The 69,158-nt window shown below is 40.0% G+C and overlaps 3 protein-coding genes across 3 annotated transcripts in view; all 3 read right to left on the bottom strand.

Moving 5' to 3' along the window:
- Positions 1 to 13,846: 13,846 nt before the first annotated feature.
- Positions 13,847 to 40,118, bottom strand: LOC146457873 (uncharacterized). Its single transcript, XM_085091566.1, has 14 exons — positions 39,924 to 40,118; positions 38,271 to 38,369; positions 37,595 to 37,712; positions 37,443 to 37,509; positions 37,068 to 37,118; positions 36,434 to 36,561; positions 31,007 to 31,147; positions 30,802 to 30,896; positions 29,608 to 29,716; positions 22,200 to 22,283; positions 19,957 to 20,152; positions 17,303 to 18,538; positions 16,614 to 17,245; positions 13,847 to 15,294 (listed from the first exon to the last, which is right to left on the bottom strand). Exons 2-14 carry the CDS (start codon positions 38,366 to 38,368, stop codon positions 15,268 to 15,270), a joined length of 2,982 nt encoding a protein of 993 aa, XP_084947692.1. The 5' UTR covers position 38,369; positions 39,924 to 40,118; the 3' UTR covers positions 13,847 to 15,267.
- An 8,524-nt stretch (positions 40,119 to 48,642) lies between these two features.
- The window catches only part of LOC146457871 (uncharacterized), a 24,409-nt gene continuing 3,893 nt past the window's right edge, over positions 48,643 to 69,158 (bottom strand). The window contains exons 2-16 of the mRNA XM_085091567.1: positions 63,315 to 63,463; positions 62,261 to 62,335; positions 61,251 to 61,373; positions 60,405 to 60,446; positions 58,709 to 58,852; positions 57,322 to 57,369; positions 56,136 to 56,231; positions 54,520 to 54,576; positions 53,564 to 53,611; positions 52,024 to 52,131; positions 51,606 to 51,665; positions 50,232 to 50,321; positions 49,893 to 49,949; positions 49,568 to 49,772; positions 48,643 to 48,946 (exon numbers count right to left, since the gene is read on the bottom strand). Of these exons, the coding sequence (XP_084947693.1) occupies positions 48,871 to 48,946; positions 49,568 to 49,772; positions 49,893 to 49,949; positions 50,232 to 50,321; positions 51,606 to 51,665; positions 52,024 to 52,131; positions 53,564 to 53,611; positions 54,520 to 54,576; positions 56,136 to 56,231; positions 57,322 to 57,369; positions 58,709 to 58,852; positions 60,405 to 60,446; positions 61,251 to 61,373; positions 62,261 to 62,335; positions 63,315 to 63,463 (1,378 nt within the window). The 3' untranslated portion in view covers positions 48,643 to 48,870. The remainder of the gene's footprint in view (positions 48,947 to 49,567; positions 49,773 to 49,892; positions 49,950 to 50,231; positions 50,322 to 51,605; positions 51,666 to 52,023; positions 52,132 to 53,563; positions 53,612 to 54,519; positions 54,577 to 56,135; positions 56,232 to 57,321; positions 57,370 to 58,708; positions 58,853 to 60,404; positions 60,447 to 61,250; positions 61,374 to 62,260; positions 62,336 to 63,314; positions 63,464 to 69,158) is intronic.
- The window catches only part of LOC146457872 (uncharacterized), a 5,281-nt gene continuing 230 nt past the window's right edge, over positions 64,108 to 69,158 (bottom strand). The window contains exon 1 of the mRNA XM_085091541.1: positions 64,108 to 69,158. This exon is cut by the window's right edge and continues 230 nt beyond it. Coding sequence (XP_084947667.1) covers positions 64,108 to 68,709 — 4,602 coding nt within the window. The 5' untranslated portion in view covers positions 68,710 to 69,158.

The following is a 69,158-nucleotide window of genomic DNA, read 5'->3' as shown; positions in this document are numbered from 1 at the left end:
ACACTTTCATCCCGACAAGCCTGTTTCGTGATCTCTCACTCTTCAGGGGATTTTAATGACAAGAATATACATAACCATCGTTTATATACTAAAAAATTTACATAAATACCGTTGCGGAAAATTTAAAATTTAAAATTTAAAATTTAAATGTTGCAATGCTTAGTTGTTAGTTTTTTTCTTTATTTTCGATATACTACGCTCTACTTTTATGTATCGAGCACTGTAATACGGAAAAATCAAAACACAGTCTTCCTATATCTTTAATTATATAAAAGGGACGCGTCGGCAAAACACCAAGATTGTATGACGCTTTGCTTGGCCACGTACTTTGTTTTGTAATGAATCAACAAGATCGATTTGCGCGAATTTCGCTGCAATTGTATGGTGAAAAAAATATTAGCCTGAATTTCGTACGATGCGTCCTGTGTACAAAGCTCGGAAACTAATCGCGATCCTTTTTGACCGGGCCTTTAGATCTACTAGTTGTACATTCGCTTCCGGAACACAACGTTCCCAGCTAATGTTTCTATTGTTTTGCGATAAGCCGCTGGCTTTTCAAATTTGGATAATAACTATCACTGTGTGGAAACGCGGGCACATATACAAGCATCTTGAAATGCGATCGCGTAATTATATTACGGCACTGTTTAGCGGGAACGAGAAGGAAGAGCGCCCTTCCGAAATTGTGATCGATCATGCCACGAAAGTCGCGTGGAAGTTCATTAGAGAAAAAAAAAAGGAAGATGCGCAAAGCAAGAAATAAAAGGAAGCGATTGCTAAGAGCGGCTAATGAAAGCGAAGCAGGAAAGATGCGAATACAAAACCTGAGAGACGTATTCTTCTGCTTTGGAATTGGCGCGTGTTTATTATGCGAAATGGTAGGCATTGAAACAAAGGAAATACAAGGGACAGAACCAAGGTAAGTCTCGCTTAGTCAAGAAGACGTAAGTTATCACAGAAGAGCATTTGCCTAGATAACCACAATTTTGAATATTCACGCTTAACATAAACACGACCAACATGATCTTGCATTGTGCATCATCCGGGTTATTGTTCCGGGGGTAGGCGCCATAACATTCATAGTGTAGCAGAGCGGCCCTTAAAATTTATACTCCTGAACTTACAATGAAATGGAACCATCCATACTCACTTCAGAGCAGGGGGCACGACAAATTCACTTTGTGCTCGAAATGTCCAAATTGTAGATGTATTTTCACACCAGACAAAACCATAATGAGGGGACTATATAGAACGCTTTTATCAGTGAGGTCAGTATTTTACAAAAAAGCAATAAAAAACACGCAACTATATAGCTGGTGAAGTAATGAAGGAAGTGACTATGAAGCAAACTTGTAAAAATAATTAAATGCAAAATAAAAAAATGCACAGCCAATGTCGTGGTCGATATCGGTGTCATGGTCTCGTGTAACAAAACAAATAACGCTAATACAGCAACTCAGCCTTTAATTTTTTATCCATCAGAACGGCGGCACCTGATACGGTCTGATGTAACGTAAAAAACGCTAATACAGCAATTCAGCCTTTAATTTTTTATCCATCAGAACGGCGGGTGTCCCACCTGATACGGTCTGACGTAACGTAAAAAACGCTAATACAGCAATTCAGCCTTTAATTTTTTATTTATCAGAACGGCGGGTGTCCCACCTGATACGGTCTGATGTAACGTAAAAAACGCTAGTACAGCAATTCAGCCTTTAATTTTTTATCCATCAGAACGGCGGGTGTCCCACCTGATACGGTCTGATGTAACGTAAAAAAAAGATATGGCTAATACAGCAACTCAGCCTTTAATTTTTTATCCATCAGAACGGCGGGTGACCCACCTGACACGGTCTGGTGTAACGTAAAAAAACGCTAATACAGAAACACAGCCTTCAATTTTACATGGTATGATGTGACAATGCAGTCACCAGTGTAGCCAGGCATCGGTCAATTGATATCGATCAGAATGGTAGATACCCCCCCCCCCCCCCTTCCCCCCTTACATACACGCTCTAAAATAAAATGAAGTAATTTATTTCCACAAGACTGAAGGTTGTTTCTCCTTGTACAGTTTACTATAGCATCGTTAATATGATGGAACAAGACAGAGGTATGCATATACATGTACATGTCTCACAACTCCTGTCGCGCGTGACTTGAAGTGCGCGTTTTCCTCGCGTTTTGCCCTCGCCCGCGAAACACACACAAAAAATAACGCTTGTTCTGCGGGGCCAGTCTGGTGTTTCTTCTAGGGAAAAGTGCGTGTGCATTTTGCTTTCGTCTAAAAGTTAACTTTTTTTCCGTGCAAATATCGTACTCAATTTTCGGGTTCTTTTAGCTTCTTCGAAAAATCGCGAGACAATTAGTGTATCTGGTATCGCAGATTATAAGTGAAGAGAGACAACTCGTCACAACATTAACAGGACCGCTCGCCAAATGCCATGGGATCTGATAATTTTGTCAACATAAGCCTCCCTTACCCGGCTCAACTTTTTTCTTACAAATATGATAATACTTTAAAGTAAATTTAAACTAATAGAGAGGAACTGTTTACTATGGTAGTGCCATGAATATGCATATTCTTCAAGATTCACCATAATTAATGCATTTGTCATTGTACTGTGTTGACAATAACACTCGTGCGATCACTTTTTTCAGGATTTCACTCCCAAGCTCACGATGTCTTTTTTTATGTTTCTTCTAACCGTGTCTCAAGGTGATTTAATAGCGCGCTTGATTAATGTCTGCCCTCTTGAATATACTCCGGGAAAATGTTGCACTTCATTTCAGAAAACGTATCTTTTTCTCGATGATTAAATTTAGACCATTTTCTTTCGGCATACAATTTTGTGGTCTCAAAACAGAATAATCTAGGAATGCTAGTAAATTCTGCACCACGTTACTCACAGTAGAGAACGCCTGTGTCCTGTTATGCGCGTGATTGTTTCGTAATCGAAACCGTATATTTACACTATCAAATCATTTGCAGGATCCCGTTACAGCATTTCTTGCCTCTCTTTCCCTCTCACGTCTTCTCTTTTTCCTTCCTCTCTTCTGCCTTAAACTTTCTTCATGAGTATCTCTGCGCCAGTAAATGGCCCGCCTTTGCGAACTATTTTAGTCGGCCGCGTCCGCCATTTCGAGTAGCGCAATTACATTGTACATTTGCATTTACTCTAATTTCACATCACGTTTTTATTTCTTGGCACTTCTTGATGTGACATGTAGTCCAGATCATATTCCTATACCCTGCCTGGTCTGTTTTCGATTTAATTACATCCTCCATGACATAAAAACAGATTACGACACCTTGCAAGTCCCAAAAGAAAAGAAACCGGGTGAGTCTTAATTTGAGGAATGTTAGGAATGCTAGTAGATTCTACTAGCATCTTACAGTCGAGCCCGCCTGCGTCCTGTCATGAGAGGAAATGAGTGAGTTGTTAGCAAAGAAAAACCGGTTCAAGATTGCGTCAAAGCGAAACATGTTGCGATCGTCCATCATCGCAAACAAATTTGCGAATCATAACATGAGCTGTAGACTTTCAATTCTTGTAAATTTTCATGCCCTCCCGGGAATCCACATTACAAGTTTGAATGTGAATTTTACTGTACTTTTATTGATCCATATCTCTTTTTTGTTACATTTTTTTGTCACCTTTAATAGGGTCAAGAAATTCTGTTTGAAAGTGACTAGCAGTTCGCTTCCATCGGTCGCCTTCACATAGCTTTACTCGAGGCAAAATGATGTTCAGGCGTAAACACCGGTCTGTCTATCGACGCATCATTTTACTGAATACTCAACTTTAACGCCTATTTTTTGTCACACATCTATTTCCACCCCATTGACATAGCGTTAAGTTCCCTACCGGACTCAGGTACCAACGAAAGATTTGCTGCTAAAAATTGTTGAGTTTGTTCAACTACATGTTAAATTGTCATACCCTCAAACACTAAAAGGACGTAAAATACCCATTCTATTTGCGCAGCTAATTCCCTGCCCTGTAAACTCAGTTCTAACCAAATCGTCCTTTTGTCACAATTTTGGCATTGACTACAGCTGTTTATTTATCCATCTACATTTCATACAACATTGCTTTTTACTGCAATATTCTACAAAATTAAGCAGTAGCCACATGCAGTCATAGACTGCCTTTTATTCACTGAGATTACGATTCAATTGACAAAACTGAAGTCGCTACAAACTACACCGAAACATACCGAAAGGTTGAAAGCGCAAATGGTAAGGCATTCATGCAGAAATACCGTTTGCGTAGCAATATCGGTCCTCCAACGCAGTACATAAGTACCTAGAATATCGTCTTTTCGGACCTGATAAGTCCACTGATGAGAAGTTGGCACAAATAAGCTTATTTCAAGCAAACAACAGTTAACTTGCGCAATAGACCATTTCCGAGTTGCTGTGAACCTCACTATGCAAGCGAGGCTAAATGCAAAACTATTCATATGAAAATTAGTTTTGTTTGCATATGAATGAAAACTTATTTCCTTAACAAACACTTTGCACTTCGCCTCGCTTTCATAATGAGGTTCAAAGCAACTCGGAAATGGTCTATTAACCTTTTGAATTTCGTATCTGTTCTTTGTAAAAATGTAGACATTATGTAGTGAGGTCGATGCATGAAAATCACGCAAAAACGATAACATGACCTATTCGCATTCTTTTTTAAGTTCACCAATAAATATATCAATCTTGAGATATGACTTCCAAGCTGTCCAGACAAATTTCATAGATTGGTCTTATTTCTTTCCCTCCTCAAGTAATTTTAAGTCTCCAGATATCGTTGTTGCTCAGTGGAAATATCTGATTGTCCTAATCTTGATATGAGCCCTGAAAACCCCGGGCCACTTCACATGATTAGTATATCGAAAGCAACCAAGCTGTCTTTTACAACAGATAAAATTTTTGCAAGATACATGCCCACTTATGTGATTTTGTGATTTTTACTATTTTTCATTGGTATGCAACATTTTGTAAGAGAAAGATTTTTCGCATTTTACGAATATTTGCCTTGTCTTTGTCTTCTTAATTACCCCTTCGTCAAGAGAAGGCTTACGAGTGTTACAAATTTTGCGATATTTGCGAAAAAATCGCTACCGATCCAATTGAGTTCTGTTTTCGTCGAATTCGACATGTTCGGGGTGCTGAGCCCTTCTCCTTCCGCATCCAAGCGAACTTTGCAAATGTTCATTCATCCATCTGCATTTCATACAACATTGCTTTTTTACTGCAATATTCTACAAAAATAAAGCAGTAGCCACATGCAGTCATAGACTGCCTTTTATTCACTGAGATTACGATTCAATTGACAAAACTGAAGTTGCTACAAACTGCAACGGAAGATACAAGGTTAAAAGCGCAAATGTTGAGGCATTCTTGCAGCGGAAACACGGTTTGCGGTTTACGGTTGACGTTTTCTATGTCGTATCTGTTTCTTTATAATAATGTAGATATTATGGTACATCAATAGTGTGGTCGATGCATGAAAACCACGCAAAAACGATAACATAACCTATTGTCATTCCTTTTTAAGTTCACCAATATATCTATCAATCTTGAGATATGACTTCGAAGCTGTCCAGACAAATTTCATAGATTGATCTTGTTTTCTTTCCCTCCTCAAGTAATTTTCAGTCTCCAAATGTCGTTGATGCTGGAAATATCTGATTGTCGTAATGTTGATATGAGCCCTGAAAACCCCGGGTCACTTCACATGATTAATATATCTAAAGCAACCGAGCTGTCTGTTGAAGCAGATAAAATTTTTGCCAAATTCATGTCTCACTTATCACGGTGATTTTGCGATTTTTATGATTTTTCATTGGTGTGCAACATTTTGTGAAAGAGAGATTTTTCGTATTTTACGTTCGGGGTGCTGAGCCCCTCTCTTTCTGCTTCCAAGCGAACTTTGCAAATGTTTGATATTTTTATAAAATTTATCATTATTGTCAAATCCGTTGAATTCGTAAGGGTGCTTGGCGCCTTCCCTTCGCCATCCATGCTAAATTTTTGTAGCCTCCTCACAAAAATTAGGAAATTTGGTAATTTTCTCATTTGCGTGCAATGGACATATCTCAGATGTCAGGCTATATTATACGTACAAAGAAATTGCACAAGTTTACCTGTTAGCTTTAAGGATCAATCTTATTCCTCACTCCAACAATGATCAGATTTATGAGAACTGGTGTATGGCACTCAGACTGAAGAACTGATTGAGAAAAGCGGTTCTCTGGAAATATATGTCAACCAGTTGGGTACTTGAGAAGGAACGAGCCAATAAGCATTATCAACAAGGGCTACGTGCGGTAATGATCGTCATGTTTGTTTTGTGTTGGTTTTCTCCTCATTTCTCGAGTTCCGGCCGAATTCCGAGCTTTAAACAGTGTATATCGTCTGCAATGAACTGTTGCGAGTGGGACGCAAAAGTCACGATAAAGAAACAGGATGAAAACACAAACAGGAAAAACTATCTCGGCCTATTTCCTTCCTATTGCCTTAATAATATTTTTCGCGCGCTGTATGACTTGTGATAACTCCATGCAGGAGAGAGGCGCAAAGCTGCCCAGACCAGGGCTAAATTTTTGTCTCTAGGCCGCTTAAACACAGACGTTCGTGAGCCACGTTAGGTAACCGGAAGTCGAATGTTTCTTTTTTTGGTGTGGTTTTACTCCTAATCACAGACAGAAAGCTCTTCTTGATGACTGTGGTTACACGTTACAAACGCGATGGCGTCAAACGCTCCAAAAAGGGAAAATTTAATTAAGTTCCCTATTTTTCAGAATAAACATCTTGCAAATAATACTTTCAAACAATTCTTCTTTCCTGTTTTCAAAGAGGTGCAAAACGTCTAATCTGTTTTACAATATAAACGGATATTATAAATCTCTCACGAGTTTATGATCCCCTGCCAAACAGGATTTTAATGTATGTTTTGTTTGGAGTTGCTAAAAGTTAAATGAGAAGCTGTTTTTACTTGTGCTTCCGTGAGGTAGTTTGGGCTTCATGTAAAACTGATTAATCAGTCGACTTTTACACTGAATTGTTTTATAGAAATGTCGAAATCATAGAAGACAGAGAAAACGTGTCCAACTGTAGTCCATATCTGGTTTAATTGAAGAGTTAATTGATTCCTAGGATCACCGCTCCGTTTCTTTCGTCCATGTAAACACTAAGCGCCGTTTATCATACCAATGCAATATTGAAATCTTCTCTGGCAAATGGGGTTATTTAGTCAGTCTAATTAACGTTGTTTGTGGGATCATTCAGGTTTTTCTTGTGTTAATCTTGTGCCGAAAACTCACACGCTTACATTTCCAGGCTAGAAGATAAATCGGGTTGGAAGCGCAATCGAGGACTGAACATTCTTTGCGGAAACATATCCGCAGCAATATCGGCCCTCCCACTCATCACAAAGTACTGATAAAACATTCATCTTTCTGAAATCGATGAATCCTGGTGAAGCCGGCTCGCCGAAACGTTTCAGTTTATAGTTCTTAGCTAATTTAAACAATGTTTAACCAGTGTAACGTTTCTACTGTTTTATTTGGTTTTGTAATATTGTAAATATTGCTATTTGTACATCAATAGTGAGGGTAAACCTCATAACCTTCGCGCTTTGTTTTTAAATTGCACCTAATCTCAATTATTTCTCATTGTTAAAACAAATTTCTCCAGCCACTGCCTTTTTCTCCGAAAGATTTCCCTTTTTGTGCGACACACAGGTTACCCCAAGGTTACAAAACTGGCAGTCATTTCTTCCCTAACCCGGCGAGCTAGTGAAAGACATGGGTCCATCATAGTCCAAGATGATAACGTAAATAATGCATTATTCCGCATTGCAGCTGTTTGTGACGTCATGATCTCAGGTCTCACTAAATGGGTTGTGGATTAAATTGCTAATTTTGCTGTCCAGAAGATGAATAATTTTGATGGAAAAATATTGAAGTATGATTACGCACAGGTGGAGAGATTAAAACTTGATAACGAAAACTACATATATGTAACTATACAATTTCTGGAAGAGCCAGTTGAGAGAGTAATTTGTTTTGAAACGTTGCCGCAGGCATAGTATCCCTTCGTGCATTAAGAACGAAGTGTTGGCGGCGTCATTAATTCGTTGGTAAATTCTTTAAATTTTGCAAAACAATTTCCTGTTTACAAAAAGTCCAGCTTCTAATAGGTGGCTTGTACGACTATCTGTGATAACTAAATATGGACAGTATTTCTGTTGCTGGTCTATTTTTCGTTGAGTTGTAAGGCGTAACGTTTGTGCCCAATAGATTTGGCATTTTGGGTACTGATAAGGTCTCAGTGAATCCCGCCTCGACTGGCAGTTTAGCAACAGCTTGAATGCAAAAAAGAAGAGACATTCATAATACGTGAACAGAAGCATACAACCCCGGGGTTATATGCTTCTGCTTGTATAAAACGATGGGTTTTAGCCCGGGATGAAATTCCAGTTGTGTTTGGAAGATGGAAGGATGAACAAACAGTTTCGTTTGACGATTAAATGGAAAACTAACGATGGATATCATTTGAATAATCAGCAAGATAGATTACGATCACTAGTAAAAAAAACTCACTCTCCTTCCCATACGAAAAGCCTTTTCCTAGAACGGAATCTTATCTCCGTTTTTGGGAATGTTTTCCTCTGCTAGTACCAGGAAAGCATGCAGTTTGTTTGAGGATCGAGTTTCTTTGGAGTATGCACAAGGACGGTGAAAGGCCTTTATTATTTATAACCTCCACTTTGAGTTCGAGTCATATTACCACTCTGCGTACCAGGCGTAATCGGGGAGGGGGAGGGGGAGGGGAAAGGGGAAGAGGGAAGGATGGGGAGGTGGAGCAAGAAAAACTGAGAGAAAAGGGGAGGAGTGGGGAGAGGGGGAGAGAACACCTTGCAATAAGGCGTTTCCTCTCCCCTTTTTTCTAACTTTTTCTTGCACTCCCTCCCACTACCCGATTACACCCGCTACGCAGACAAAGGAGGTCTGACTTGCGTGAGGTACATCAGATTTGTTTCGCACCAGCCACGAGGGTAAGCCCAGATCGGGGCTGCTTATGCTTATGAACAGGGAAACAAACGAGTACTATGAACATACGTATGACAAAGTCAGTCAATAAGGTATTAACCATTATTTTTCCGACATCGAAAATTCTACACAGCGTACATGAGCGCTCCAAATGAAAGGTTGCCTACTCCGTTCCCATGCGCTGTTGTCCTCCAAGAAAATAGGCGACCAAGGTTTGCACAACATCATCGTACATGCGTTTTATTTAGACATGGTATCCTTCATTACAATTCGCTTTCAGAGAGCCGTCTACAAGAGAACGACACCCTAGAGATGAGGCAGGAGGAGCCTAACGAAAAATTCTAGACCACTCACTCAACCAATCACAGCTCACTGACGAACTGCGCTGGCAAGGAAAATAAATATTCCTTTTGGTAAAATCGTTTTAACCTAACCTTGAAATGCGACAAAAATATCTCGGTACAAGAATCGAGTCAGTACAAATTAAAACTTCAAAGCCTACTGTCAGGTCATGGGCTCCTGATCTTGTCCAATTGTCCCCGCGTTAATTGCTCCCTTATAATAAAAGCAACCATTCCCTGTATGTCTAACGTGAACGAATTAGACAAAACCTTTCCGTAGATCAGTGGGGCGCCCACGAAAGTTTTTACCATGATAAGCGACCAATGAATGAAAGCCAAATACAATGCCGGAACACTGTCAAAGTTGGGGGGAGGGGAGGGGGGACCATGTAAAGTGACTCATACCTCCGTCCAAATGATTGTAGTTATTATTTCTCTTAGAACGACAACTCAGTCCCACATTATTTATTGTTCTAATAATTAAAACAGGTTTTCTATAACAGTTTACAATAAAATGCCTCCCGGTTTATTTACATGGAAAGGGCAATAATTAAATAGTTTCCTTTCTGACACAACGTCATGGTCCATACACATACTTTTTAATTCGGTTTTCGGCTTTGATTTCAAAATATTTAAGTCAGTAAAAACACCCTCAGAGATCACTATTTAAAGTGACCACTAGACTTAGCGATTTTGCCTCTGAAGATTAACCCTTCTGATCTTGACGATATCGGTTGATAACGCCAATCTTAAAAATTCCATTTTTGAGTAGCAACTGCTTCTTGTTGCCGAAGGCCGGTACTATACTAGAGAAAGGTAGACAAGGTAGGAAAGAAGCCGCCGGCGACCGCTGTCGCTACTTCAAACCAGAATTGTCGCAAAATTTGAAAAATTCTTGCCTTTTTTTCAACGGCCTCCGATTAACTTCATATTTCGCCATGTCGTGGCCGAGTTTGGGCTTCATTCGTCAAATTTCCTCCGAGAAAAGCGGAGCTAAAGTCCTCCAGGTAGGTTTCAAACTATGATCTGTAGAAAAGTCAGCGACCAAAGGAATTCTAAGCATGCGGTCCATTTTAAATCAGCCAATCAATGCTTCGTGACCGTTGCGCTTTAAATACCCAACCCAAGCGTTGATTGGCTGGTTTTTTTTTTTTTTTTTTTTTTTTTTTTGGTTTTTTTTTCACTTTCTTTCCTGCCTTGTCTCCCTTTCTCTAGTACCGGCCTTCGGTCGGCACCACTGTTGAACACTGTTGAAAATCGCCAGAGAACGGTTTCTACGGCTCGGAATGGCAAAAAAACACCACGAATGACTAAATCAACATTTCCTTGAAACTTTATTTCAACATAAGTTAAGGTAAAAGGCGACTTAAAATATCTCCCCTCAGTGAAAATTTCAACCGATCGTGTCGCGTAAACAAAATGTCTCAAGTTCCAAACAAAAATTACACCACACAAACAGAGGGTGGTCTGGCTGTGCTTGGGCGATATTATTTCGCATATCACCCAGCTTAGAAGCTACAGGTGAAGAGTAGTGGCTCTTCTTGATATCCATAAACCGAACCTCTTATCGGTGACACTGATTAAATCGTTATCTCGGGATTTTTGTTCGCGTCCTGATTCAGAGATGAGTTGAGGTTGATATATCAAGTCTCAAATGTGGAGATACTAGTTATTTACTATCGGTACTTTAACTTCCAACTACTTTTAACAGAGATTTTTATCTGTGCTCTACATGAGCTGAGGTCATTAACATATTTACTGGATACGCAATAAGATTAACGGCATTTTCTTTCAGTGAGTAGGTCAAACTAACCTCCTAACCTTCAAATGCCGGTCCTCTCATTTCAGCACACGTTCCTTCTTCCCTCTGTGATGTATCGAGGTATCAAAAAGTAATCCCATTCATGTGCTTCGGAAGCCATGCAAACTACGACTGAAATACTGTAATTAACTAACATTAACGATATCATGTTCTTACACAAATGTTTCTTCGCAAAACTGTGACCTCATATGATTCCCGGATTTCATTGTTTTCTCGATAAGTGCTTGGGAAATATTTGACGCGCTAAGCTCTTTAACAGATTTGAAACAGCAGCTAATCGTAAGCTTTAAAATCCTTGATAAACTCTAAAAATATGGCCTAATGGTAAATAACCTCGTCGAAAAAACGAAATGGCAACCTAACTTAACGTATAGAAGCATGTCTATAACTGTTTCGCTAGTGACACTTGTTGAAATAATTTATTAGTAACTTTGTTAAAATCGTCCGTTCAGGTAACAGTCGGGCTTCTTTAACTGTTTCAGCGCGTATTGCAACAACATATTATATTTCTCTTTTCCAAATTTCATTTTTATCTGGACTAATACACTGATAAGGCATTGCTGAAAGGACAGCCTATACAGCACACTGGACGTTGGCAACTACATTATCTCATACCTGACTCGTCCCCAGTCGTCTCTCTTGTCTCGCGTGATGTCTCGCGTGACGGGGAGCGCAGAGGGTGATGGGAAGGCGCCATCACCCCTTGCGCTTCTCTTTCTTCCTTCCCATCACTCTTCGCGCTCTGCATTTCCCAACAAGAGAGACGACTGGGGACGAGTCAGATCTCATACACTGTAATATTCGTATTATGTGAACTTCAACTCGATGATTCAGGGTTCTCTTTAATTTCCTAGGACGGAACCTTATTTCCGTTTTTGGCAGTACTTTCCTCTTCTAATACCAGGCAAGTCTGACGAGAAGTTTGAAGATCGAGTTTGTTTGTTTGGGCAGTGAAAGACCTTTATAACTTATAACCTTCACTTTGTAGTTGGGTTCGAGTCATACCGGCTTAGGGAAGAGGAATCATACCGGCGTAGGGAAGAGGAGTCATACCGGCTTAGGGAAGAGGAGTCATACCGGCGTAGGGAAGAGGAGTCATACCGGCTTAGGGAAGAGGAGTCATACCGGCTTAGGGAAGAGGAGTCATACCGGCTTGAAGAAGAGGAGTCATACCGGCTTAGGGAAGAGGAGTCATACCGGCTTAGGGAAGAGGAGTCATACCGGCGTAGGGAAGAGGAGTCATACCGACGTAGGGAAGAGGAGTCATACCGGCTTAGGGAAGAGGAGTCATACCGGCTTGAAGAAGAGGAGTCATACCGGCTTGAAGAAGAGGAGTCATACCGGCGTAGGGAAGAGGAGTCATACCGGCTTAGGGAAGAGGAGTCATACCGGCTTAGGGAAGAGGAGTCATACCGGCGTAGGGAAGAGGAGTCATACCGGCTCAGGGAAGAGGAGTCATACCGGCTTAGGGAAGAGGAGTCATACCGGCGTAGGGAAGAGGAGTCATACCGGCGTAGGGAAGAGGAGTCATACCGGCGTAGGGAAGAGGAGTCATACCGGCTTAGGGAAGAGGAGTCATACCGGCTTGAAGAAGAGGAGTCATACCGGCTTAGGGATGAGGAGTCATACCGGCTTAGGGAAGAGGAGTCATACCGGCTTAGGGATGAGGAGTCATACCGGCTTAGGGAAGAGGAGTCATACCGGCGTAGGGAAGAGGAGTCATACCGGCGTAGGGAAGAGGAGTCATACCGGCTTAGGGAAGAGGAGTCATACCGGCGTAGGGAAGAGGAGTCATACCGGCGTAGGGAAGAGGAGTCATACCGGCGTAGGGAAGAGGTGGCATACCGGCGTAGGGAAGAGGAGTCATACCGGCTTAGGGAAGAGGAGTCATACTGGCGTAGGGAAGAGGAGGAGAAGCAAGAAAAAGTGAGAGAAAACGGGAGGAGTGGGGAGAGAGGGAGTGAACGCCTTGCAATAAGGCGTTTCCTCTCCCCTCTCCCCTTTCTTTTAACTTTTTCTTGCACTCCCTCCCCCTACCCGACTACACCGGCTACGCAGGCAAAGGAGGCGTGACTTGTGTGACGTACATCAGATTTGTCTCGCACCAGCCACGAGAATAACCTCATAGAAATAGGTGCTGCTTATGTTTTAGCCTGGTTTAAACGTACGACGAAAGCATAAGCACAAGAAACCTACGTGTAAACCGGTGCGACGCAAGCATAAGCTCCTTGTGCTTTCGCTTGTGTTTATGCTTGCGTCGTTCAGGTTTACACGTACGACGCAACGACGCAAGCAAAAGTAAGAACAAACACAAGAGAATGGAACGATTTTTATTCTCTTGTGATTGTTCTTGCGTCGTTGCGTCGTACATGTAAACTGGGACGACGCAAGCATAAGCACAACTGCAAGGAAAGGAAACCGAAAAAACAGTGACAAGTTGTCATCGTACATTCTAGTTACTCATGCATTGCCATTTTCCGCCATGTTGGAATCAAATCTCCGGCGCGCCAAAAGGCAGCCCGGCCGCGCGATTGCGCCACATTTTAATGCTTCTGCGCTTGCGTATGTCACCTTATGCTTATCGCACGTGTGAATATCCTTGTTCTTATGCTTGTGCTTATCCTCATGCTTGCGTCGTACGTGTAAACCAGGCTTTATGAACAGAGAAACAAACGAGGACTGAAAACATACATATGACCTTGACAAAGTCAGTTAATAATACTTTAACCATTATTTTTTCTGACATCGAAAATTCTATACAGCGTACATGAGCTCCGACATGAAAGGTTGCCCACCCCGTTCCCATGCGCTGTCAGTCTTTCAAGAAAAAGGTGAGCAAGGTTTGCACAACATCATTGTCATGCGTTATTTTTAGACATGGTATCCTTCATAACAATTCGCTATTGCTGATGATGGTATCCAAACAGTGGGACCATTTTGTAGTGTCAACAAATCGTCGATATGATATACAGTGCAAAATTAAGGAAACTTTATTAACACGTGAGTTAAAGTCAACCCTAGGCGGAAACGATAGTGAAAAACTCCGGTTTTATGAACCAGTCAGATGCCGGTTTTGATTTATTGCTACACAGCTTTGTTCGCAATCTAGTCACCAGTCTCTTAGTAATCAGTATCTAAGATTTTAGAATTTGTTCACCCGTTACTTCTCAAGATAAATGTTGGGGCGCACGAAACGTCAAGTCACAAGTAAAATAAAAATCATCACGTTTATTACGGCTTCTTGTAAGTTAGTAATGTTTTTGACAGAAGCGGTTTCCAATTAACGCGACAGCGTGTTTAGGAAATCAACATGGTCTTTGTATGGGAACCCAAGTGAATGGGAAACCCAAGTGAAACCCAAGTGAATCCAAGGGAAACCCAAGTGTACTTCGTTTGAATAACATTAGCAAAGGAGATAAATGCATGTACAGAATATCGGAGAGTGTAACATTTGTGTATGTTTTAAAACACTGGATATTGTAAAATTATGGCTATGTCCAAAAATTACACATTTGTATCACACTTGGTTCATATCAGCTAAAAAGGTAAAATATATTCTTGGTGCTATCTTTGATTTAATTTAGTTCTTAATATCCACGCGATAATTTCACTAATAGTGAATTTATTACTTCGTGCAAGTGACTCGAATGAAGATTGTATCATTTCCGAGATATGGAGAGTTCTCTAACTTCTCAAGTGAGGTAAACTTTGGAAATCCCCCATCCTTTGTGCAAGTTGTCTAAGGACATGTCATTGAAACTTAACTGAGCAATCTCACGTAAGATAAACGTTTCCAAACCTCCTGAGAGCATGTCGTGTAAGAACTTGTCATTCAAACTTTTTGCCAGATCTGTTTTGTCTTCTTGCTGACTTAACAGAGCAATCTCAATGTTTCCACTCATTTTTGACCTGGACAATATCTGGTCAAATTCTCCATTGTCGAAAATATGCATACCGATACTCAGGTGTGTTCCTTCACCCTTTCCAAATCCCCGAGGATAGAGTAGTATCCTCAGTTTGTATCCGCCTGTCATGAGTAGAAAGATAGCTTTACCACCATCTTCCTCGTTCCTTGCGCTAAATGAAAAGAAAAAAGAGTATGCGACTGAACAGCCTTGATCATTCATACTTCGGTACTAAGATTATCGTAGACTTTCCCGTGTGCCATTCGCGAATTAAATTATAAGCGTGCTGTTAAAAGCGCAACAACAACGAACTATACATCAATGTAAAGCTTATAGAGCGGTTTCTAAATGACTGTCGAAAGTGATCACGCGACTAGGATTGCTACACTCAGTGACTGAATTAAAAATTTCGCGCCAGTTTTTCATCCAATGAGAGGCAAAACCAAAACCAATTGCACCTTGCTCGCTTGATTTTTCCCGCGCTTTTTGTAAGTTTCATGTAATTGCTTTAAATTCTGATTGTTTTTTTTTTGCATTGTTTGCACTTGGTGTGATTGGTCGGAGTAATTATAATGGTATTGGTATTCCGACACCCAATTGAAAAGCGCTCTATAAAATGCACTATCCGGTAAAAATTGTTTCGCTTTAATTTTATCCCCCCACCCCCCCACCACCCCTAAGAAGATTGCGTCCCAACGCCCAAAACGACTGTTGATAATCGAATTCGACCGCACAACAAAAAAACTGCATAATATCAATCACAAGGCATTAGTCTAAAAGAAACCATGTGAGGCTTTTCTATATTCCTATTGGTTGCTTCGAATTTAACTTTTAAATTTTCTCATAAGAAAATCAGAAATATGTGCGACGATAAAGGCAACTGCGGGAGATCAATTTTGAAAATCGGAAATCCCTGACAAGGTATTCCTTATCGACGTATTGGGAATCTTAGGGCCAGATTTTAAATTCAAAATTTTAAAATTTTCTTTCAAATTTTTATACCCTATAAATTCAATTAAGGATGGAACACTTGTGTTTAAACACATTTCACGCCCTTGCTGCGCCGTATGCTGACCGTGTGACTACCGCGGATGCCGACACCCAACAGAAATGCAGGAAACCAAGACGAGATTTGAACCCATGTTCCCCTCATCAGTAAATGGGAGTGATGACCACTACAATATCAGGACAACCATGTTGGTTACGTGCTGTAGTTGTTTTTAAATCACTTAGTGTGTGGTATCGTGGGTCTCCAGTTTTTTCTCGTGATGACGCTGGATCAACAAATGATTCACAGGCGGACGAGGGTAATTAATTACGTACAGCTTTGAAAACGTCGTCAAAAGTTGTCCGTATATATAGTGGTGTGTGTGTGCTTGTGGTTTTGTGAGATTAATTAATAAATACTGATTAAAATTTTAGTCTTAAACGCCCGCTTAGAATGGCCACGCTGTTGCTGGCTTTTGGTTGTGTAATCTTTTTGCTCCTTACCGTTTCTTCCCTTTCCTTCTGTTTCTTTTTCCAAGCGTTTTTAAGATGTTCTGCTTGTTCCTTCAGTTCCTCCATGTTTGACATCAGCTGCCACACTGGAACAAGAGCAGCATGATCTCCGCGGTCAATCACGTGCCATGTGGCGTTGTTGCTTTGTAGTAATTGACTGAACATTGCAGGGTTTGTAGTTGGTGGTCCTAGCGATTGTACAGTCATTTCAGACATGTAATTTATTTTCTCGCTCGAAGAAGCCTCACTGGAACCACTTACTTCAAATTTGCTGGTTTTCACGGAGCCTCCAACAGAATAGCCAAATCCACTGTAACCCGCTGAAACATCAGCATCAAACTGACTTCCTGCAGCCATCATTACATCTGAAACCTTTGCTTCTCTTTCGGTAGTTACATCCAGATTACGAAAGAACACTCCTCCCATGGTATGAACCCCTTCAGACACGTGTGATCCAAAACTCTCCAAGAAACGTTCGGCACTTTCATCATCCTTTATTTCTTTCGCCCGTGTCTTAGCTTCATAACTGAGCTCCATTTCTTCTCTTGGAATGCGGAACGCTTTAGTTGGTTGACAAATGTACTGGGTTATAGTTGCGTGAGTCGTGTTTTCCTGCCGCTTTCCTGATGTATCTTTGCTGCTATGGGCAGTAGATGCACTAGCATGAAATCCCCAGCCACCGCCTGAGATGGAAGCAGCTATGCTGAGACCGGAGGACTTTGCAGTCTTGTAAAACTTGGTAGATGCATTGCTTTCAGTTGATTTGAAGAAACGAACTTCAAATCCAAGAGCCGGGCTTAGCCATTCCACATGTTCTGGTCTCTTTAGAAACGGGACAGGAGGGCTTTTGGAAAAACCTCTGATGTCGTGATCATCAAACAGGATACCGTAGAGGGCCAATCCACCGCTTGCTGCTGCGGCAATTTCGTCATTTGAGACATAGGGTGGTAAAGCCAGAGAATCTGAGGCGATGTTTATCTCTTTGTCTAGTTGCTCTAAAAGGGTATTTGGATCATCTTTATGCTGTTCGTTCCAACCTTCTGGTAGACTCAACTTCTCGGCTATTTCCTTTATTTTGCTGTCTAACTCTTTCTTTCTTTTTTTGGGAGCTTCTTGTGTAATCTTACGCGCTTGTTTAGCAAGTTCCTTTGCCTCTTCTGTTCTCTTCTTGGTCTTCTCCATCTTTTCTTCGAGCTCCTTTCGCTCGGCAGCACACTCGATGCTTTCGTTAAAATACATCTTTTTTATGGCCGAGCCCTTACCTGTAGTTTCTTTAACGACTTCATGCAATTGCTCCTTTGACATGTCGCTTGCCGATTTGATGCCTTTTTCCTTAAGTTTTTCTGCCGTTTTCAGCCCTATGCCATAGCGTTGACATTGTTCCCTGATTTCGATTCCTTTCGCAAACAAACTCTCCACAACGGAACGGTCTCCAGCACTTGCTTCTTCTAATATTTTATCGAGCTCGCCATAATTCATCCTGCGAAGCTCAGTGAGATTAGGGCTCTTCGCGACCAGTTCCTTGACCCAATCCAGGGATTCGACTTCAATACTATTAGATAAAAGAGCGCCAAGTGTTTCAAGCTTTGGTAGTAGTTTTGTAGCAAGCACCGAATAAGACGTATCCTTGTCAGTTTCAGAGGTCTCGGAAAGGTACAGCTTTTTGGCCAATTCACTTTGCCTCGTTGTATAATCGCGAACAAGTTGCAATGATTTGTCGCTGAGACCATTGTTCTTGAGAAGAATTTGTAAGTCTTCGCCCAGTCCTCTGATTGCCTCAGCGGTCAATTGGCTCAAAAACGTTTTCTTAGAAGATGTGTCCTCCAGACTATCAATTGCTGAGTACAGGGCTCTCACTTCGACTTCTATATCTTCTGGTTTTCCTTGCTTGAGGCTGGATATTCTTTCACCTAGTTCTGCAGGTGGAACCGGACAGATTTGTTAATTTTTCTGTGTACACGGTATTTGGGTTAACCTTGTAACTTCATAACTCCAACGCCATAAAACGTATAATAATAAAAACTGAACCACAGTACAACGTCATATTATAAAGGTGTTTAATTGACAATGATGATATGGAATTTATAAAGCGCATTTTCAGTTCAATGTGAATATATTCCATTGCGCTTTACAAATTGAACTGCGCAATAGGCCAGAGTATCTTATCAGAGTCTTCTTACTGTGTTTAATCGCTTTTGAGAACAGCGTGTGGGTTCTTGTTTACGAGCAATTGTTTTAAGACGGGACCTTCGGTTTATCATCATTACCACAAGAATTAGGAAACCAGTTGCAGATGTCATATCAAAGTAGCACTCCGGTGGCGGGTGAACACATGACTTTCTTCATCAGATTTTTATTGATTTTTTTTAAATACAAGATTTGTCATGGTTTACAAACACTAAACAGCCTCTACCAATGGGTCAGCTCTTCGACCTTTCCACGCTTGTCGTATGAGCTACAACCCCGCGCAAATAAAGCACGCATTGCCTGTCTAATAATGCAGCATGCCGCGCTCATCAGCACAAAGGTGCAGAACAAGACGCTAAAAGAAAACATTAGAAGGAAAAAGCAATCTACTTAGTCTGTCTCCGAGTCATGTATCTGATATTATCTGTGAGTTGGATAAGGCAATATAGAAACAGCTTTTAAAACATTCGGAGATTAACAAATGCGCATGTGAAAACTGTGCAATGTGTACCATATGGAAGATGCGATCATCTCATTTACGAGTCCAAGCTACGAAGTAAGAAAGGAAATTGTTCGGGAGCAGAAACAGAGCAAGCTCGAGACCCATTACACTTCAGGTAAACGTGCAGAAGATCCAGGATCTTCATATTAATTTTAAGGTAAATGCATATAATTTTCAGGGGTATTTCATGGGATATTCGTGGCATTCGCATGTGATTCCTACGAGTTTAATGTGAGATTTACATTTGTTTCCATGGATTTTTTAAATTAGATTTTCATTGAATTTTTTCGGGCATGTTCATTTCTAATACGTTCTTTTGGATGATCTCGGGATTCTTTGTTCAAGAGACGTGTGAATCTCTATCATCTCTCCTCCCTAACTACAATGAGGCCGATTTCAAAAGAACCAAACTGTTATCTCATTAATGATCAACAAGAGGAAACTAGCCTCGTACACACAGACCAAATGTTATAATGCCACTTAATGCTATTGGAGAGGTTACTGTCTTGTTTTATAGGATTAAACTGAGGTTTCGCTGGACCTCTCCTACAGGATACAGGTATGCTAGATTGTTTATGAAGTGTGTCACCAGGCTACATGTCTGAGGTGAATCAGGTCTACGACATGAGAAGGCAAGGGAAGTACCTCGTAATTCCTCTTCATTTGTTTTGGAAGCTTCCTGGCTTTCTGTTCCTCCTTCTTCTCCTCTCCCTTCTCCCCCTGTTCCTCCACTTCCTCGTCTTCCTAGACCGTCTCGACCTCCCCCTTGCAAGCGAAGCAGCACCTCAATATTGCAATCGCCAACAATACCTTGTGCTTGAAATGGTTTGTCAGTCAATACCTGAGTTTGAGAGCATGAAGAAGTGAAGTAAGTGATTTAGCGGTTGGAGGGATTCAACGATGCTTGCAAATTCTGAAATACATGAAAGGATGGATGGATGGATGGATGGATGGATGGATGGATGGATGGATGGATGCATGCATGCATGCATGCATGCATGCATGCATGCATGCATGCATGGATGAATTAATGAATGAACATTATTTACCCACGAAATTTACATTAGTAAAAGAAACCTACTGCTTTACAGACAAGCCGTGGTTAAAATAGACTGATAGACTATATACAGGACTTAAATGAGAGCGAGGTTATTTACTTGTTTTTTAAAAGCAGAAGAGTGGGAGCAGTTCTAATATGATTTGGAGTGGTGTTATATATCTTTGTCCCAATAAAAGAGAAACTGCTGCTTTTAGCAAATTCAGAGTTATATTTGGGGAGGAGAAGTCTACTTTCACTCTCTCGTAGCGCATAACCACTGTTGCTTTTTTCAAAAAAGATTGATGAGATAACCTGGAGCTTTGTTGTTTAAAACTTTGTACATAACGATTGCTAAATGTTTTATCCTGATAGTTTCCAGGTCGTCCCATCTTAATTCCTTCCTAATATCAGCAGACCTTACACCTTAACCCTTTCGGGTTATAATTCTGGCCGCTCGATTTTGGAGATTTTGGAGTCTGGTCGTTAGTGTTTTCTTTAAATTACCCCATACTACGTCACAGTAATCAAAGAGGGGTTTGATAGGCGCGTTGTGTATCGTAAGAAGTCTGTCTTGGGGAACACACTGACGAGCCTGTTTTAGTGTATCTAGTCCTGAAGAGACACGTTTGCAAAGGCTGTCAACATGCTCCTCCCATACTAGACGTTGATCAAATACAACCCCAAGGGACTTAGTGGACTGAACTCTGGTTATAGGTTGCTCACCAATTGCAATTTTCCAGGGATCTATCGCGAAGATTCCAAGATTAGATAGGTTATAATCAGTAGCAAAATACATGTACTCCGTTTTAAGGAAATTTAAGCTAAGGTGATTAGCTAATAGCCAATTTTGTAAATTATCCAGATCATGATTAACTTCCCGGTGAAGGCGCGCCGTAGATTTATGAGAATTTGTGATGGTAGTGTCATCTGCAAACATACGAGCTGTCGCATACTTTAAGCACGCGGGAAGATCATTAATGTAAAGAAATAACAGTGGTCCAAGGATGGATCCTTGTGGAACACCACAATTGATTGTTCGAGGCTCGGATGTGTATCCCTGGACCACACAAACTTGGTCTTTGTTAGAAAGATAGGATTTAAACCAATCCAGAGTCGGTCCACTAATCCCGTAGAGCTCAAGTTTTTTCAAGAGAATCTCATGCGATACAGTATCGAAGGCTTTGGTCAAATCCAGAAAAAACCACCACGTTTGTGTCACCTTCAGTTGGTGAATGTTGAAATACCATGCATTCATTCGTTTCATCCAACAGTGCTGTTACTATGGAATGCAGAGAACGAAAACCAGGCTGATGTTTAGTTAAGATTTTGTTTCTTGAAAGATAATCATATATAATCAGTCTTTCAATAACTTTTCCAACAGTAGATAAAACAGAAATTGGTCGGTAGTTATTCGGATCAGACTTGTCATCCTTCTTATGTACATGGAAAACTTTGGCACTTTTCCACTCCGATGGAAAAGTACCAGTTTCGACAGATTTGTTGAAAATTTTGCAGAGAGATTCCGCGAGGACATGCGCTGCAACTTTCAGAAGTTTTGAGGGAATAGAGTCGATCCCAACAGCTTTCTTTGATAGGAGAGAGTTTAGGGTTTCAAGAACGGATTTTACGAAAATCCTTTCTAATCGAATGTTTGCCTTTGCTTTTAACAAATGGATGGATGGATGGATTAAAATTCATGGTTACTGAGTAAAAGGACGTTTGAAGCCACATCCTGATTCAACCCGAACCTCACATGAACTTAGTGGTGGGAATGTCGATGTACGAGAAATATGATTTCTGCACGAACTGAACTTAGAGGCAATCCTGAAGAAAGCTTGAAAATACTTACAGTTTTCCCTCCGTGCACGAAGTACGCGTTCTTTGGGAACTGACCACAAACGTTCTCTATATCAAGAATCTGTTCGTCAAGCGACTGATAAAATAATAGAAAAACAAAATTGTTAAAACGTAGAACACGTGTTGAAATATCTGGTTTTACATTAAAATTTTAAACTTCGTGTCTCATTTGAATGAAGCAGTTTCCAATAACACCAACTTAAATAGACGAACCAAATGATTTCGGAATTGTGGCTTTTTTCAGGGGAGTGGAATCAACACTGTACGAAAAACTGGATTTGCTCTTTTTTTTGATCCGTATCAAAGATGAGGTCAAATATAATTACATTTTTGACAACACATTTGATGCACATCAAATATGTGACGCCTTTGCATATACCTTTGACTCGAATCAAAAGTACAACTTTGACCCTACCTTTGACGGGCGTCAAATTGAAATCAAACAACTTTGACTCCGCCTATGACGCGCATCAAAGGTGGATCAAATATATGATATCTTTGATTCGAAACAAATTTGACTCCACCGTGAATCAAATGCGGCCTTTGTCACCTGTGATTCGAATCAAAGGTAATCAAAGGCGGCCTTTGACAGTCTTTGACCACACCTTTGATGTGCGTAAAGGCGTTTTTTCGTGCAGTGCGAAAGATCTGAAATGAGTTTCAATAAACTAGTGTACCTAATAGGTAAAAGAGTGCTGCCCAGATGTCAATTGAAACAAGTCTATTCAAATCGTGTATCCAGCAAGAGCAAAAACAATTACAATCGGCCAATGAAACTATAAATCCAATCAGTAGTTATTGGATGACAGAAATGACTTTCTTTAATCCCCATTTCTCATTGATTTAGACAACAGTGTCAGTTTTGAGCGGAAGTGTGTGACATTATACCTGAAATCTGATTAGTCTACAGCAATAGGACATTAAGTTCAGAGTCCAAGTTGTAATTTTAGAGGAAGAAGTCAAGATTGATTAACCCTTTCCCTAACAAGTTTTTTGGCCCATTTTTCCAAAACGGTAAAGAAAACATACCCAGGTTGCTAATGTAATATACCGTTTAAAAGGTCTTGATGAGTGTACTTCATTTCTGAAATCAAGATAACTGAAGGAAGTCAGGTCTTTGGTAGAAATGGTTTTAAAACGAAAAAATTCCAAAGGTCACAATTTCACTGATCGACTCATGTGATAGGTATACCTAGACTTTCTCAAAGTCGCTCGCTTGCTTCTCTTTGAATGGACCTGGCGCGAGCGACTTTTATCACAGGAGGAATTTTCCTCCTGTAGCATTATCCAATCAGAACCAGCGATATGAAAGTACACGTCAATCAAGCCAGATCATAACCAGATCACGCGCAAAGCTGTTCGAACATACAACACTAGCTCTTCGATAGCGATTGTTATTTCGGTCTACGACCAAGAACTTCTAAATTCCTCGCACTGATTACACGTTCATTTAACGACGCAATTCGTGTATGGGTTGCAAAAAGCAAAGTACAGAGATGTCCGCGAACATCAGCGCAAAGTTAGCCTGCGAGCAAGCTCTCTTGGGGGTTGGGGGCGGGAGGGGGAAAGAGGAGAGAGCTTGCAACGATGTCTCAGGAATTTTCATTTCTGCGTTGAATTTTTAAACGCAAAATGCTGACTGGTGGATATCAGGCGGTGTGCGTCACGAAATTCGACCAATCAGAATGCGTTATTTGATCAGTAGTCTTCGCGCCCAAGAACATCAGTCTGGAGAGTTCAGCCTGTTGAAATTTCGTCATTAACGAAGCCTGTGACATTTTTTCCCGGTTGAAAGTCGTTTCAAAGTTAGAGGAACAAATTGGCTTAATGCTGGTTAGGTTACTTTTTAAGCTGAAGCATTTGTTCGCGTTTGTAGCCATTTCAAAGGTGACGACCTTGCGCCTGCCGCCATGTTGTTTTGGTCGTTGATTTACTGCATTTCTTGAGGCTAAAGCTTCTTACTCTTGCTGGGTATGGCCAATACTTTTGCACGTTAAGCTAGCTTATCCTTTCTACTTCAGAATTTTCGGGGTCTACCCGGGTCTACCCCTTATGGTTTTCCCGTTGGAAGCCGTTGAACTAATAAAGAATCTATGGAGAGATCATGTAAACAAAGTAGCTCAACTCCCGGGAGACCGACCGGGAAAAGCCAACGGGCGAATGCTTTTTCTCTCCAACAAATCCAGGAAGGAAATGTAGATCTCTTTCACCCTGAAATAAAAAAGCAAACTAAGAATGAGCGAAAGCAATGAAAAATACACTGCGAGCAGTCGTACTTTTTCCTTAGATCACGCTCTCAAACTGACCGTAAGATTATGCAAATTACAAAATTGTGACTCGCGGCCTCACCGCTCGCTAATTCCATATATTGCCTGCCGCAGAACTTAGGAGAAAGAGACCGCTCGACCGCTCGCGGTCTAAATATATATAAGAAAAGCGTCTATAGGCAGACGTGACGGCACAAAATACTATTATAAAGGATAAACCTGAAAAAAACATAAAAAATTATCGCCTTGATTGTCTCCGAACCGGGAATACTAACGAAATCGCCTTGTGTGTCCAACAAGAAGCATCTACGGCTGCCACTAGACCGTTACAATTTGTCAAATTGCTGTCTTTAGTCATAGTTTTTGGAAAAGGAAGCAAAGTTTGAATGCCCAGTTTCAGTGCGAGTGTAAGTCGACCTAAGTCTTACGTTCGGGAGATGTTTACTCGATCGTGACCTGAGGCAAATGAGCCATTTCCATATTTTTACCCAGCACCCTTTGTGGGTCGTGACGCACACCGCCTGGGTGGATATTGAATTTGGTGCTTACGTCATTGCTCTTCGCGTGTGTCGTGTTGACAACACAAAAATGGTGGTGGAGTTTCTATTTGTGAAGGTTGCGAGAATTTCTCTAAAAAAGTTAGGTTTTCTCTGGAATTAAAACCCGAGCAAAGTCAAGCTGCCAATGCTTAACTTCAAAGTAGCGATGCTCTTGCAGTTTTACCAACGAGATTTGGGACAAGTTTGATATTTCAACCTTTTGCAGCGATTGAAAGTCTAAAGTCTAACATCAAACAATGTTAGTTGTTTGCCCATTGCAAAGTATCATTATCGATTACTTGATCGCAGAAGCAAGAAAACTGGGAATGCCTGCCGCTTCGATTGCCGATATTTCAGATGGAGAGTCAAGGTCGGCCAAATTTAAGCTTTTGTTTGGTGTTTGGCTCAGCCGAAAAAAATATGAACATCTTTCAGCTTACGCCACAAAATAAAGATTTCTGAATATATTGACTCAATTCCGAGTGCTTCGGTACGGCGTCAGCAGCGAACTGCCAGTTTTTTAGGGCAACGTTCTTTAGGAGCGCAATGATTTCCTTTTGATCTGGCACTCTCACGTCTGCTTTGCTACTCGTTCACAACATCACAAATTTCACACGAGTGGAGTGTTCCAATGAAACCACATTGTCGATACTGAGAATTGCGTCCTCGTTCTCGGAGACCCGGCTGCAAAATCGAGATCCTTCCGATTTCCTTGCACTGCTTCTTTTTTCCCTGGCCGGACCGTGTCAAGTTTTCAACATTTTTTTTATGTCCAGTAGTTTGTGGCGTTGACACTGCAGTCGGCAAGATTCACTTGACCCTTGGGACGACATTTGTGACCTCGACCTTTTGGTCAATCGGCTTTTAGTGTGCTCACAATTAAGTAAAATCCTTCACTAAATTTTCTGATTTTTGTGGCACTCGGTAGGCATACTCGATCAGAGAAACTATAGTTTTTGTCAGCAAGAATTCCCGTCTTTCGAAGTGTATCTGATAACATCGTACCTTTCACATGTTTGTTTACGTTTACTATCGTTTCCGGTTTGCGCTGATTGGCCAAATTCTGACAGCTAGGACAGCAGGGAGCCGCGGGGAGTATTGGGGGCGGCATTCAAATCGTTGCAAGCTCTCTCCTCTTTCCCCCTCCCGCCCCCACCCCCAAGAGAGCTTGCTCGCAGGCTAGCGCAAAGTAATCGAAAGTCACTGTTGTGGAAAGGACGTGTTTTCAGTTATCGGCGCCTACAGGATGATCGGGAAAAAAGCTTGACCTTTGAGGTGGCCCCATTCGTTTTCGATTTTCTACATCACGGCGAAAGAAAAGATGTTATGTCCGTTTGCTTGGTTCCGGTTAAACGGACATCAACATCAAGAGGCGATCGATCGGTATTTTGTGGCTTATACTGACCGAGTTATATGCTGCATTTTTAATGAGTGTTTTGATAATAACGAGATAAGCTTCAACCTTGTTCGGTATATCGCAAGCATTTTTCGGCCGTTAACTTGTTCGGTTGTTATAAAGCGATACGGATTCGGCCGTTATCCCAAACGAGTTAACGGCCGAATTTCGTTCGGTATATAATAGGAAACCCATTAGAGCCGATACATTTTATGTTGTTTTCCAGGTTTTCCCGTCAAGACAGCACTCTGCATGTCATGCTGTGTAGTGCTTTCATTTTAAAATTTATTATTGCAGTAGCAGCGCTAGCAGTAGCCGGTATTATTATTATTACTCGCACATTCGAAGTAAAGCATTTTAAAAATCTTCGCGAAGCGAATCGACATAATTTCTGCAGTCATCAAAATGTAAACAAAATCTTCGCATGAACAGTGTGTAGTACGATACTGTCGTTTCGCGGGGCTGATAAAGAAAATGACTTGTCCTTTCACTGTTCAAATGCGTTGTCAACGTTTGAAAAATGTTTTGCAAATGCGTTGGCCCAATTTTTAAATGATTTTCAACGTATTTTGGTTTCGTTCGGAAACATTCCCAATGTTTTGAAACGCATGGAGAAAGTTTTCCAATGCAATTGTCGGCGTTTCCAAAGATGCGTTGAAATGACTGAAATGTCAAGAATGCATTGAGTTGACAGTTTGAACTTCGCACCCTGAAAAGTTCGCGCCAAAATGACGTCACTTGATTCGATTTCCAGCAAGGGAAACAAGTCGAGCTCTCGCTCGCTCGCGCTCCGCGCTCGCTCTCTCGAGCTCTGACGATCACGCTTCGCGCTCTCTAAGCTCGACTTGTAAGCAAGTCTAAGGTATACCTAAAACTGTAGCTTATTTTACAGCTTTTAATGCATAGAACACTCTGAGATACGTAAGAGTCTGTAGATGCATTAAGGTGGGGGTAAACGTGAATTTGAATGGAATTTTTAGAGGTTTGAAGAAGAGATAAAAGAAAGAAAATGATTTTTAAAACACCAACAGACAGTTGATACCCACGCAAGAGCACCCCAGGTTTCTAGTGGACTAACTGGGTATCCGTCCATTAATTATTAACTACAAATTCTAATTTTAAAACCTCACTAAATCTTCAATATTTCTTATTTCTCTTAATTTTACCAATCCTTCTAGAAAAACTATCTCCTCCCAAATATACCCAAAATTCACCTAAAAATTCACAAAACACCCAACATCATTGGTTTCCGTTTTAAGCAGAGAGAATTTGGATTGCTTGAAACGTGAACGAGATATTTCCATGAAACCGATTTTAATCAGCATGAAAACGGCTTTAAGGTTTACCCCCGCCTTAAGAGGAACATTTTCAAGAAATTCCTTGATGTAATCGACATTAACCTAAAAGATGTCAAGAAATCCACGAGTTTAAGACTTCTGTCAGAGTTGTGAACGAAAACAGTAATTTTATGACGTTATAGGACGAAAACAAGCTTCGCACCAAAACGAGGCCGTGCTTCGTGCACGTCTAAGAAAATGTGTCCCACATGGGAGGGAAAGACGCTGTCGCGTCTTATATAATGTTTTCAGCATCATCAGGCTATTGGAGCTCCCTCGGCGGGTGGACCGGTGAGGGTGGGACTCTGCAGAGACTCTGCGCCCAGTAACTCTACCCCAATGAGGGGGTAGGGGGGAGCAGAGACGGGGGAGCATTTTGCTCAAATTATTTTTCATTTTTTTTATTGTTATATTAACATGTTAAAAGGCGCGTTTTCACTTGTAACTACTTCAAATGGATGTATCTGGCCCTATAAATTCGATTTAAATGTTAAGAAAGCTATGTTCTTGTCTTCCTTTAAATGAAAATATTCAACAAATCATAGGGGTGGTAAACAACATCATAGTTACCAGAGGGTACCATTTTTTCTTTGAAATGCAAAAATCTTTCCAAGACCAATTTGCTGACAAAATTTCACTGTAATTGAGCAAATACTGACCAAGTTATGAGTTCAGGACCCACTTTAGTGGGTCTCGCTAGGGAAAAGGTTAAAAGGAAAAAAAAAACATGATTTCATATTTAGAATTTAATTTCGTGAGCCTTTAGGTGTACCCCACAAGTTCGGCAATAAATTGCAAAAAGTTGAAAAAGGAATTTCTGTTTCTTTCAAATCCGGACAAGATTGTTTTTGCTATCAGTAACTGAGCTTTCCGCTGCTTCATAGACAATTACCAAAAGCCGCTTTCAAGATTGTCAAGACACTTCCTGAAAATGAACATAAAAGGGAAATTCATCAGAAAGACACATAAAAAAGGAGTTTGAATAGCGTAACCTCAACGAAGTTCAATGCATCGAAACGCCAGCGGCACGAGGTCGTTGGAGCACAGTAAGTATTTAAGGGTAATGGGCGTGCAAGGGATTGTGGTAAAAATCCAGATGCATCGTGGGTAGAAATCGAAAATCTTTGTCCCTGTACATACTATATCTGCTGCCTGGTCGCTCGCTTTTGGCTGGCTCGCGCGTCAGCAAAAACCAAAACCTGAGTTCTAACTTTGGCTAATAACAACAGACAGAGGCATAACGCAACGCAAATACATGACTCGCGCCACGGCTGAGCCCGGGAAAACGCGAGCGAACAAGTCAAATTCATTTGTTTTACTTTTGCATATGATTCGCTAAGAACCTGGCGCAAAAATATGTTAAGCTAACCACCACGCGTAGGAATTTAAAACCAACGCAGACACCAAATTTACTTTTGAAATTCAATTGAAAATCGCTCTATGAAACGATGAAGAGATGGAATGACTACTAGAGATGCTTCTCAACCCTTTATTGCCAAATTCAAGAGCCCATCACCAAGACCCTCCATCTCCACGTATCTGGTTATTTATAGAATTTGTCTCTCGAAAAACTCCCGCGAAAATTATCTTGTTTCCACCAGCGTCCGAATGACAGACGAGTGATGTATGCACGAGCTTCTCTCTGATTGGGCATTCTAAAGAATGCGCGGTATTCTAAAAATAGAGAGATGCGGGAATGGGTTGACTCCCAGACTGAGTATGGCTCCTACTTAAGGGCTCCTGCCAAAGTATGTTGTCTGGCAATGAATGGACTCGAGACGACCGCATGACAAACTACTTCTTGTTCCTTTAACGGATTAAAGTTACTGAAATCATGTGAAATGGTTGCGGTCGCACTTACCTGGTCAAGATGAACTAGACAAGGCATAACAAAACCACTCAAAAGCCGTATAAAAGCGACACTTTCACCGATACTGATCTCATTTGACTTTTCAGGAATCGCGTTTTCCCTGTGTAAGGAGAAAAACGGACAAAATACCGTTAAATTGAACTTCCCCCACCCTCCCACACTCAACGAATACATAGGCTTGCACCTCACGGAATTCCATCTCATACTCTTTTACCATCAAATATAACCCCATGCCTATGCGCTCACTGTTAAAAGTTCCGGCGTACATTACATATCTCCGAAACACGTTTTTGTGTATGAAGTATAAACTACCTTCGTCAGCTATAAAGTGCAAATTTAAATCTCCCCTAGCGTTGAAAACTTGTACGACTTTGTTCTGGATCCTCTCAGTCCGCGGCCGCTGTTCCCAAAATCCATGTAACACAAAACGTATTTTCTGTGAAGGCATGCACTTTAGCCTGGATTACAATCACAAGATCAATACCTTGATCAGCGCGTTTTCAAAGTGAGGGAAAGGAAAACGAACGAACGAACGCACGCACGCACGGAATGAATGAATAAATGAATGAACGGAATGAATGAATGAATGAACGAACGAACGAACGAACGAACGAACGAACGAACGAACGAACGAACGAACGAACGAACGAACGAACGAACGAACGAACGAACGAACGAACGAACGAACGAACGAACGAACGAACGAACGAACGAACGAACGAACGAACGAATGAATGAATGAATGAATGAATGAATGAATGAATGAATGAATTTCTGAAAGTACCGCACATATCACCATGTCTCATGGCGCTTTACAATTCTATGGGGTGAGATCCGGACGTCAGGATGTGAAGGCCCCTCTGGCAGTCGCTATCGGTCCAACCCACCCACCCACCCACTCAACCCAAGCATGAAAGTGAAAGAAAGAAGGCCAGACCACAACACCGGGAACTAATATAATATAACTATTGGCTATCCGAGAAGACTAGAAAGTCTAACCGTTGGAAGATGTCATTACAAAGGCAGCACTTTCTACTCAGGGGTTTGAACTCGCGACCTCCCGCACGGGAGTCCGGTGTTCTACCAACTGAGCCAACCGGTCGGCGGTATGATGTATGATTTTGGCTTATACTGTTTCACGTCCGAAACTAGGAGCGATAAGGGAGGCTGGTTAAAACTACTTACTCTTTTAGTGTTGACTCGCTGGATTTCCTTGCTTCTCCTTTTTCTACAAAAGTAGTTCTTGTCAATGCTGCCTTGATGTTGAGTAAAGGATTTGGCTAGAATGGAAAGTTTTAAAGAGTGTTAGGCCGGTTTTCCACGTACCCTCCCCTCCCTGCGTGTTGATTTTCTCTTGCTCAGACTCAGACTCAGACTCAGTGTGGCCTACCTTTGTCAAGTTCCCTTTGCCATCAAGTCCGTAGGTATTGTGTAAGGGGTAGTCACAGCAACTGGGAAAAGGCTGTGGTTCATAGAGTTCGTATTGCTCCTTTACTTTCTTATTTCTTTGTTTCTTGGTCCTCTTTGTCACCTTTTAAAAGTAACAACAATGGTAAAAATATTTAAAAAGGGCAATTGCAGTGAAGAAGGCTGGGTTAATTTTTAATTCTGTGGGTTTCCGTTCTGAATTTTACGATGAATTAACATACGGTCAGGCCCAAGTTAGCATCGGTCTTATTTTATCTTTTGCCACCATTCGATTAAATTTTCGTTCGCCGCGTTCATGCGGATCTAAGAGCCGCTATTTCTTTCTCTCATCCGCTTTTGAAATTAAAGTGTAGATGTTTCGATTTCATGTAGATTCCATAACTTGCTTTAGGAGTTATATTCTTAGTAAAGAACCCTTCATTCTCGTCCCCAGAGCCCCAACGTTTTTTTTTTAAATTGTTGAACGAGTGGCTCTGGGTCCATCCAAAAATATCTGTTTTTTCATTGGCTGTCGAAAACCTGATGCGCTATTAGGTGAAAAATGCTACGCTTCTGCGCATTTGTCTTTACTTCCTGATACTGATCAGTACTGAGCAATAATAATACTGATCAAGCGCAATGGTAATTTATCACACTGAGCGTGCGCTACCGGATGTCGTGAAATTCAAGACATCCGGTAACGGCTGTTACCAGGGCCAACGATCCAACCGCTGACCAGAAGATCGTAGGCTCTGGAAACGAGGATGAGAACCCAATCTCGTACCCAGAGTCCTCAGGCTTTTTGGTCAGCGGGGCGGCGCCAGGAGAGACTCTGGGATAATGAATTTCTTATCCCAGAAAACGTGGGATTCCGGTCTTAGTGCGCATGCTTAAGATTAAAACGGAAGTCAAATGCCCCAAAATGGCAGCCGTGTTATTGTTATTGGGCCTGAAGGTTTTATAGGGTCTTGAAAGTGTTCGAGAAAGCCAAAATTGATTCTTACACGCGATCAAAAGGAACTGGATTTTTTTCCCGTAAGAGCGGATCAAAGCAACTGGATTTTTTTTCATGTAAGAGCGAGCGAAAGGTGGACTTGATTCGACGTTGCTACAACAGACAAGTAACATATTTCTTTATTACTGTTTATACTTACAAATAAAAAGGAACCATCTCTTCTCCTCTCACAGAACTGAGCAGCTGACTGTATATTGAATTTATGTTCAAATTACCTGCTCCCCTGCCCTTAACAGTTTACGACCAAATGGGATTCAATGAACACATACATGTTACCATTTCAGAATAATTTAAATCACCTCTTAATATTAGTAATATTTGCTGTTGTAAATTAAGGTTTTTTTGTCCCAAAAATTGTTAATTTTATTAGACTGAATTGTGTGCACGCTTTTCTTAAAGTGAATTTAAGAAAGTCATATGTGTTCGAGTGCAAGCTAGTACAATTTCAACATCAGCATATTTAATACATGCCATGAATTCAAGAGCAGCTTTGAAGTTTTTCTTTCTGAATAAACATTCCTTTTGCCTAGCTTTTGGCAAAACTGATAGAGAGTGCTCACATCTTGCATGCTTTTAGTGCTGTAGAGTTGCTCCCAGGTATACTAATAATGTATCTAGAAATAAAATGAAGTAGTATAACAGAGATTGGATAATTGTGCCAACAGGCTTTGAAAATAAGGATAGTGAGTTGTGTTGAGGTTTAATTTGTTAACTATTCTGCCTTACCACAGAGTAATTATATGAGACCTGTATGGAGAGTGGTAATCATGCCACTTCTCATCAGTAAATTGGTTATAATGTGATTGTTGAGGGACTGTTGATAACCTGACTATAATATTTCATTTAGTCAGTAAATTTCTATACCGTGCGTATAATCTCCTTAGTCTGTTCTTGTATACATGTAATCAAGGTAAAATAATTTAAAACCATCTTATGTGAGTTCTCTTGTAATTTTGGGTGCAGTGTAGGAAGCACAGGGAAGGGGTTGAAAGATTGGGGAAATTGTGTTTATATTATAAATTGAAATAATTTTGTTGGGCCTGACTTCATCTGGTTGTGGAGTGCACACTTTAACTAAGAGCTGAGTCAGATAGCTCAGATACTGACACACATTACCTAATGTATTCTGATTGATTAGGGCACATTACTGGTAAATTGATAATTTCTGAAGGATTTGCCATTTCTTTTGAGTACTGGACGACAGATGATTACTATTGTCAAACTCCCCAATATCCTGAATGATTGGCACACAGTGTTGTGAGACCTTTGCTGAACTGTGTAAATTATCCAGCGCTTGTGGGAATTTGTGGTCCCTTGACAATAATGTTAGCTAAGAACTAAAACTGAAAATTGTCAAACGTGACTCTTATTTCAAGCCCTTCCTGGGCTCTGATTGTCTATTAGGCCACAATGTAAGTCATCCAGCATATTGCATAATGTTTGTGGGACTGGACCAAACCTTATCAGCTGCATTGATCAAAGGTCTAGAACAATAGAAATACACATTCAAAATAATAATTCAAAATCATTTAAATTTGTCATACCATCAGTTACAAAACTATATCTAAAAAGATGTTTCAAATTTCTTTTTAGCTGGTTAGCAGAATAAACAATAAGGCTAGTGATGTTTCTTTAACCCATAAGTTAGATTTGAATAGTAACTCTTTTTTTGGGGGGGGGGGGGAGAGGGTCTAACAAGCATTGACTGTAAAACTTCATGTTTCATCTATAATCACTCTATAATTAACAGTTTTGTTAACAAATTATACTTAAAAATTCTACATACTTGATGAGATTATGGTTACACATAATTTTATTAGTTACCCCTTAACCGGGAAGGGGAAGGGAGTAAAGGACCCATTGGAATCCTTGGAATGTTCAACATATATATTTTATAGACTTGTCACTCTTTAATAAATATTGAATGCAGTTTTTTTGCAAGCTAGTATTGTAGTGTCTGAAAGTTTTTCTTTTGTTTGATTATCCATGCAAAATAACAATAAACGGTAGGATTCACTGAGAAGTATAATTTTTATGCTTAAACCTGCTGGCTACCACAAATTTCTTGCTAATATGTACTAGCAATAATAATTACATGAATGAATATTACATGAAGAAATGATATACGGGGTTGTCTTCACCAAATTATTCAGTAAAGTCCATCCACTGCCAAAATAATTATGTCAGTAAATTTGCCAATTACAAGTGAAGTGTTTGATAAGGATATAATTATGATGAAAGTGGTCACTTTCTGCACAAGGCTGTGCAAGCATTATCTGCAGGTCATATGCCACACAAACTTGGGGTACTTGGCTTCCATGTTTATGTACAACGGGTACACTTGCATTTTTGAATGAAATCGAGCAGGGGCCTTCTCTTGTATCTCCTCAATATAATAGCGTCCCAATTGAACCCTTCAAGGGAAGACTTGGTGTTTTTCCTCATAACATATAGCACAGAAAGTCACACCACCGCTCATCTATTTTTTTTTTTCAACAACTGGTACTTTAGGCATGATTGCACACTTGTCTACAAGGGAACCCACAGTTTCCTTGTCTCATACTTCTTCAATGGAGTATTTGTATGTTTTGTCAGATGAAGGGAAAAATAATATTTTCAAAAAGTTAGATTGTTTTTACTTACATATTAATGTACAGTACATTAACAGAGTACAATTAAACTATATCATTACCTTCAAATTTTTGCCATCTTTATTTTAAACTCAGTGTACATTATTTTAGTTATAAAAAAAAACTCCAAGCAATATATTATGTAATAACTTTTGTATATTTTTAAGATTGAGGAGGCTTAATATTCATAAGCCTCATGGTATCTTTTATTGAGCCTGATCCTCTCCACTACTTGAGTTTTTTTCTTTTATTTGTTTGTCTGTTTACGTTTGGGAAATAAATAAATGTAAAGATTTTAAGGTACTTCTGCATTTCGAAGTCCAGCTTTAGGCTTCAGTATTATCTACACCTGTTTTTTGACTGGTCAAGTTGGGTGGCTCTTCACTGTCACAGTGTGTTGACTTTCTTGCAGAGAAGATGGTTGTAAGTAACCGGCAACAAGTCTTTATTCTCAACTGCCCCTATACTGTAAAAGTAAACTTCAAATCTGTATATACACTTTTTAGGACAAATAATTAATTGTTCTTATTTTGCATGGAATATGGAACAGTGACAAAAAAATCTGACAAAATTTCTCAAAACAAAATCTCTCAAAATTTAAGAAAAATGTTCAACACACCATTACCTCCGCCTGAAAGGGGGAATTTTTTCTGAATTTTTTTCTTTGGCAAACTGGCCATGGGCCGTGACTGAAAAAAGTGAAACTTTTGCTTTCGTGTGCGGCGTTTGATCATCGTGGAGATGTCTTCAGCGTTTCCCTTGTGGCAAAACCGAAAGGGAATTAATTGAAACGGCAACCTGAGATGGACTCCACTCCACAACAGATCAGTCATCTCCAAATTTTTATCCACAACAAAATTTGTAGATGTTAAAGAACTTCTCTATTTTTCCATGATAACCGTCACTAGTAAATAACATGTTCGAATTATTCAGAACGTTGACGACACCAATGTCGTCTCTATTACGTTTAATGTTTCCATACTTGCGAACGGCTTCACCAATTCGTTCTCCTACCGCTTTTTCTCCCAAACTGACTGATGTAATGATATTTTCCGAAAATAATTTTTCACAACAGCGACAGTAATCAGTTTAAGCTGTTTGCATTTTGCCGTGATTTACCGTCGTATGACGGTAGTGGCAAACTTCCTACGATAAAACGGCTGATGTTTAGCCGGCTAGAAATTGTTTCACTGACATAATTCAAAACCTGCCTTTGAATTGGAGTGTTTCTAATTTTTGGTGTGAAAAAAAAAAAATAAATAACCGTGACACACACATAAAAATTACAAAACTCCGAGTTTGACATTTCAAATCTCCCTCCAAAACAAGGAAAGTTGGTAGGGGGGTTTCCGGTTTGGTTAACTTCCGCAAATGACCAACGGACTTCCTGTCGATCTTCCATTGTTATGCAGACGACCAATCAAAAAAATGATATTTTTCCATTATCCCAGAGTCTCTCCTGGCGCCGCCCCGCTGACCAAAAAGCCTGAGGACTCTGGGTACGAGATTGATGAGAACCCTTTCACTTCACTCTCAAGAATGCCACTTGGATTTTACTCTGTCTAACGCGAAGACTATTTTACTCGTCAGCGGAGAACCCCTTGAGAATGAAAGAGGGAAAGAACCCAAAAAGCTTTTCTTTCTGTTCTAAGCTTTTGTTTAGGGTTTTGTCCACTGCTTCAGCCCTCTTTGCTTCCTTTTTACGACATCTGCCAGTTTGACAGGTTCTTACACCAAGGAAAAATAAGCCTTGAAAAAAACATACCTTTTTTGAAGATGGACCCAAAAGTGACATATAAAGGTCGCGCTTCTTGTGACGTGGCTTTTTCTTCTTAGGCAAGGGTTCCAAATGATCAATATTCATAGGTATCTCAGCCCGCCAAGGGTGATTCTCTGGTGATAAGACAACCACTTACTGGGTCAATAATACTGTACGAATATATTTCAAAAACATAGCTTTGTTTTTCATAACGTCTACTGCAAGTCCAGCAACGTAACAGCGACGACAAAAACAAAAACGACTTTGTGGGATAGGTACTCGGGCGAATTGAATTGTGACTTGATCGCCTGCGTTTTGTAGTCTTCAGAGGGATCCCTGAAAATTGCTCTGCTCTAAGGTTTCTGTGTTTGTTGTAATCGTCCATTGCTATGGTCTAGGTCACACAGCACTCAGTAGAATTCGATGTTCACTATGACGTCCCGACAGCCATACTGGAAAAGTAGCGATGAAATGGCAGCCGTAATAAGGAGTGAAAGATTCGGGAATTAAGTCTATTTTTTGGCGAAGTAATTTTTTTGTTTTAGAATTCTACTATGGGTGGTTGTCACACAAGCGAAGGAACTTCAATAAAAACAATTCTGACAACATAATTACAAAGTATATATTGGAATCAGATTACCTTTTACAGCGAGTTTGTCAGGTGATTTCTCACCTACAACACAGGTGGGGCCTATATTGTGGAAAAGACCATTCACAGAGGGTTACTTGTAAAAAGACAAATTTTAACAGAGTCTTTACACAATAAGAAGAAAATTGTTCATGAGTTGCTAACAAATTGTTAAAACGTGTCTGCGCCTTCCGATGCGCTCCAGCGGTTTGTCCAATCTTTTCTCATTCAGGACGATGCTTGCTCTCCTGTTGACCTCTTCAATGGTCTCCATCAACTGAGCTTTCAGATCAATCCACTTGCTTTTACACCACCTCAAAGTCTTCGGTTTATGTTTGGGTGACAGGCTTTACTCTAGGGTCAAATAAATTTGCCAAATTTACTCACCATCGGAAAAACCTGTAAACCTTGGCAACTTGTAGGCTTTGCTGCATTCCAGGTCATGCCCTTGTACCTATAAATACGACGTTTTTGTGATACTTTTGGGTATTTAAAAGGAAAAAGCAGGAAATTAAGATGAACCGCGAAGCGACACCCACCTTGAAAGTCCTGGTTGTCTCGTTTATCAAAACGAATCTCAGTGCAGTTGGTTTGTAAAAAGTTACAAAGGCATGCAACCTTCCGGGAGCAACTTGTACGTGATCAAGTTGGCCATACCTTTGAAGGAACGGACATCCCTGAACATCTTGACATTTTCATAATAACTTAAATTATTCATTATTTGTCTAAAGCTTAAGGTGTTACTGCGAAAATAGATAAAGCAATTTTCAATTACCAGTCTCAAACACATTGTTTGCTTTACCACTCGATTCATTTAGTACCAAGAGTTATAACTGATGCACATTTTACTAGTTCCATTTTCTCAGTCCTTCACTATGAGGGTGAATTCTGGGTAGTTCCACTCCTTCGGGGGGCAAAACGAACCGTTAGCCCCCACAAAGGACTGGAACTACTCGTGATTCACCGGGAAATTCAAATACTCCATTTTGTCCGTTTTGCCATCACAAAGGACTGAAACTACCCAGGATTCATAAGGAACACACCATTTAGCTAATTAGCAAAATGGTGTACTTATTTGAATAAGACGCGGGTCGTAATTCACTTTTCTGCACGGTGTAACCATATATGCAAATAAATAACACGTAACCATACTTGGAAATAACATAATGAATATAACCTATCCCCCAAATAAATCATAACCATATATGCAAATACCTTTCAAACAAAGCCGTTAGAAGATAATATTTTCGCCTGTCACTCCATTCTTTTGGCAATCCACGAACAAAAAGAGTTTGGCCATAAATGATCTTCATCCTGTGAAAAATTGTGCAAGAGATTTGTCACCAGGTTGTTAGACGGATAAATCATCAAAAGCTTTACACCTGCGGATTAGTTAAAACCTCAGTACAAAGGTCTGACTCCTGATGGGACTAGGAGACAAATCACGGTTCGAATAGGAAAGAAGTTGAAGTCCACACCGTTCAGAGAAGCTCTCATAATTTTCATCTCACTTTTAAAATAATCATAAAAGAGACACGCCACCCCCACCCATATTTTTATTCCTAAATGTTCGAAGTGACGTGTTTGATTAATATACCTATCTGCGACAACCTACCCAGTGACAGAAAAAAATGTAATGTTCAACCATTGTAACGTTATTAATGTTTTTTCATGATCTTTCTTTGCCAATGCAGTAACATTGAGAATGATACATCAAAAATAAGGCCGGCCAATAACTCCAAAGAATGAACGAATACTGAGTGAGTGATCATCGCAGAATATATGAATTTTCATATATTATCCCAGAATATATGAATTTTTATATATTCACTTTCATCCAAAGGATGAAATAATCATTCCGCACGCGTTGCTTTTGAAGTGCTCCAGACCTCAAATATTGCTACCCGGCGTAAGGACACCGTAAACAGAGCTTTCCAAGGCCCTTATTCCGTTTTGCAAAGCAGTTTGTGATATCATCTCATCAACAGGCCACTCTCACTAAACCGAGGTACGTTGCATTCAATTGATAGTTTTGACAACTTAAGAGGAATCAGTTCGAGGGGAAATAAAATATATAAGTTTCCTACATAAAGACTTAAATTAACAAGGAAAGCAATTTAACTATTTGTGCAAGAGCTACTTGAAGAAATAATAAGGGATTTGTTTCGAAAATTATAAAACGCTGTTGCAAGCAAACTATCCCTACATGTGCGGTTAGGAATGAAATGATGACAATGCCATTGATTTCTTTTTAACTAATCGAACTTTGTCAAAACAAAACAAAACAATGTTTGATTTTCCGCTTTCGGATAGTGTTCATCTTGTACCCAAATCTCACATTTTTGTGGCAACTGCCTCCCTTCTGGGAAGGCGTATGTGCTATAGTATTATAAGTAAATCCGTAAATCGGAAGCTTAAGGAATCGGCGAATTTACACGAAGTTGAGTCGAGTTCACCACGACAGGTTGACGAAATCTCGGTCGGCTTTGGTCGTATTTTAATTCAAAATGGCTGCTGCGTCTATTATGCTTGATTTTTTAAGGTGGCAGTTTGTGATTCTAGGAAGGAAAACACAGGTTCTAAATACTGTGAATCAAAAGAAGAATGTCTTAGGAACACTCGGCTGCTTAAACAGAGGAAATCGGTGAGTTGTTAGCGAAGGAATTCCGGTTCGAAATTGCGTCAAAGCGAAACACGTTGCGATCGCACATCATCGCAAACAAATTTGCCAATCATAACATAAGCTGTAGACTTTCAATTCTCGAAAATTTTCACGCGCTCCTGGGAATCCACTCTACAAAACATTACAAGTTTTGGACATATCTCAGATGTCTATATTATACGTACAAAGAAACTGTACAAGTTTACCTGTTACCTTTAAGGATCAATCTTATTCCTCACTCCAACAATGATCAGATTTATGAGAACTGGTGTATGGCACTCAGACTGAAGAACTGATTGATTAAAGCGGTTCAGTCTGGAAATATATGTCAATCAGTTGGGTGCTTGAGAAGGAACGAGCCAATAAGCGTTATAAACAAGGGCTACGTGCGATAATGATCGTCATGTTTGTTTTGTTTTGTTTTTTTTCCTCATTCCTTAAGTTCATCGTCTGCAATGAGCTGTTGCGAGTCGTACGCAAAAGTCACGATAAAGAAACAGGATGAAAACATAAAGAGGAAAAACTATTTATTTTTCGCACGCTGTGTGACTTGTGATAACCCCATGCAGGAGAGAGGCGCATAGCTGGCCAGACCGGGGCTAAGTTTTGTTTTAGGGAGCTAAAGCACAGACAGTTCGTGAGCCTCGGACGGCAACCGGAAGTCGAATGTTTCTTTTTATGGTGTGGTTTTGCGGGGACGGCTACTATTAGAGTTATCTTCATAGAGTTATAGCGTGGAGTTAGAGTTGCAAAATCCTGAATTCAAGATTTTGTACTGCCAAAATCCTGAATTCAAGATTTTGGACGTACAAAATCCTGAATTCAAGATTTTGTACTGCCAAAATCCTGAATTCAAGATTTTGTACTGCCAAAATCCTGAATTCAAGATTTTGTACTGCCAAAATCCTGAATTCAAGATTTTGGACTGCCAAAATCCTGAATTCAAGATTTTGGACGTACAAAATCCTGAATTCAAGATTTTGTATTGCCAAAATCCTGAATTCAATATTTTGGCCTTCCAAAATCTTGAATTCAGGATTTTGGCCTTCCAAAATCTCGAATTCAGGATTTTGGCCTCCCTTCCAAAATCTTGAATTCAGGATTTTGGCCGTCCAAAATCTTGAATTCAGCATTTTGGCGGTACAAAATCTTGAATTCAGCATTTTGGCAGTACAAAATCTTGAATTCAAGATTTTGTACGTCCAAAATCTTGAATTCAGGATTTTGGCCTCCCTTCCGAAATCTTGAATTCAGGATTTTGACCGTCCAAAATCTTGAATTCAGGATTTTGGCAGTACAAAATCTTGAATTCAGCATTTTGGCAGTACAAAATCTTGAATTCAAGATTTTGGCCGTCCAAAATCTTGAATTCAGCATTTTGGCAGTCCAAAATCTTGAATTCAGGATTTTGGCAGTACAAAATCTTGAATTCAGGATTTTGGCAGTACAAAATCTTGAATTCAGGATTTTGGCAGTACAAAATCTTGAATTCTGGATTTTGGACGTCCAAAATCTCGAATTCAGGATTTTGGCAGTCGTTAACTCTAACTCTAAGTCATAACTCTACTGAAATAACTCTATTGCTAGTCGACCTCTGGTTTTGCTCCTAACCACAGACAGGAAAAGCTCTTGTTGATGACTGTGGTTAGACGTTACAAACGCGATGGCGTCAACACGCTCCAAAAAGGGAAAAATTTAATTAAGTTCCCTATTTTTCAGAATAAACATCTTTAATGATAATACTTTCAGACTATTCTTGTTTTCTGTTCTCAAAGAGGTCCAAAACTTCTAATTTGTTTTAAAATGTAAATGGATATTATAAATCTCTTACAAGTTACTGAAAAACAGGATTTTTATTCAGGTTTTGTTTGAAGTAGCTTAAAGCATAGTTAACTGAGAGACTGGTTATGAAACTTTGCCATGAAAACAATGGTGCTGCAGTTTATGTTAGAAGGTCCGCGACCGTGCACAATCCTTTGTTTTAACTGTTCACACCACTGTTGAATATCTTAGCAGGAACGTTTCTATTGGTTAGTTGCTCCAACACATTTCAAAATCTATTGTAGTTTGTGCGCGGTCAAGGCCAAAACGCTAACAAAAACATATAACAAAGGAGTTTGTCAAGCTTCCGGATAACCATTGCCTTTCATTAACTATGCTTAAAGCTAAATGAGAAGCTGTTTTTACCTATGCTTCCATGAGATAGCTTGGGCTTCATGTGAAACTGATCAATCAGTCGACTTTTACATTGAATTTTTTTACAGAAATGTCGAAATCATAGAAGACAGAGAAAACGTGTCCAACTGTAGTCCATATTTGGTTTAATTGAAGAGTTAATTGATTCCAAGGATCACCGATCCGTTTCTGGCTCTCGTCCATGTAAACACTAAGCGCCGTTTATCATACCAACGCAATATTGAAATCTCCTCTGTTTGTGGGATCATCCAGTTTTTCTTGTGTTAATCTTGTACCGAGAACTCACACGCTTACATTTCCAGGATAGAAGATAAATCGGGTTGGAAGCGCAAACGAGGACTAAACATTCTTTGCGGAAACATATCCGCAGCAATATCGGCCCTCCCACTCACCGCAAAGTACATAAAACATTTGTCTTTCTGAAATCCTGGTGAATCCTGGTGAAGCCGGCTTGCCGAAACGATTCAGTTTATAGTTCTTAGCTAATTTTAAGCAATGTTTAACCAGTATAACGTTTCTCTTGTTTTATTAGGTTTTGTAATATTGTAAATATTGCTATTTATACATCAATAGTGAGGGTAAACCTCATAACCCTTCCGCTTTGTTTTTTAAGTGCCCCCAATCTCAATTATTTCTCATCTTTAAAACAAGTTTCTCCAGCCACTACCTTTTTCTCCGAAAGATTTCCCTTTTTGTGTGTCACACAGTTTACCTCAAGGTAACAAAACTGGCAGTCATTTCCTCCCTAACCCGGCGAGCAAGTGAAAGACATGGGTCCATCATAGTCCAAGATGTGAACGTAAATAATGCATTATTCCGCATTGCAAAGCAGTTTGTGATGTCTCCTAGGCGGTTGATTAAATTGCTAATTTTGCTGTCTAGAAGATGAATAATTTTGATGGGAAAATATTGAAGCATGATTACGCACGGATGGACAGATTAAAACTTGAGAACGAAAACTACATGTATGTAACTATACGATTTATGGAAGAGCGAGTTGAGGGAGTAATTTGTTTTGAAACGTTGCCGCAGGCATAGTATCCCTTGATGCATTAAAAACGAAGTGTTGGCGGCGTCATTAATTCGTTGGTAAATTCTTTAAATTTTGCAAAACAATATTTGATTTCCTGTTTACAAAAAGTCCAGCTTCTAATAGGTGGCTTGTACGAACATTTGTGATAACTAAATATGGACAGTATTTCTGTTGCTGGTCTATTTTTCGTTGAATTGTAAGGCGTGACGTTTGTGCCTAATAGATTTGGCATTTTGGGTACTGATGAGGTCTCAGTGAATCCCGCCTCGATTGGCAGTTTAGCAACAGATTGAATGCAAAACAGAAGAGACATTCATAATACGTGAACAGAAGCATACAACCCCGGGGGTATATGCTTCTGCTTGTATAAAACGATGGGTTTTAGCCCGGGATGAAATTCCAGTTGTGTTTGGAAGATGAAAGGATGAACAAACAGTTTCGTTTGACGATTAAATGGAAAACAAACGATGCATATCATTTGAACAGTCAGCAAGATAGATTACGATCACTAGCAAAAAAAACTCACTCTCCTTCTCATACGAAAAGCCTTTTCCTAGAACGGAATCTTATCTCCGTTTTTGGGAATGTTTTTCTCTTCTAGTACCAGGCAAGCATGCAGTTTGTTTGAGGATCGAGTTTGTTTGGAGTATACAAGAGGGCAGTGAAAGGCCTTTGTAATTTATAACCTGCACTTTGAGTTCGAGTCATATTACCACTCTGCGTAGCAGGCGTAATCGAGGAGGGGGAGGGGTAAGGGGGAGAGGGAAGGATGGGGAGGAGGAGCAAGAGAAAAGGGGAGGAGTGGGGAGAGGGGGAGAGAAAACCTTGCAATAAGGCGTTTCCGCTCCCCTCTCCCCTTTTTTCTAACTTTTTTTTTTGTATTCCCTCCCCCTACCCGATTACACCTGCTACGCAGGCAAAGGAGGCCTGACTTGTGTGACGTACATGAGATTTGTTTCGCACCAGCCAAGAGGGTAACCTCATAGAAATCGGTGCTGCTTATGAACAGGGAAACAAACAAGTACTATAACCATGCGTATGATCTTGAGAAAGTCAGTCAATAAGGCATTTACCATTTTTTTTTTCTGACATCGAAAATTCTATACAGCCTTCATGAGCGGTCCACAGGAAAGGTTGCCTACCCCGTTCCCATGCGCTGTTGTCCTTCAAGAAAATAGGTGAGCAAGGTTTGCACAACATCGTACATGCATTTTATTTAGACATGGTATCCTTCATTACAATTCGCTTTCAGAGCCGTCTACAAGAGAACGACACCCTAGAGATGAGGCCGGGGGAACCTAACGAAAAATTCTAGACCACTCGCTCAACCAATCACAGCTCACTGACGAACTGCGCTAAAAAGGAAAATAAATAGTCCTTTTGGCAAAATCGTTTTAACCTAACCTTGACACGCGACAAAAATATACATTGATACAAAAAATAGGGTCAGTACAAATTAAAATTCCAAAGCCTACTGACAGAAAGAAACCTTCAAGTAGATCAGTGGGGCGACGGCGAAATTTCCACCATGATAAGCGACCAATGAATGCAAGCCAAATACAATGCCGGTACATTATCAAAGTGGGGGGGAGGGGAGGGGGGACCAAGTAAAGAGAATCAAACGTCTGTGCAAATGATTGTAGTTATTATTTCTCTTAGAAAGAAAGCTCAGTCCCACATTATTTATTGTTCTAATAATTAAAACAGGTTTTCTATTACAGTTCACAATAGAATGCCTTCCGGTTTATTTACATGGAAATGGCAATAATTAAATAGTTTTCTTTCTGACACAACATCATGGTCCATACACGTACTTTTTAATTCGGTTTTCGGTTTTGATTTCAAAATATTCAAGTCAGTAAAAACACTCAATGATCCCCCTCAGAGATTACTATTTAAAGCGACAACTAGATTAAGCGAGTTTGCCTTTGAAGATAAACCCTTCTGATCTTGACGATATCGGTTTTTAACGCCAATCTTAACAGTTCCATTTTCGAGTAACAACTGCTTCTTGTTTCAAAGCGAAACTAGGCGAACAAAAGTGTTACTCAGCTTTTCATTTCCACGTTGTTCCAATTCATTTGCACGGGAAAGATTTTGAATCTAAGTTTTGTTTTGAAACAAAACCAACGTAATCTGAAAATGACTACAGTCAACTCTCTCGTAAGCGACCACCCTTGGTGCACGACAAAGAGGTCGCTTACGGGAGGTGGTCGCTTCAGGAAAGATCAACAAAATAAGCGTAATTTTACCTAAGCAGCTAAATTAGGCAAATACAAACTAATTTATTTGATTTTTTTCACATTTATTCATTCTTCTGATGAAACTTTGTATAACATTTCGGAACAGATCTGTCCCGTTTACCTACAGATCTAATTATAGCCATCTTCTCTGTCTGTAAACTGTTATTATCTGTCAGCAGTCTGGGATAGCGTCATTAAGAATTGCACTTTCGTCACTTTTAAATAATGATTTACTACCGATCATACGTGATTATGTTGGGTGGTCGCTTACCGGAAACAGAAAACAAAAGAATATGTATAATTTCTGGCCTAAAAAGTGGTCGCGGTCTCCTAAGAAATTGAGCGGTGGTCGCTTAAGAGAGAGCTCTTGAAACAGTATTTAACTGAGAAACAAAACGGTTGTTTACGAAGTGGTCGCTTACGAGAAGTGGTCGCTATGAGAGAGTTGACTGTATTTTAATCATTATCCTCCCTTATCACGGTAACTTAAAATTTTTTCATATGTTGGCCTGGTAACGCAAAACAATCGACAATGCTGGAAAGAGCACCTTGAAATAAATAAAAAGGTGAAGTTTGAGAGTCTTGTCTTGTAAAAGAGCAGAGATATAGTTCCGTTAAGTCTGAAAATTTTATAGGCGGTTGTATCGAAACGGGCAAGTCTTGCCCGTTTTCACTAATACATAGCATAACCTAATATTTTATTGAGGAAATCAACTATTCAACTCAAAAATTCCTGAATTTACGGAACCATATCTTCGCTATTTTAAGAGACAAGCCTCTCTAACTCAGCCTTTTTACTAGTTTTAAGCTGGTCTTTCCAGCAGTGTCAGTTATTTAACAATTATTCCATGAGCGTGCGTTGGATATGAGATGGTAAATAGCCAACGAGGCGCGAAGCGCCGAGTTGGCTATAACCAATCTCATATCCAACAAGCGCGAATGGAATAATTGTTTTATTAAATTCTCTCCGTTTGGATATTGATGTTGAAGTTAAAAGAATTTTAGTTTAAGTAAATATTTCTTTTAAATTAAAACGACCAGATGTTGAGGCAACTTCCGAACAAAGCGCGCGAAACTTAATGATCACATGTCACGCACAGCTCATTGCGAACGGAGTTGAAGGAAAAATCCAAAGCGAAGAAGATCGGACACAGTCGAACATCTCAAATTCAAGAAACGTTCTAGTGTACGCGTAACAACCTTTCTGAGACAAGCATTCAAGTGCTTTTGAAGTTCCAGCTAATCGAGAAGCGTAATAGTTGTGCACATTTGAGCAAATGTTTTGCTGTGTGGTGCCGAGCGAAGGAAGGGATCAAGGACGGCTTTTTTTATGCTGAACTGAATTCCTCGCAGACGTTTTAAAACACTTAGGGCAAGCCGAGTACAAGTGTCGAGGTACAACCTCACTGAGACAAGCATTCAGTGCAAGTTTTTAAACTTCAAGCGTATAGAGAAGCGTAAGAGCTGTGCACATTTGTGCAAATGTTTTGCTTAGAGTGGTGCCGAGCGACGGAAACGAACATTATGGCCGCCGCTCGTACGGATTTCATGGATGAACTTTTGTAACTGGAGTCCTCGTAAATGCATAGAAACAGAAAGGCAGGCATTAAACTCTTCTTGAGAAATTTCTTCGATCGGTTTTAACCTCTTACCGCCAGGATTTGCAACCATCCTGAAATTTTTCAAGGTAACCGGTTGTTATTGTTGATGTTGTTATTATGTGATCTAAATCGTAAAATCGTGCAATTTTTCTGATTTTAAAGGAAACTTCGGAGATACGTACCATTAAATAGTGTCATGCCGAACTTTGTGGCTTTTATTGTTGTCATTGTATGGTATTTCTTTTCTTTTCTTTTCTTTTTTTTTCTCGATTTTTTTCCCGCCAAAAAAAGTTTTTAGCTTAGCGACACCTGGGGCAATCGTTTTCCATATAAGGTCAAACTACGGTATATGAGCTGATAACCGGGATTTAGTGAACCAATCAGAATGCTAGAAATGCAATATCCGAGGCTGAGAATTTAATAATTTGCATTATTTAGGATATCGACAATTTTTAGTTACCGCGAAAAAGGTCTATTGGAACAGTTTTAAAAGTCGACAATTTGACTTGAAATCGCTGAATTAAGCTGACGCCAAAAGGTAACCTCGAGGAAAACGAATAAATCATCTGCAATGCGGGCAAAAGTAACTTTAACTCACCACATTCTATTCACACAACGTGGCGTTTGACGACTTAACTGGGCCCCTACAGAAAGGCAGTCAAGCCGATAGCAATAAAGCATCCTCACAGGAAATCGTCTGTCTGCATAAATTAAACTTGCAAAAAGAAAATATAAGCTTATGTATGCTGGGTGGTATGGCATCAAAGTTTTGTGGTAGGTTTATTTTTGCGAGTTGGAGGTGTTGGTGTCTTGCGGTAACTGTCTTGTTTTAATTATGATTGACAAGAAGACCGACAATACTGTTTAAAATGAACTTAAAGGGGAAGTATCACGAAAATTTGCTGTCATTTCAAAACTCAAAAATGTTTGTCTGTCAGTAGAAACAACGAAATAATTGTCAAGTTTGTTATAAATTATCACCCCAGTGCAATAAAACTGTCGATTAGTGCCTCTGGCCAAAGACAGAGTGGGCCGGCATGGATTGAAACTTGAAAAATGTTAGGCTAATGTTTTTCAAGTTTTCGCATTTTTGTTTCCAGAATGCGCTAGAACAGATCACAAGTTGTTCCTTTCAGGAATTGAGTTGATTTCTTTCCTCTCGAATTCCTCTAGAATTATTTGGCAGCTGATTGAAGGTCTTATTTCATCATTTTTAACAAAAGATATCAAAAACCCCATGATACTTCCCCTTTAACTACACTTTTTAAGTTATCGATCAATAAAAGTCTGAACTTCACAACTGTCTCATAAATTATATTGGTTTGGTAATGCATATATATAATAATATGATAATTTTTTGGCGGAAAATGTCATTTGGCTTATTTTTTCGTGGGGGTGGGGGAGGGGGGAGGTCGTTGCAAAATATAAAACTATCTCAAAACTCTATGCCATACGCAAGGCTTAAAAAGCAAAAACGTTTAAATATCTTCACAGGATACCCCTGCTTTCTTTCGATTTAAACCGCGTTCACGTAAAACCGTATCCAAAAGACTTGGAGCACTTGCCCCACATCTTATAAGAATGATAGGATATTAATAATGTAAAACCACAGTGTTCCCAGCTGCTCGATCATGCACTGGTATACCTAGTGAATCGCTTTTCCCTCACTATCCCTTCTACCGCAGAGCAAACCCTTGTTCAAAGCTAACTCCTTCCTGGAAACACGATAAACGTCACTCGACTCCATATGCACTGGTAAACTCTTTTACTCCAGCTACGAACACGTAACAAGTTCTCCGCAGTTTCCATGGTACCCCATACACAGGGTAGCACTAGAAAAATTCATCATTCCACGTGGCATTATTATTAAACGAGCACTGACTTGGGTCAAATTCTGCGCAGTTACATGTATCATCGTTCCTTACACAGGGTAGCACTGGTGATATTCTCCACTCCAGTTATTATTGTGATTTGATATGCGCAGGGCAGCACTAGTAAATTCGCTCATCGTCATTTTTACATGCCCCTGGACACACGGCAGATTCTCCGCAGTTCTCACTGTACCGTCCTCAGCGTAACACTAGTAAAATCCTTCACTCCAACCATCACTGTCATTAGATCTGGCTGGACTCACTCCTCGAGGTGTTGGAATTCTCCTTTGGAAAACAAATACGAACAGAAATCATATTTATCGATAAAACATGTTTTTTGAGTTTTATCAGCTAAGTTGAAAAGGTAATTTGGCCTCCGCCTGGAGAGCTAAAGTTCGAGACGTCAACTCTCAAATCTCTCTACGGTTGCCAATTACCAAGCGGCCACCATAACGAGATTCGAATGCTGACGTTTTGAGCGATACCCCTTCGACAGAACAAATCCGCTCTGACGGAGGGAGACTGAGCACTCGAATCTGTTTCCGGTGATCAATTTGTTGACAAACCAAACAATCGCTTACACTCCCCCCACCGACGCAGCACCACAGTTTCTTTAGAAACTAAGCCCGTTATGTCATTGTTTTTTGAGTTGTTGCCAAAAGTTTATAGATGTGAGCATGGTGACACCAACGTACGGCTTAAATGTTAAACCACTATACACTAAGATACATTAAAGACTGACAAGGCAGGAGACTTGAAATACAACATAAGACTGAGATGGCGGGCCGGATTAGCTAATCCCACGGGGATCCTGCAGTTTCACATGTAGCCTTGTTTCTCGCCCTTTTTTGTTACGTCCAAGCAAAGGTAGTTAGCCGAGCAGTACACGTACACCATTTTCCATACCTGGGTGCCGCCAGTTGACCAGTTCTGGGTGTTGGTTTCCTCGGAGAAGGCGACTGTGGAGAGGTGTGCCTACCAGACGAGCTTATAAGACCTCTATTTTGTGTGGGGGCTTGTGGTAGACTGCGCCTACGTACTTCAATCTCCTCCGCTGTTCTGGGCCGAGCAGGCTCCCGTCTCTTGACTTGGCTTGGTTCACGTCTTCTCACTAATCACAGCAGAAAGAAGTACAAAGTGCTTTTATTGGCTGTTTTATTTGGACTTTTTCTTACAAGACAAAATCTCAAAGAAACAACAGTATTATATTAATTAGCTGACAAGTATTTACCTGCTGTTACTATGGGAATGTCGTTATTAGACCTCTGTTCATCTCGCTGATAAGAACCTAGAATGATAAGAGACCATATCCAAGTTATACAGTGTAAAACGTTGACAAACAATGTTGACTAAATTGCCTTCAGCTCATCTACAAAGTTATTTCACAAAAAATACACCAAACCACACGATTAAAGACATTACATGTACATCCCAGTATTTATTCATTTATGGCGTTATGGAGTTTGTTGTAATTTCCCGGCAGACCTGATTCATCTTAGGTTTACGCCACACGTAATAGATGCGACTGAATACAAGATAGCAATGCACCCAATACAAAGTGCTCACTTACCATTATAATCATCTTGATAATAACTGTTAGGTGATGAAACGCGTCTTCTTGGTTCAACATCTTTGTAATCCTCATCGTTTTCAACCATGCCTGTTTGGTTTGACATACAGAAAAGAAAATGAGAATGATGTATTATTCTAGAAAGTGAAACAGGCATACTCGGAAAAAAGAAATCCGAGTGCTCCTATCAGGATTCGAACCTAAGACCTTCCGATTACTAGGTCTTAGGTTCGAATCCTGATAGGAGCACTCGGATTTCTTTTTTCCGAGTATGCCTGTGTCACTTTCTAGAAAAATATATCATTCTTATTCATTCACCAGGCTGGAAATATACCATTACATTTATTTCATACAGAAAAGAAAATGTTCAGTAATACAGTCTTTTTATGCTTCAATATACATTATTGTCTTCACTGGCACATGGTCACCTGATTGGCCACTGAAACCTACGGGTATTCTTACAGTTGTTAGAAGACAATTTTTAAACCTAAACACTCATTTGTATACAACAAGATTTCCTACGATTTATACGAATGTGGTGTTGAGGACTGCACATCTTTTCAGTACAAGGCTGACGCTCCTACTCAGTAGATACGCTAAGAACTCATTCGTTCCAGACTCAAATTCCGCAGGAAGGTGAATGTGGTTATTTTTCAGAAATGCACCAAGACGCGTAACCTGAGCGAGCGACCAAATATAAAGAAGAAGGAAGAAAGCTGCTAACATTGAGCCGGACCGCTGGTTACAAGATGCGCAAAGCTCGTCTAGAACCATTCCGGCTGCTTGTCACCGAACCTTTTTGGTTAAGCCACGGTCTTGTCGCGGTCGATTAAACACGCTAATAATTACCTCTGGTATCAGTGAAAAAGAGATCTACTTGAACCTTTATTTTTTATTTATTCATTTATTTTATTTTATTTTATTTTATTTTTTTTTTTTTTTTGGGGGGGGGGGGGGTACCTAAAGTTAAGAAGAGACAAAAAGGTTTTCGCCCATGTGAACAAAGCCTTTTGGTTGGGGTTAACAAGGCAGTCCCAGGAAAAAGAGATAGGAGGATTCAGCGCCCTCTTCCTAAACCTCTCTTCCATGTACCATCTGTGGCAGATTGATCCAAGATAGATCTGTCTACCTACTCATCTGTTGTATGGACCGGAGAATCCGCACAAGCATCAATAGTCACCACAGGGAAACATTTGATAAAAACGGGGTCGGCGCTTTGCCAGTAAAATAATCACAGCGGCCATAAAGCCTAGACACAAATATGCCATCGACACGCAGAAAATTACATGTTTGTCCTTATGAACGTAATTGACTTAATGCTTTTCATAATGATGATCTTTAAGAAAACTTTGACATTAAAAGTCTGTTCCTTACCGTAGCCAGTAGCTACAGGCTGTCTGGGTTTTGGTGTTCCTCCTCTTCGTCTTAGTGGACCTATAATACAACAAATAATGATCATAATTATATGTCCACCAGTCAGTCAGTCAGTCAGTCAGTCAGTCATTCAGTCACACAAGATTGGTTAACAAACCACTGACAGACTGTGCTGTGTACAACAACAATCCTATTCACGTAAAAAAAATTAACGAGCTTATCACACGATCAAACAAAGCAGAGCAAAACGACCTTCGCAGGTGGAAGACTGGGTGCCTAGAAAGTGTCTACTGATCGTACCGTTATAAAATGAAAAACAGTCCGTATTCTACCAAGAGTCTGTTGAGCCAGACGTGGCTGCACCCGTTATCTATACTATCGGTACACTGTTGAAGATGTAAAATGTTGGAAGTGTTACCTTTGACAACAAGGTCTTCATTGTCTTGCGATACTGGAACCCGTCTCTGTGGCCTTTCTTGTGGAACAAAACCATCGTCATCGTTATCATCCATATATGAAGTTGTATCTGTTCCAGGTTAAACATCAAATAAAATTAATATTATCGTCAATGATTAATAGTTTATTTCTTTTCGATTTATGCCCATTATTATATTCTCTAGTCTTTTCCACGCACCGCATATTCCTCGTCTACATCTGTGAGGTAGCCTTGCACAGTTACCACTAACATACCTGCATGGTTCGTACAACTTCAGACAAACAAAATTCAAGGACTTTTCAAGGAGAAAAACTAGTTTTCAAGGACCAATGTTTATTCGGTATATCAACATTTTCGTCCCCTTTTTACACCTAAAACACTCAATTCAGTCATAACTTATTTCTGGTTTTCAAATAGTTCAGCCTTGGTTGATGAAGTTAGTCTATGTAATGAAATTCTGTAAAATGATCAACCACTGGCTATTTTACTTGCACTTACGTCTAAGGTACAGAAATAAATTTTGAAATGCAGATACAGCAATTAAATACAATATTGTTCAACAAAAATGATAAAATTTTTATGTTTCAGCAGCCTTTTAGAGCTTCCAACTTTCCATTTAGTTTGTCCTCAACTTCTTGCAGTTGAGGAGACTTATCTTTGGCTGCTTTTCTATTAAAGAGCATTGGACTTATTGGCAAGAGTCAGCTGCCCAGTTTCTTCAGCTTTGACACTCAAATCTTCTGTTGACTTCACAAGTGAGTCTATATCCAGTTCCAGCGTTTCTTTTTGTGTTTCTCCCCTTTCATGTAAGACTTCAAGGCGCTTTCTCCCATGCTTTCTATGTTGATCTCTTCATTACAAACCGACAACACATGGTTTTATGTTTATCGCCTTTGAATCCTTTCACCCAGCTCAACTTTGCACCAGTAAACCATTTACGATTAAATACACATTTGCTGATCTCTCATTTAAATTGCAAACGAAGAGAAAATCAAAAATGCCTCGCTTAAAAAAACGCTACACGCGACTGATCACACAGCCCCTGAAAACAAACGCATGTGGTGGACAAACCCACATGATCTGGTGAGACGTACATGAAATTGAGGCAAAGATCAAAGTTCGCTTCATGTATTCTTACATGAGTTATACCGACCATTTGTCCCATTGTTATCGCCAGTTATTAGTCGTCAATGCACAAATTTACCCGGCAAAATCATTTCATTTTTCAAAAATGTGATATGGAATAAACAAATTAGAAAATTTCAAGGACTTTTCAAGACCTAATAAAGAAATCAAGTACTTTTCAAGGACCTTAACCGAATTCAAGGACTTTTCAAGACGACTACTAAAATTCAAGACCTTTTCAAGATTGTACGAACCATGTACCTGGGAACTGAGAAATACCCACTAGCACCAATAGGCCAGGAAAATTGGGAAACTGCACAGAGTAGCCTTACATCTCCAGATTAATACTGATAAACCAGACATAAGCACCAGCGTGTGACTATAGCAACATGCTTACCAAATGATGCTCTAGGCTGCGGTGATCCACCTCTTCTTCTCACAGGAGCTGCCATAACATGGACAATTAATGCGTGATTCATGTGACTTTAAACAATTCTTGTGCATTCATATAATACAGTGAGAAATAATTGCACTTGTGTGTTTATTCATTGGTGCGTGTTATCAACATGCTTCTCTTTCACTAATACTACGCTTGTTTGATCGATTGCACAGATAAAACCAAGGTTATCATTCAAACCAATTCCAATGAATACAAACCACTTATATTAAAGGCGTGAATATGCACCAAAAATTACCACGTTGTTCTCGACGAAAAAGCTAAAGAGGTCTGGAGCGCTTACCATTTACGCAAACTACCGGTGGTTGGAAATTTTCGGTATATATATGAAATGATTTAGACGACACGAATAATGTGCAAAATGTAACAGCACGAACTGGAAATCCCAGAAGGAGCAGTAAAATCGAATCACTTTGACCGGGAGCCCATAATTTCAGAACTGTTACAAATGGAACGACGCGCATCATTTGACTTTCCAACCGGAATTTCCGGGCTTTCCATGTAAATGGTAAGTGCTCCAAATCTAAATCTGGAGTGCTACACTAAATGTACTCAAAATAACTAATGTCCCTTTGTTTCTGATGTTGTTGAAATCGGGCGACATGTAAGAAAATTGTTAGGAACGTTTATTTGTGGGTTGATGAAGTGGTGCACTTTTACTTACAGGCAATGTACCAGTGGCAGAGGACCAAGAACATTTGATACCGCTACCAAAAAGTTACTTCCACTTTATAAGCATACTGCATAACAGCGACAATATGGTCGTTTCCAACTTCATTTACAAAAAGTGGATGGATCTCTTGAACTTCAATTCATGACAATACCAAACACTCAAGAGCCAGGGAAAAATTATTGATTGCACTTTGTTAATAAACATTAAATTTTATTAAACTAACCAGATTCCATTGGTTGTCTAGGTGTCGGATTCCCGGGTCCTCGTCTCCTCAATGGACCTATGATATACATTGACATATCTGTTACACCCTGCTGTTCATATCAGTAATTCAATGCTACATCACACTTGCTTGACAACGCCAGCACTCGTTATATGAACCAAACTACGAATTGTAGTGTCACCTACCGCAGTTATGCCCACAAACTATAATTATACCAAATATAATTTATAACACTTTGTATGCACTACAATGATGTCAACCATTTCCTTTGCTTTTCCCTTAAACAACAGTGAACACCCCCTCCCCTCCTCTCCATCCCCAAGGGAGATAACTCCCAGATAATATTGACAGTGTTCACCATACCTTTTAAGGGATTTTACCAGTTATATTATGTGGTTTGGTACCACTCAGGGTGTTTCAATCTATTAAACTTAACCCTCATTAGGTTGGCCTTTTCATGGTACAGTGTAAAAACGAATTCATGCCACACCCACAAAATGACAGTCCTTTTAACGGTTCTTTTCAAACTTTCTGACGAGCAGCCCCATCACTTTAATACGGGAGGCACCAACATAATACAGTCGCACCTCGATTATCCGGACTTGTCGGGACCTAGAGCTGTAAATAGTCCGGATAATCGAGAGTCCAGATAATCGAAAATATGAATATTAATGAGATAGAAATGTAAACAAAAGGTTACAGCAAAGAAAACATCATTTTAATCATGAAATCTACACAGCCTGTACGTATTTACAAATAAAAACTTTTAGTTCAGGTATTGTCTCGTCGCACTTGCGAATTTTGAAAAGCGCACAGGATAATACGCTGTTTCAACAGTCTTTTGAAAGGATTATTGGGCTTTTCACGACTTTTAGTTTTCAAGATCACAACTACAGTAATTAATATTCACGAAAAAATTGGGACCATCGGAAAAATTCCGGATAATCGAAAAGTCCGGATAATCGAGGTTCGACTGTACCAGAAATCAAACACTCACTGTCTTAAAAAGAAACCCATAAAATAAGCACATGTAGGAAATATAAATATACTAAGCATTAATAATGATTACTAAAAACTGTGCCACTGAACCAGATTTTAATGATTCATCTGATCAAAGCTGACACAACTGAGCCACTCATTTTCGAGATAAGGTTGTAAAATCTGGAATGAATTACCGGAATCTTTCCGTGCAAAAACTACAGCCTCCTTTAAGAAATGCCTTCAGACCAGATTACTAAAACTTCTTGATCAAGAGGATATTTATGTTGACGTCAACACTCTGATTAAAAACTTCAAATATCAGTGGTATGATTAGCTAATATGAAACTTTCCTAATTTTAATTTAGACAGTCATTATTTTTTACTTAACTTATTACACATTAATTATTGGTATATCTTTAAATTATATTCTGTAAATATATACTAATCAACTGCACTACCCGCCTAGATTAGCCTATGCTATTTGCGGGCTAGTGCATTCTTGCCTTACCTTCGTGAAAAATGTGCTTTAATAAATTGAATTGAATTGAATTGAATTGATCCATTCACCTGACCTGCTTCTGAATGTTTCTTCTGCCTTTTTTGTAAATCAAGGAACAATGATGCAGGAGCCTTACCTTTGACAACAAGATCTTCATTATCTTGAGATACTGGCGTACGTCTTTGTGGCATAACGACATTACTATCGTCATTATCCACGTAGGAAACTGCATCTGTCAATAATATTGAAAGTAATATATTAAAATTATACTTTTTCTTGAGCTGTTACCTACACATGTCAATTCGCATAAAATTATGCAAGTTTATAATATTCGATGGCACTACATATCCACTGTGCCACTAAGCACTGTTGCATTCTCAGTCATTTGCTGTAAGTTTGTGCACACTGTACTTGAGGCTTAGGAGTGCTGACTTGTTATCTAGAATTAAGGACGTTTGTAGCAAAAACTTCTACAATTCACATTTTTTGTCAAACTTTGTGACAGTGAGGACCTGAGTCATGACCTGCTGCTGTTCAAAAATGATGAAGACGAATCACTAGAGAAATCTTTTGTGGTTATGTTTTGTCTAAATAGGTCTACTGAATAAATAACTGGTGCCAATATTTCACAAAAAATTAACTCTTTAGGAGGACATTGATGGTGTGTGGGTAAAAAAATACAAATTTTTCCCTTCCTGTGATGTCAATTTTCATCATTTTGGAGAAAGCAAAGAGAATTGGTGAAGAAACTGAAAAAAAAAATCACCAGCCGTCTAAGAGAGTTAACTTCAGGCAAGTTAATGAAAAGGCTACCAGCCCTTTACATGTTTAGATTTCCTACTTTGGGGGGTGAGCTTGGGACATGAAATAGCATGACACTGCATCCATAGTAAGGATGTACAGTACACAACCAACTCGTGTGACTCCTCTCTTTAACTAATGACAGGATTTGTTTCGCAGTAATCCTGTGTTGACCTCCTTAGACACATTTTATGTGCAAAAATTAACTGTCGATTGTGTGTTGAAATGGCTTCACAATCAGCCCATTTCTTACAATGTGCATATTATCATATCTGTGATTTGAAAAATACAATCATTCTTTTTGAATGCACAGGGTGAAACCAAACATGTAAAGGACATAAGAATATTAATATTTTAGAGAATGCACTCAACAAACACCATTATTGAACATTTTTTTTTTCAACCACTTAAAGTAGATAATCTGGAATCAGCAGATTGGCAAACTTGTCAGCTTCCCATCACTGTTCTCTTCAGTATTGTTTCACTGTATGTGTATTTATGACTGTATGCAGCAAACTCACCAATTGATGCTCTTGGGTGTGGTGAGCCTCCTCTTCTTTTAAGTGGACCTATCACAAGATTTACAATTACTCACTCAACATGTTTTTTCAGAGTATGCCTGTGTAACTTAATGAATAATACATCAACCTCATTTATTCACCAGGCTTAAGATATTCCATCACATTTCCTTTCATTGCACATATACCACACATTGACATTCCAATCCTAGCAGTATGTAGGATGTTTGTCCCATGAGCCTAGTTTAATGGCCTTACCTCCCACCAATCACCTGTAACTCAGTGGCAGAGCATCCAAACTAGTTATCGGAAGGTAATCAAGTATGCCTGTATCACTTAGGCCTCGTTCACACTTGGTGCCCGGGCACTGTACCTGGGCACGGTGCCTGACGGGCACCAATGTGAACACAACGTTTTGTTAGTGCCTGTGCCAATAATTGGGCACGATGCTCGGGCACAGGTACTAGGTGGAGACCTTGTACTTAGGCACTGAATCGGGCACGGGCACAAGTCTGTACACGATTCTAGCGAGTGCCCAAGAACTTTACCCACAAACCCCTGCTCCTAGCAGTTATTTCACCCACAAATACCTGCCCTTCAGTTTCAAAATGGCGGAAGGCGGGTGGGTGGGTGGGTTCCTTTGTTGACAGAAAGTCTCACAACTTGCAAGCAACTGAAAGGCAGGTGGTTGTAAAAGTGCGGGCAAAATTTAGTCTCTCTTCTTTGTATCTGTCATCTTGTAATTTCCTCATGTGGAAGAACATCATCAAAAAGGTACAAACAGCATATAACATGCTTATTTGTACATTTAAGAAATGCATGCGCCTTCGATACATCGCGATCGTGAAATACACGAAAGTTTAAATGTCCTGACAAGGTACTGGGCACCGATTGTGAACACGGATTCAAAACAGGGCACCGAAGTTTGAACAACGCACAGTTTCATACCGGTACCTGGGCACAGTGCCCGGGCACCAAGTGTGAACGACGCCTTACTGAAAAATACATCATTCTCATTCACTCAACATTACTGAACACTAACATTCAAGCAGTCACGCATAACCGGCGGTTGTTCTTGGCACTATAAGAAATTAAATCACCATCAAAGACAAATCATTTAGATTTTCTGAGAATTTTTTATGCATAGCGAGAATCCTATGGAGGTGTAAGCTCACACACTGCAATTAATCGCTATCCTGCCATTCAAAGTCAGTCAGAAAAGCAGAGATTTTCAAGTAATCTTTGCAATCACACCTCACTCACTAAAAAGGTCAAAAACAACATGTTGATTACTCTAAACACTGCCTGGATCAAAGGGGCACTACTTTAATAGCAAACAATAAGTAGTTAGATGTTAACTAGAGCATGATTCTATTAATTTTTCAGATACCTTTTACTACAAGGCTGGAGTCATCCAAGTTTGGGGAGTTAAAAGTTGGAACAGCAGGGACACGCCTCTGTGGTGTGCGTCGGATATTATCATCATCGCTGTCATCGTCATCATCAACAACAACTGCTCTGGGGCTCTGAGAACCTGCAAGGTCATTAGATGAAGCATCAGTGTGTGTGCGATGCTTTTTTACAATAAAACAAAACAGATATTTTCCATTCAATTCAATGCGAAGCAACTCCAAACACCAACACCAATGCAACATAAATAATAGATAGGCCATTTCTGAGTTACTTTGAACCTCATTTTAAAAGCGAGGCTAAGTGCAAAGTTTTTGTTATGAAAATTAGTTTTCATTCATATGCAAACAAAACTAATTTTCATATGAAAAGCTTTGCACTTAGCCTCGCTTTCACAATGAGGTTCACAGCAACTCGAAAAATGGCCTAGTGAAATAAACAATACACCCCAAACAGTGCTGTCAATAAGGGCCGGTAACCGGCCAAAACAGCCGGCTACTGGCCAATCTTCGGCCGGCTACTTTCGTCTCACTTTACTGTTAATTTTGGTAAGAAACTTAAAATAAGGAAAAGATTCAACAAAAATAATTGTGAGACATCCGCCTCAAACGTCTGAGTCGAAATAAGGGCGCATTTCAGGAGTTTTTAACGTGTTTACTTTGCCATGCGCGATGGAAATTGATCGAAGGGTCGTGGAACGCCTGCGACATTTTCAGAGAACAGGATCCAGCAAGAAACCGGCTTAAAATAATGAAAAGATCACGCAAAAATAATTGTAAAACATCCAGTTCAAACGTCTGGGTCTAAGTAAAGGCACATTTCAGGAGTTTTAAACGTGTTAACCTTTCGCCCGCTTTCGGTGGAAGTATAAAAAGTTGAAGCAGATCGAGGTGATCGAAGCGTCGTGGAATGCCTGGGACATTTTCACAGGACTAGATCCCAGGCTTTTGCATGTAAGAAGACAGTGCATAATTTATATGAATCTGATATGGACAACTTACTTTAACTTCAGTATTGTTACCAATTAGTGTACACCAGGTCGCCAAAGGGCAAAGTCAAAAGGACAACATGAACTTAAAACATTGAATGTATTTTTTTGAATAAGCAGTTGAAGATTTATTATTTCACTCTTTCCTAAAATGGTAAACCCAGTGATTGAGATTTTGATGAAAAGAATGCTTAGAATATGGTTAATATAGTCTTAATTTTGATTGTTCTTATAAAGGCCCAAATACAGTCTGGAAAACGTTGAAAATAGCATTTCCAAGCATCTAAATTTTTAAAATTTTCTGGGGGGTATGCCCCCAGACCCCCCTAGGAGGCTCGCGCCTTTGGCACTCGAAAAGTAGGCTGCCGCCTACTTTCTCAGTTGGGACGTCTACTTCAAAACTTATTGACAGCACTGCCCCAAAGTAAATAACATTATTTTAATTTGCATCAGTGATATCTAGCATTGAGCTCATTGACTTAGAGTACTATCCAGATTTGACTAGAATTTGGAAATGTTGGTTTTTGAGGACATGGAAAATCTTGAGTATGCATGACGCATATAGTACAAGTATTTATGTTGTGGTTCACTATTATCCTAAATGGTTCCACTTTTATTTTCCTTTGTTTTATCTTCATTAAAAACATTATACAAAAGTATTAATAAAATTTAAGGTGTTCATTATAACCTGTCATTGGCTTGGCAGGACCTCCTCTTCTCCTTAGTGGTCCTGTCATAAAAGTTAAACAGTTGTCAATCAATGTCACCATTAACAAGGTGATGTACTTACTAATGCACTCACTAACAACAACACATAATACAACAAAACCAGTGGGCATTTTTTTGTGGTTGGGGAGTGGGGGGGTGGGGGGGGGGGGTGGGCAGAATTCTTAAACTTACAGATTCACATCTACATTGTATTGAGCTAAACCTGTTTTAAATTGTATGAAAAACTGACAAAAAGTACATTGTTTTGCATTATTTTGTAGTTGGGTCATTGTACAGTGTAAATTGGTTTTGGAGAAGCTGGCTCAAGAAGGAAAATGCCACAGTGTAGCTGGCCATAAAAAAACAATGTGTTCCGTTGTTGTTGTATTAACTGTAGTTGCTGCCAGCTGCTAATAGCAACCCTGTTTCAAAGGTCTTAATTTTTTGTTCAGGCATGTTGGAATAAACACACACATACAAAGCCTTGGAACTAAAAGTACATTCCTCCAATCTTTGAGCCATATTCTTTCTTGAACAGAAACTAATATCCCTTTGGTGGCTGTTTACGATAATTTACTTCTGGCTTTCTGGAATTTCCTGCTTTAATTCCCAAACTAATTTCTGTTTCCATTGAGTGTTTGTTGGGAGTCCACTGTACAGTGTCATGTTCCCTTCTTGCTCAAACAGCTGCTTTATGGTATTTGCCCATTTCTTATGTTTCCTTCAAACATGTCACCTAAAATCTTTGATTACTGATAGTTATTAACTCATTTTTCTGTCTGTCACTCAAGCCTAAAAATGTTACAAATTTGCAAGAATTAACAACCTTTTACAACCAGATCTGAATCATCGTGGCTTGCAGTAGTAAGAGGAACACGTCTTTGTGGTTTAACCTGAATATCTTCATCGTCATCATCATCACTCAACTGTACTGAAGTGTTAATTGAGCCTAGAAATGTGTTATTAAATAAATAGAACAATTGATTTAAGTTTGAAAATAACAGCTAGTAATGCAAAAACAGTGCAAGGTAAAATAAATTCCAATAAAAAATACATTAAAAATTGATGCATAGCCAGGATAAGACATATCAAAATATTATTTTAATTTAATGTTCTTTACAAAAATTATTAAAAAAAGAAATCTGAACCTTCAGCTGTCAAACTACAGCCTTTGATGTACAAAATGGAATAAACAAATCTAAAATGTATACAGAAAAATGGTGAGACTAAAATAATAAAAGAAAAAATGCGTTAATTAACTTATTAATTAACTTATTTTTATACATTAACCGGGATAATTCAGCCTAATAACATTCCTTGTCAGATTTCATAGACTGCATGCTGATTCTGAACATTTGGCCAGAAAAGTAAATAGTAAAATTAATTACTTTGTACATGTATGTACCTTTGTTCTATTTTATGAGATCTCTAGCCTGGCCAAAAATTTTTCGCCAAAATGATCAAAAACAAAAGAGTTTTATTTCAATTAAAAAAAACTTAAGGCGTTAGGGGTACTTTAACCAAATTTTCTCCAAGGAATGCAAGTCAAAACCATGAAAGTCTATCGTTCTGCCATTAAGAAAAGAAATTATATTAATTTATACATTGTGGGTGGTTTCATTTAGTTTATTATGTGAAATTATAAACTTGCGATTTACATCATATCGTCGCAAGAATGGAATTTCAAGAGGGATTGACAGCTGTTCTCTCCTCATGTATGTTCAGCCAGGAGCAACTGAGAGGCAATTATTGATTTCAAAGGGAAAGGTTTTGTTATATTAATAAATAATGTCCTTTAAAGGACTAAAATATTCAAACAATGAAGCCTGTACTGACTGTCATCGCCAGTAGCTGAATGACGGCGATGGAGACCATCCACTGAGGCATGGGGAGGAGATCTAGACAGAGCTTCTGTAAAAGAAACAAGTTCTAATCATGAGCTTTTATTTAGCTAATACCTGCCAACTGGCATGGACAATTCTGACTCATGCTTGTTGGTCTTAACTGATACATTTACATCCATGTCACACATGCATGTACACACTGCCTTCCACACTCATGTTTCCTATTGCTTGTAGTAAACATTTCTGCTTAAAATAATTAATGCATAATGGTACATGTCAAGTCAAATAAAGTTATCAGCCCTAACTAACAAAACTCAGTGGTATGTAGACATTTATCAAGTAAGCTGTGAAGATTAACCAACCAATCAGAAGGTTAACGACTTATTGATTTTATCTGAAAAATCCTTACCATTTGTATTCAGTGATAGCTTCGTAAAATTTACCACCATACATGTATTAATTTATTTTTAGCTACTGTACAGACAACAAATTGAACTCGTCTGGTGGTTTGGGCTTTAAATTTACATAAACATGAAAAACGTATTTAAACATGGTAAAACAATCAGCACTAACTTTATTTGATAGCCAAAAAATCTTAATTCCTTTGATCCTTGGAAATATTCAGCAGTCTTTGATTACAGGAAATAAAAAGAAATCTTGCAACTATCAACAATCAATGGAAAAAATGTAACATTGTCTAAAATGTTTGCATTTCCTTAGGGAATGTTTCGAAAAAATGTGAAAATTTTTGGAAACCTCCAGTGCTTCATGTGTACCAATACTACCTTAGGTATGGGGTTAAATAGTTACATTGTGCACAAGTAAATCCGGCTACGCTTCCTAAAGTACATGAACCCCACAAACAACCCACTCAAAAAAATCCCACTTGTGACTTGATTTTCTTTGCAAACTCAATAAAGGTAAAGGCCAAGTTGTTTAAAAAAAGAAAAATCCCAAGACACTGGCACTGCATGACAGTATTCACTACTGGGTACACACTCGTTAGTTAGCACATTCAGTACATGTACATGTGAATTGAAGCTCACCTTCTTGTGCAGCAATTGACTCCAGTTTTGCCAGAAGAGATCCCCTGACCTTATTTAATTCTGGTATGTCCAAGTTATCTTTCAAATATTTGTAAGGACTAATCCTTTTCTGTTCTGCAGATGGAGGATGATTCGGAGACACATATAACCTATTTAAGAAGTAAAATACACTGTTACGAGTTCGTTTTGTGAGTGGCGAATAGTTCGTAGTCTAAACAGAACGCAGGGTTGTCGGAACAACAACAAGGTTATTTATTCCAAATGAGCGTAGCAAATTCAACACAAAACTTCACAACAAGCACACGCTAGGCTTGTAAATTACAGTTCGACCTCTGTCACACTTGATTAAACACGGCCTCTGCCAAATATACACGCGACCTCTGTCACACTTCAATAAACACGGCCTCTGCCAAACTTTACACGTGACCTTTGTCACACTTCAATAAACACGTACTCTCTTCTCATAAACAACAACCTCTCTAAAAGCTAAACCGATTTCCTTATATACTAATGAGCGTAAGATTCTAGAACTTTCCGGCGCAACTAAATAAAGTAACATTACAATATAAATCTATTTACGGGATCATACGTAAACGGCTTCAGAAACTGCTTAGTCACTATGATGCAAAACTAATTAAATATGCGAGAATATTCTAGACTAAATTAGCATACGGTCACGCAACAATTTTTCGTAACATAACCCCCTCTTGAGAAGAAATTTCTTAAATTTCTACTAACGACGAAAAATTAATTAAATTGTGCAAAGAGAGGAGGTAGTCCAATGTCTCTAAAGTTATTCCTCTACTCTGCTCAGATAATCTGCTCCTACATTCTCGGATCCCTTGATAGCCTCAACTCTAAAGTTGTAGCTCTGAAGAAACATAGCCCAACGCATGAGCCGTCCATTAGCGAACTTCGCACTGTTGATATACTTCAGTGGTTCGTGATCAGTTTGCAGTACAAAGGGAACTCCGTATAAATACAGGTGAAACCTTTTGAATCCCCACACAATGGCTAAACACTCTTTCTCAATGGTTGAGTAATTACGCTCCGCACTTGATAATTTCTTGCTACCGTAGCAAACGGGGAACAGCTTGCCATCATGTTCCTGCATTAGTACAGCACCAATACCACTGTCGGAGGCATCAGTCCGCAGAAAGTAGGTTTTCTCTGGATCTGGCAGCCGCAGGATTGGTTCTTTTGTGAGGAGGGCCTTAATACTCTGATAGGCTTTCTCTTGTGCCTCGCCCCATTCGACTTTGTTCGGTTGACCTTTGCGCGTGAGGTCTGTCAGCGGGGCAGCTAAGGCTGCGAAGTTGGGAATAAAATCTCGATAATATCCGGCTAAACCCATGAACGATCTTATCTGCTTCTTTGTAGTAGGTCTTGGAGCATCTCTAATCTTTGTCACGTTGTCTTGATGAAGACCAATTAAACCTCCCTCCAAACGGTGACCGAGAAAGTCAACAGCGTTAACTCCAAAAAGACATTTAGTCGGTCTTATGGTCATTCCGGCTGCTAATAATCGTGTAAACAACTCTTGTAGTATCTTGATGTGTTCTTCCCACGTACGGGTGTGAACCAAAATATCATCCCAGTAAAACTCTACGTTATCCATTCCATGCAATAGCTTCTTCATGGCTCTCTTTAAGGTCGCTGCGGAGTTGATCATACCAAACGGCATCTTCAGGAATTCATATGATCCGTCAGGCGTCACAAAAGCGGTCTTCGGTATGTCTTCCTCAGGTATAGAAATTTGCCAGTAGCCCTTACTCAAATCAATTCTTGTGAAATACTTGTCACCATTCAACTTCTGGAACAAATGCTCGGCAGTCGGCATAGGTTCAGGGTCAAACACAGTTAATTTGTTCAACTTCCGGTAGTCCACGCATATCCTATTTGTGTTGTCTTTTTTCTTAACAACCACGACAGATGAGGCATATGGTGAACTTGACTCTCTTATAACTCCCATCTTCATCATGTCTGTAATATCCTTCTTCAGCGATTCTCTCAGGCTATACGGTACTGGGTAAGGTCTTGATCTGACTGGTTGATCGGATGTAAGTTTTATATGATGCTGAGCCAAACTTGTAGTACCTGGAGCTTCTGTAAACAAGCTTTGAAACTGACTTGCAAGGTCTTTGAACTCTGCTCTTTGCTCATCAGTAAGGTTATCTCCAGTAGCCACATCTTTGATTGACTCTTTAGCGACATATCCACCAATTTCTAAAAAATCAACACCATCCACAGGATCAACTTCTTCTGCTTCACTTTCAGCATGTCCGCTCTTACTAGTGTCAGCGTTCACTTCGACAGCCACTGCTCCAACGGGTATAGAATCCTCTCGTTCAAAATACTTCTTTAGTAGGTTGGCATGGTAAACTCTCTCCTTTCCTTTGACACACACTTTATAATCGTTGAGACCCACTACTGCACTGACCTCAAATGGACCTTTCCACTGCATTAGAAGCTTGTTATGGTCGGTCGGTAGCAGTATTAATACTTTATCTCCTTGTGCAAACCTTCTGACTTTAGCCTTACGATCGTAGTAATGCTTGCCTTTGTGCTGGGCTTTCTGAAGTTCAGTATGCGCAAGCTTGAGAGTATCTTCCAGCTTCTCACGTAGCTCAAACACATACTGGTAGCTGTTCTTTACTTCAGGTTCCTCCAACTCTTTCGTCCAGAGCTCTTTAAGAATAAACATCGGCCCTCTGACAGCTCTTCCATACAGCAACTCAAACGGCGAGAAACCAGTAGACTCCTGAGGAACTTCACGATATGCAAACAATAAAGCGTTGATATAACGATTCCACTGTCTCGGCTGCTCGCTGCACAATCTCTTTAACATACTCTTCATGGTTCCATTAAACTTCTCCGTCAGGCCATTACACATAGGGTGATAAGGAGTCGTAGTGAGCTGTTTAATGCTCAACAACCGTGTCACTTCCTTCATACACTCAGATACAAATTGCGTGCCGAGGTCACTCAAGATCTCTTCAGGCACTCCTAAACGACTAAAGATATCCACCAACGCTTCCGCCACAGTCTCCGTATCAATGTTTTTGAGCGGGACAGCTTCAGGATAACGGGTTGCAAAGTCGACCAACGTCAATATGTATCTATGACCGTCTTCACTCGGGGGGCTAATAGGCCCAACCAGATCGATTGCTACTCTCTTGAACGGCTTGTCAATTAATGGCATCTTCTCCAGGGGAACCTTCGCTACAGAACCCTTGTTAACCGTCTTCTGCCATACATCACATGACTTGCAGTAACGAGTCACGTCCCCTTGAATACCTGGCCAATAGAATGCGCTTTGAATCTTATCAGCCGTCTTCTTTATTCCCATGTGACCTCCCATGAGCGATCCGTGAGCTAGTTCCATGATCCGACTTCTCAGCTGCACAGGAACCATAACTTGCTTCAGGGGTTTACCATTATTCACGTAAGGGTGTTTGTAGACGCGGTACAAAACTCCACCTTTCACTTCAAATGAAATCTCAGCCTGGCCTCTCACAACTACATCATTTCGCTCCCAATATTTTTGTAAGCTCTCGTCATCATTTTGCATTTGTTTGAGCTTTTCTCTATCAACTACAGGACTTTCTTTCGTACTCGGTACCTTCAATGGGATACGTTCTCCGGCCTTCTTTGCTTGACCTCTCGTGGTTACAGCACACGCCTCTTGCACATGATCTTGCCAGCTTGGATCTGGGTCGTCAGCAGCTCTCGCGCCTGGTACATTACCAACAATTAAATCATAAACAGCATCGGGAAGACACTGCGCTTCCACTTGGCCCTTGAGATAAGGTGTATCAACGTCAATCTTTGCAATGGGCACTTTCCTTGCCGTGTTGTCGATGAGCAGCATAACATTAAAGTCGCCAGTGAACTGATCCTCAGACACAAGATCCTTCTTTACAACTATTCCGCTACAGCCAGTGTCTCTCAGGACATCAACAGACTTCTCTCCAACTCTACCTTTCACTACAGGCATTTTACTTCTCACTCCAGACAAAGGTTCAACACAGGCACTACTCAATAATGGAATCTTCTTACCACAGGCTAACAGCAGCTTCTCATCTTTAATACAGGACTTAACTTCTTCCGCTGAGGGTTTACTCTCAGTCTGCTGAACTAGGCAACTGGCGCTCACTTGACCACGTTGCACAGGGTTACCATCCTTACTTTGTCCTCCTGATCTCCGTCCACCTGATCGACAGTTTCTAGCTTCGTGTCCTTGCTTGCCACACAGAAAACACCTTTTTCCTATGGTTGGGCAGTTGGCGGCTCTATGACCACGAGCGTTACACCTAAAGCACTGGAGGGCTGTTGAATTAGACTGTGTGTTCTTGGCTTCCTCCCTCTCAGGCGGTAATACCGGCTTCCTGCTCACTGGGCTAAACAAATGCTTACCATGGGCCTCTAAGTACTGGTCAGCGATCTTCGCAATCTGTGCTAGGGTCTCAGGTGCCCTTTCTCGTAGGTGAATGGCCAAATCCTTAGGGCAGGAGTCAATAAACTGTTCTTTCACTATCAAGTCCTTTAGACCGTCAAAGGTTCGCTCAGTATCCGAAAGCTCTAGCCACCGTAACAGGTACCTGTCCAGTCGCACGATAAACTGGTCCGGACTTTCGTCAACTTCCGGCTTAGACGCTCTGAATTTACGACGATAGCCGTCTTCTGTGAGATCATATCTCTTCATCAGCGCAATCTTGACTTTACCGTAATCTCTAGCTGCTTCTTCAGATAAGCGGGAGTACACTTCGAGTGCTCGTCCAGACAACAGAGCACTGAGCTTTGATGCCCATCCAGTTCTATGCCACTTGGCTGTATCTGCAAATCTCTCGAACCTCTGCAAATATGCGTCCAAATCATCTTTACCATCCACGAACGCTGGAAGTTTCGGCGCTTTAGCTCTATCATCTCTCTCTGTGGTACGACCATCACCATTCGTTGCTGCTAACCTAGCAAGTTCTAACTCATGTTCTCTCTTGGCGGCCTCAGCAATTTCCTTCTGTCTCATGAGGTCAGCTTCATGTTGTAATTTCCTAATTTCTCTTTCCTGACGTCTCGCTTCCCTTTCTTCATCCTGGCGTCTGCGTCTCTCTTCCCTCTCTTCTTCCTCACGTCTCTGCCTTTCTGCTTTCTCTTCTTCCTCACGTCTTTGCCTTTCTGCTTTCTCTTCTTCCTCACGTCTTTGCCTTTCTGCTCTCTCTTCTTCCTCGAGCTTCTGCTCCTTTACTAACTGCCTTTGTTTTTCTGCTCTCTCTTCTTCCTCACGTCTTTGTTTTTCTTCTTTCTCTTCTTCCAACTTCTGTTGTTCACGCACAAATTCGAGTAGCTTTTCACCTTCCAGTCCAAACTCCTTACCAAGTTGCATAAGTTTCTCCATTTGACAGCGTTAGAATTCCAAGGCTCTTTCACTTGCTACCACTTGTTTCCACGGCACAGTTACTTCCTTCCGAGTTGCGATCCTTTCCTGGTTATCGGTAGACAACAAACAGTTCCTTGAATTCCACTCTCCAGCGACAGGCCCCCAATGTCACGAGTTCGTTTTGTGAGTGGCGAATAGTTCGTAGTCTAAACAGAACGCAGGGTTGTCGGAACAACAACAAGGTTATTTATTCCAAATGAGCGTAGCAAATTCAACACAAAACTTCACAACAAGCACACGCTAGGCTTGTAAATTACAGTTCGACCTCTGTCACACTTGATTAAACACGGCCTCTGCCAAATATACACGCGACCTCTGTCACACTTCAATAAACACGGCCTCTGCCAAACTTTACACGTGACCTTTGTCACACTTCAATAAACACGTACTCTCTTCTCATAAACAAC

Source organism: Pavona decussata, unplaced genomic scaffold (genome assembly GCF_977016875.1).
Source record: "Pavona decussata unplaced genomic scaffold, jaPavDecu1.1 SCAFFOLD_237, whole genome shotgun sequence".
In the NCBI taxonomy this organism is placed as follows: domain Eukaryota; kingdom Metazoa; phylum Cnidaria; class Anthozoa; order Scleractinia; family Agariciidae; genus Pavona; species Pavona decussata.
This window is presented reverse-complemented; position numbering and strand designations above follow the sequence as displayed.

Bases quoted from the DNA above. Each gene is read 5' to 3' on its own strand.
- LOC146457873 (XM_085091566.1), bottom strand. From the start codon at position 38,368: ATGAAGATCATTTATGGCCAAACTCTTTTTGTTCGTGGATTGCCAAAA. The intron at 31,148-36,433 runs GTATGTTTTTTT...TACTTTTAAAAG, and splicing joins TGGGTCCATCTTCAAAAAAG to GTGACAAAGAGGACCAAGAA. The intron at 30,897-31,006 runs GTAGGCCACACT...TTTCCATTCTAG, and splicing joins GCAAAGGGAACTTGACAAAG to CCAAATCCTTTACTCAACAT.